Here is a 72,089-nt window from a genome sequence, read left to right on the forward strand (position 1 = left end):
CATCCATAGACATTAATATAGAGAAAAGTATGTGCCCCCCACATCCACCTCCGGGGGCTTCTCTGTCCTCATCTACATCCATAGCCATTAATATGGAGAAAGTATGTGCCCCCCCACATCCACCTCCGGGGGCTTCTCTGTTCTCATCTAGATCCATAGACATTAATATGGAGAAAGTATGTGCCCCCCACATCCACCTCCAGGGGCTTCTCTGTCCTCATCTACATCCATAGCCATTAATATGGAGAAAGTATGTGCCCCCCACATCCACCTCCGGGGGCTTCTCTGTCCTCATCTACATCCATAGACATTAATATGGAGAAAAGTATGTGCCCCCCACATCCACCTCCAGGGGCTTCTCTGTCCTCATCTACATCCATAGACATTAATATGGAGGAAAGTATGTGCCCCCCACATCCACCTCCAGGGGCTTCTCTGTCCTCATCTACATCCATAGACATTAATATGGAGAAAGTATGTGCCCCCCACATCCACCTCCGGGGGCTTCTCTGTCCTCATCTACATCCATAGACATTAATATGGAGGAAAGTATGTGCCCCCCACATCCACCTCCAGGGGCTTCTCTGTCCTCATCTACATCCATAGACATTAATATGGAGAAAAGTATGTGCCCCCCCACATCCACCTCCGGGGGCTTCTCTGTCCTCATCTACATCCATAGACATTAATATGGAGGAAAGTATGTGCCCCCCACATCCACCTCCAGGGGCTTCTCTGTCCTCATCTAGATCCATAGACATTAATATGGAGAAAGTATGTGTCCCCCACATCCACCTCCGGGGGCTTCTCTGTCCTCATCTACATCCATAGACATTAATATGGAGAAAAGTATGTGCCCCCCACATCCACCTCCAGGGGCTTCTCTGTCCTCATCAACATCCATAGACATTAATATGGAGAAAAGTATGTGCACCCCCACATCCACCTCCGGGGGCTTCTCTGTCCTCGTCTACATCCATAGACATTAATATGTAGAAAAGTATGTGCCCCCCACATCCACCTCCGGGGGCTTCTCTGTCCTCATCTAGATCCATAGACATTAATATGGAGAAAGTATGTGTCCCCCACATCCACCTCCGGGGGCTTCTCTGTCCTCATCTACATCCATAGACATTAATATGGAGGAAAGTATGTGCCCCCCACATCCACCTCCAGGGGCTTCTCTGTCCTCATCTACATCCATAGACATTAATATGAGGAAAAGTATGTGCCCCCCACATCCCCCTCCAGGGGCTTCTCTGTCCTCATCTACATCCATAGACATTAATATGAGGAAAAGTATGTGCCCCCCACATCCCCCTCCGGGGGCTTCTCTGTCCTCATCTACATCCATAGACATTAATATGAGGAAAAGTATGTGCCCCCCACATCCACCTCCGGGGGCTTCTCTGTCCTCATCTACATCCATAGACATTAATATGGAGGAAAGTATGTGCCCCCCACATCCACCTCCAGGGGCTTCTCTGTCCTCATCTAGATCCATAGACATTAATATGGAGAAAAGTATGTGCCCCCCCACATCCACCTCCGGGGGCTTCTCTGTCCTCATCTACATCCATAGACATTAATATGGAGGAAAGTATGTGCCCCCCACATCCACCTCCAGGGGCTTCTCTGTCCTCATCTAGATCCATAGACATTAATATGGAGAAAAGTATGTGCCCCCCCACATCCACCTCCGGGGGCTTCTCTGTCCTCATCTACATCCATAGACATTAATATGGAGAAAGTATGTGCCCCCCACATCCACCTCCGGGGGCTTCTCTGTCCTCATCTAGATCCATAGACATTAATATGGAGAAAGTATGTGTCCCCCACATCCACCTCCGGGGGCTTCTCTGTCCTCATCTACATCCATAGACATTAATATGGAGAAAAGTATGTGTCCCCCACATCCACCTCCGGGGGCTTCTCTGTCCTCATCTACATCCATAGACATTAATATGGAGAAAAGTATGTGCCCCCCACATCCACCTCCGGGGGCTTCTCTGTCCTCATCTACATCCATAGACATTAATATGGAGAAAAGTATGTGCCCCCCCACATCCACCTCCGGGGGCTTCTCTGTCCTCATCTACATCCATAGACATTAATATGGAGAAAGTATGTGTCCCCCACATCCACCTCCGGGGGCTTCTCTGTCCTCATCTACATCCATAGACATTAATATGGAGAAAAGTATGTGCCCCCCACATCCACCTCCAGGGGCTTCTCTGTCCTCATCAACATCCATAGACATTAATATGGAGAAAAGTATGTGCACCCCCACATCCACCTCCGGGGGCTTCTCTGTCCTCGTCTACATCCATAGACATTAATATGTAGAAAAGTATGTGCCCCCCACATCCACCTCCGGGGGCTTCTCTGTCCTCATCTAGATCCATAGACATTAATATGGAGAAAGTATGTGTCCCCCACATCCACCTCCGGGGGCTTCTCTGTCCTCATCTACATCCATAGACATTAATATGGAGGAAAGTATGTGCCCCCCACATCCACCTCCAGGGGCTTCTCTGTCCTCATCTACATCCATAGACATTAATATGAGGAAAAGTATGTTCCCCCCACATCCCCCTCCAGGGGCTTCTCTGTCCTCATCTACATCCATAGACATTAATATGAGGAAAAGTATGTGCCCCCCACATCCCCCTCCGGGGGCTTCTCTGTCCTCATCTACATCCATAGACATTAATATGAGGAAAAGTATGTGCCCCCCACATCCACCTCCGGGGGCTTCTCTGTCCTCATCTACATCCATAGACATTAATATGGAGGAAAGTATGTGCCCCCCACATCCACCTCCAGGGGCTTCTCTGTCCTCATCTACATCCATAGACATTAATATGAGGAAAAGTATGTGCCCCCCACATCCCCCTCCGGGGGCTTCTCTGTCCTCATCTACATCCATAGACATTAATATGAGGAAAAGTATGTGCCCCCCACATCCACCTCCAGGGGCTTCTCTGTCCTCATCTACATCCATAGACATTAATATGGAGAAAAGTATGTGCCCCCCACATCCACCTCCAGGGGCTTCTCTGTCCTCATCTAGAGCCATAGACATTAATATGGAGAAAAGTATGTGCCCCCCCCCATCCACCTCCGGGGGCTTCTCTGTCCTCATCTACATCCATAGACATTAATATGGAGGAAAGTATGTGCCCCCCACATCCACCTCCAGGGGCTTCTCTGTCCTCATCTAGATCCATAGACATTAATATGGAGAAAAGTATGTGCCCCCCCACATCCACCTCCGGGGGCTTCTCTGTCCTCATCTACATCCATAGACATTAATATGGAGAAAGTATGTGCCCCCCACATCCACCTCCGGGGGCCTCTCTGTCCTCATCTAGATCCATAGACATTAATATGGAGAAAGTATGTGTCCCCCACATCCACCTCCGGGGGCTTCTCTGTCCTCATCTACATCCATAGACATTAATATGGAGAAAAGTATGTGTCCCCCACATCCACCTCCGGGGGCTTCTCTGTCCTCATCTACATCCATAGACATTAATATGGAGAAAAGTATGTGCCCCCCACATCCACCTCCGGGGGCTTCTCTGTCCTCATCTACATCCATAGACATTAATATGGAGAAAAGTATGTGCCCCCCCACATCCACCTCCGGGGGCTTCTCTGTCCTCATCTACATCCATAGACATTAATATGGAGAAAAGTATGAGCCCCCCACATCCACCTCCGGGGGCTTCTCTGTCCTCATCTACATCCATAGGCATTAATATGGAGAAAGTATGTGCCCCCCACATCCACCTCCGGGGGCTTCTCTGTCCTCATCTACATCCATAGACATTAATATGGAGAAAAGTATGTGCCCCCCACATCCACCTCCGGGGGCTTCTCTGTCATCATCTACATCCATAGATATTAATATGGAGAAAAGTATGTGCCCCCCCACATCCACCTCCGGGGGCTTCTCTGTCCTCATCTACATCCATAGACATTAATATGGAGAAAAGTATGTGCCCCCCACATCCACCTCCAGGGGCTTCTCTGTCCTCATCTAGATCCATAGACATTAATATGGAGAAAGTATGTGCCCCCCACATCCACCTCCGGGGGCTTGTCTGTCCTCATCTACATCCATAGACATTAATATGGAGAAAGTATGTGCCCCCCACATCCACCTCCGGGGGCTTGTCTGTCCTCATCTACATCCATAGACATTAATATGGAGAAAGTATGTGCCCCCCACATCCACCTCCGGGGGCTTCTCTGTCCTCATCTACATCCATAGACATTAATATGGAGAAAAGTATGTGCCCCCCACATCCACCTCCAGGGGCTTCTCTGTCCTCATCTACATCCATAGACATTAATATGTAGGAAAGTATGTGCCCCCCACATCCACCTCCAGGGGCTTCTCTGTCCTCATCTACATCCATAGACATTAATATGAGGAAAAGTATGTGCCCCCCACATCCCCCTCCGGGGGCTTCTCTGTCCTCATCTACATCCATAGACATTAATATGAGGAAAAGTATGTGCCCCCCACATCCACCTCCGGGGGCTTCTCTGTCCTCGTCTACATCCATAGACATTAATATGGAGGAAAGTATGTGCCCCCCACATCCACCTCCAGGGGCTTCTCTGTCCTCATCTAGATCCATAGACATTAATATGGAGAAAAGTATGTGCCCCCCACATCCACCTCCGGGGGCTTCTCTGTCCTCATCTACATCCATAGACATTAATATGGAGGAAAGTATGTGCCCCCCACATCCACCTCCAGGGGCTTCTCTGTCCTCATCTAGATCCATAGACATTAATATGGAGAAAAGTATGTGCCCCCCCACATCCACCTCCGGGGGCTTCTCTGTCCTCATCTACATCCATAGACATTAATATGGAGGAAAGTATGTGCCCCCCACATCCACCTCCAGGGGCTTCTCTGTCCTCATCTAGATCCATAGACATTAATATGGAGAAAGTATGTGTCCCCCACATCCACCTCTGGGGGCTTCTCTGTCCTCATCTACATCCATAGACATTAATATGGAGAAAAGTATGTGTCCCCCACATCCACCTCCGGGGGCTTCTCTGTCCTCATCTACATCCATAGACATTAATATGGAGAAAAGTATGTGCCCCCCACATCCACCTCCGGAGGCTTCTCTGTCCTCATCTACATCCATAGACATTAATATGGAGAAAGTATGAGCCCCCCACATCCACCTCCGGGGGCTTCTCTGTCCTCATCTACATCCATAGACATTAATATGGAGAAAGTATGTGCCCCCCACATCCACCTCCAGGGGCTTCTCTGTCCTCATCAACATCCATAGACATTAATATGGAGAAAAGTATGTGCCCCCCCACATCCACCTCCGGGGGCTTCTCTGTCCTCATCTACATCCATAGACATTAATATGGAGAAAAGTATGAGCCCCCCACATCCACCTCCGGGGGCTTCTCTGTCCTCATCTACATCCATAGACATTAATATGGAGAAAGTATGTGCCCCCCACATCCACCTCCGGGGGCTTCTCTGTCCTCATCTACATCCATAGACATTAATATGGAGAAAAGTATGAGCCCCCCACATCCACCTCCGGGGGCTTCTCTGTCCTCATCTACATCCATAGACATTAATATGGAGAAAAGTATGAGCCCCCCACATCCACCTCCGGGGGCTTCTCTGTCATCATCTACATCCATAGATATTAATATGGAGAAAAGTATGTGCCCCCCCACATCCACCTCCGGGGGCTTCTCTGTCCTCATCTACATCCATAGACATTAATATGGAGAAAAGTATGTGCCCCCCACATCCACCTCCAGGGGCTTCTCTGTCCTCATCTAGATCCATAGACATTAATATGGAGAAAGTATGTGCCCCCCACATCCACCTCCGGGGGCTTGTCTGTCCTCATCTACATCCATAGACATTAATATGGATAAAGTATGTGCCCCCCACATCCACCTCCGGGGGCTTCTCTGTCGTCATCTACATCCATAGACATTAATATGGAGAAAAGTATGTGCCCCCCACATTCACCTCCAGGGGCTTCTCTGTCCTCATCTACATCCATAGACATTAATATGGAGGAAAGTATGTGCCCCCCACATTCACCTCCGGGGGCTTCTCTGTCCTCATCTACATCCATAGACATTAATATGGAGAAAGTATGTGCCCCCCACATCCACCTCCGGGGGCTTCTCTGTCCTCATCTACATCCATAGACATTAATATGGAGAAAAGTATGTGCCCCCCACATCCACCTCCGGGGGCTTCTCTGTCCTCATCTACATTCATAGACATTAATATGGAGAAAAGTATGTGCCCCCCACATCCACCTCCAGGGGCTTCTCTGTCCTTTATCTACATCCATAGACATTAATATGGAGGAAAGTATGTGCCCCCCACATCCACCTCCAGGGGCTTCTCTGTCCTCATCTACATCCATAGACATTAATATGGAGAAAGTATGTGCCCCCCCCCCACATCCACCTCCGGGGGCTTCTCTGTTCTCATCTAGATCCATAGGCATTAATATGGAAAAAGTATGTGCCCCCCACATCCACCTCCAGGGGCTTCTCTGTCCTCATCTACATCCATAGGCATTAATATGGAGGAAAGTATGTGCCCCCCACATCCACCTCCAGGGGCTTCTCTGTCCTCATCTACATCTATAGACATTAATATGGAGAAAAGTATGTGCCCCCCCACATCCACCTCCAGGGGCTTCTCTGTCCTCATCTACATCTATAGACATTAATATGGAGAAAAGTATGTGCCCCCCACATCCACCTCCAGGGGCTTCTCTGTCCTCATCTACATCCATAGACATTAATATGGAGGAAAGTATGTGCCCCCCACATCCACCTCCAGGGGCTTCTCTGTCCTCATCTACATCTATAGACATTAATATGGAGAAAAGTATGTGCCCCCCCACATCCACCTCCAGGGGCTTCTCTGTCCTCATCTACATCTATAGACATTAATATGGAGAAAAGTATGTGCCCCCCCACATCCACCTCCAGGGGCTTCTCTGTCCTCATCTACATCCATAGGCATTAATATGGAAAAAGTATGTGCCCCCCACATCCACCTCCGGGGGCTTCTCTGTCCTCATCTACATCCATAGCCATTAATATGGAGAAAGTATGTGCCCCCCCACATCCACCTCCGGGGGCTTCTCTGTTCTCATCTAGATCCATAGACATTAATATGGAGAAAGTATGTGCCCCCCACATCCACCTCCGGGGGCTTCTCTGTCCTCATCTACATCCATAGACATTAATATGGAGAAAGTATGTGCCCCCCACATCCACCTCCGGGGGCTTCTCTGTCCTCATCTACATCCATAGACATTAATATGGAGAAAAGTATGTGCCCCCCCCCCCAAATCCACCTCCAGGGGCTTCTCTGTCCTCCTCTACATCCATAGACATTAATATGGAGAAAAGTATGTGCCCCCCCCCCCCACATCCACCTCCGGGGGCTTCTCTGTCCATCTACATCCATAGGGGAAGAAGAAATGCACTTGCTCCAAGCCTTCACAAGAGGTCATGTGAGTATCACCGGCACCTCCCTCTAGCAAAGAGCAGGTATATATACACCCAGGCCAGGGTGTTAATTAGCAAGACGAAAGTAGTCGCTGGTTCCTAGAGAGACAGCTTCTAAGAAGGTGTCTGTAATGCCAAACAAAGAGATCTCCTGCAACCAACTGCAGGACAACTGTCTGTCACTTCTGACACACCCGTGACAGTACTCCTCCCCACCCCCACCCCTCCCCCTCCCCCGCTCCAGACACTCAGGATCGGGTTTCTCAGGATAAGAGGTGTGGAATTAGCGAAGCAACCTGGGAGCGTTCACCTCAGATGCTGAAACCCACATCCTCTCCTCTGGACCATAACCCTTCCAGAGCACCAAGTACTGTAGGGAACAACGCTGGAGACGAGAATCTACAATCCTTGAAATCTGGAACTCCAGATTACCATCAACCATTACTGGGGGCGGTGGTAGAGGTGAGGGATCAAGAGGTTCCACATACTTCTTGAGTAAAGACTTGTGGAACACGTTGTTAACCTTAAGGGCCTGAGGAAGTTCAAGATGAAACGCTGCTGGGTTAATGATGGCGGTTATTTTATAGGGACCAATAAACCTTGGTCCCAGCTTCCAAGAAGGAACTTTCAATCTTGTATTCCTGGTAGACAACCACACAAAGTCCTTCACATTCAGGTCCAGACCTGGCAAGCGCTTTCTGTCAGCCATACGTTTACCTGTCTCTCATGGTCTTTAAATTACACAGAACACCGCCGCCACACCAAGGAGAGCGATAAGCAAAACGTTCCTCCTCAGGAATTCCTGAATCTTCTCCCCCACTAAAGGTACCAAACTGTGGGTGATAACCGTATGCACCGAAGAATGGTGACCTGCCGGTGGATTCTTGACGATGATTATTAATGGCAAATTCTGCCAGGGGTAAGTAGGATGCCCAATCCTCCTGGTTTTTGGAGACGAAACACCTGAGGTAGGTCTCCAAATTCTGATTGACACGCTCGGTCTGACCATTTGACTGAGAGTAGAAGGCAGAGGAAAAGTACAGCTGCACCCCCAGTCGAGAACAGAACGCTTTCCAGAACTTGGAAACAAACTGGGTCCCCCGATCTGACACCACATCGGAGGGAACCCCGTGAAGCTTCACGATCTCATTTATGAACACCTGAGCAAGTGTATTGGCATTTGGACGTGCTGGTAATGCGACAAAGTGAACCATTTTACTGAACCTATCTAATACCACCAAAACCACAGTTTTGTCTGCAGAAACCGGTAGGTCAGTAATAAAATCCATGGATAAGTGTGTCCATGGCCTGCTAGGGATAGGTAGCAGAAGAAGAGTACCAGACGGACGGGTGCGCGAAATCTTTGAACGTGCGCAAATACTACAAGCAGCTACGTGTTCAATCACATCCCGATGCAACCCCGGCCACCAAAAACGACGAGAGAGGAGGTCCGCGGTTGCCCTACCACCTGGATGCCCAGCAAGCACAGAGTTATGATGTTCTTTAATTACTTTGCGGCGCAGATTACATGGTACAAATAACCTTCTTGAAGGACAGGAGGCAGGGGCGTCCCCCTGAGCCTCCAACACCTCAGCCTCCAGGTCAGGATAAAGAGCCAAAATGACTACCCCTTTCTGTAATATCGGGGCAGGGTTCTCATGGCCACCACCAGGGAAGCTCCGGGACAAAGCATCAGCCTTGACATTTTTGACCCCTGGATGAAAAGTGACAACAAAATTGAACCTAGTAAAACACAGGGACCATCTGGCTTGCCTAGGGGTTGAGACGTTTAGCAGACTGGAGATAGGACAGGTTCTTATGGTCAGTAATAACAGTAATAGGATGGACAGCCCCCTCCAACCAGTGTCGCCATTCCCTCGAACGCCAATTTGATCGCCAAAAGTTCCCTATTACCCACGTCATAATTTCTCTCAGTCGAAGACAATTTTTTAGAAAAGAAGGCGCATGGACGCCATTTACCACCAGGGGACGGACCCTGAGACAACACAGCCCCAACCCCGACATCCGACGCATCAACCTCCACAATAAAAGCTTGAGGGACATCGGGTTGACTTAGTATAGGTGCAGTGGCAAAATGATCCTTTAAGGAAGAAAAAGCCGAGAGGGAAGCATCCGACCATTCGGAAAAATCAGACCCCTTCTTAGTCATATCAGTAAGGGGTTTCACTATAACAGAGTAATTTTGGATGAATTTTGGATAAAAATTTGTAAAGCCCAGAAAACGTTGTAGAGCCGTCAGGTTCTAGGGACGGTCCCAATCAAGGACTGCACGGATCTTCTCCGGATCCATCCGAAAACCCGAAGATGACAACATGTACCCCAAAAACTGCACCTCCTGAACATCGAAAACACATTTTTCTAGTTTGGCATAAAGTTTGTTATCCCTTAATATCTGGAGCACCTGCTTAACATGCCCCCGATGTGTCTCCAAATCAGGTGAGAAAACCAAAATATCGTCCAGATAGACCACCACAAACCTCCCCACCAAATGATGGAAAATATCATTTATGAAATGCTGGAATACCGCAGGTGCATTGGTCAGACCAAAAGGCATAACCAGACTCTCGAGATAACCTTCCGGGGTATTGAACTCTGTTTTCCATTCGTCCCCTTCTCTGATTCTAAATCCACCTTGGAGAACACCTTAGCTCCTACAACCTGGCTGAACAAATCAGGAATCAGAGGAAGAGGGTATGGATCACGGATGGTAATTTGATTTAATTCCCAAAAATCTAAACAGGGGCGTAGACCGCCATCTTTTTTCTTCACAAAGACGAACCCTGCCGCCACGGGCGAAGATGAGGGTCAGATATGTCCCTTCTCCAGACTTTCCGCAATGAAATCCTTCATGGCTTGTCTCTCAGGGCCAGAAAGATTATACAGTCTGGACTTCGGTAGTTTAGCTCCAGGGGCCAGGTTAATAGGACAGAGATAAGCACGATGAGGAGGCAAATCCTGACACCCCCTCTCAGAAAAAACAGTAGAGATCACAATGCCAACCCGTTGCTCCTCATTACCGAAGGAGTAGGGACGAAGCTTGAAATACAATTTGCAGGTCTCCTTAAATACAAAAACACTTGTCCCTACCTCCTGAAAACCTGTCCGGGAGGGCAACCTTGGGTTCAGGCTGGACAGGCCTTCCTGCTGAGAACCCCACATTGGCGACCTGTAACCGCTGATGCTGCTGCGGAACCTCACAGCGGAGGTCATTCACCTCCAGGGACAGACAGCGGAACTGCTCTGCGAGCTCTGCAACCTATACCTATACCAAGGGAGAAAGGAAAAAAAAAATCCACGCCCAAAAAACACACACAAAAAAAAAACAAAGTGTCAGTTTTTTTTTTGCTTTTTCAAAATGTGCTCGGCCGGCGATAATGTCACCCAAGGTGTGAGACTAAGTGCAGCACAAAGGGAAGAGGGAAAGTGGGGAGTGGGCAGATCTAATATCACCCTGTCTCCCCTAACGTCCCTATATTGGTTCCGCACCAATCACCGCACAGGAACTTCACCCTGTCATTCCCTGGCGCTTGTCTCTGGCTAGGGAAGGGAGGGGATGAGCGCTAGTTGATCCCCATTGACAACTAAAGAAAACAAGGGGGAACAAACAAGGGAAGATAGCTTAACTTTAGTCGACTTCGGAGAGATGAACACACGTCCTCTTAGCACCAGAGGGGAAAGAAGAAATGCACTAGCTCCAAGCCTTCACAAAGGGTCATGTGAATATCACTGGGACCTCCCTCTAGCAGACAGCAGGAATTTATACATCCAGGCCAGGGTGTTAATTAGCCAGAGGAAGGTAGCCGCTGGGTCCTAGAGAGACCGCCTTTAAGAAGGTGTCTGTAATGCCAAACGTAGAGATCTCCTGCAACAAACTGCAGGGCAACTGTCTGTCACGTCTGACACACCCGTGACAGGTGTATACGGGAAGAGCTGTATACTGGGGAGGTTTATACAGGAGGAGCTGTATCCCAGGTGTATACAGGAGGAGGAGCTGTATACCGGGTAGATGAATACAGTAAGAGGAGCTGTATACCGGGGACGTGTATACAGGAGGAGGAGTTGTATACCGAGGAGGAGCTGTATACCGGGAAGGTGTATACAGGAGGGGGAGCTGTATACCGGGGAGATGTATACAGGAGGAGGAACTGTATACCGGGGAGGTGTATACAGTAGGAGGAGCTGTATATCGAGGAGGTGTATACAGGAGGAGCTGTAGACCGGGGAGGTGTATATAGGAGGAGGAGCTATACAGGAGGAGGAGCTGTATACTGGGGAGGTGTATATAGGAGGAGGAGCTGTATACCAGAGAGGTGTATACCGGGGTGGAGCTGTTTCCCTGGGAGGAGCTGTATACAGCAGAGGAGCTGTAGTCCTTTGAGGAGCTGTATACAGGAGCAGGAGCTGTATACCGGGGAGGAGCTATATACCAAGGAGCAGCTGTATATCGGGGAAGAGCTGTATGCAGGAGAGGAGCTGTATGCCGGGTAGGAGCTGTATACAGTAGACGAGCTGTATACCAGGGAGGAGCTGTATATAGGAGAGGAGCTGTATACTGGGGAGGAGCTGTATACAGGAGGAGGAGCTGTATACAGGAGGAGGAGCGGTATACTGGGGAGGAGCTGTATACAGGGGAGGAGCTGTATACCGGGGAGGAGCTGTATACAGGGGAGGAGCTGTATACAGGGGAGGAGCTGAATACCGGAGAGGAGCTGTATACCGGGAAGGAGCTGTATACAGGGGAGGAGCTGTATATAGGAGAGGAGCTGTATACCGGGGAGGAGCTGTATGCAGGAGCAGGAGCTGTAAACTGTGGAGATGAATACAGGAGGAGGAACTGTATACTGGGGAGGTGTATACAGGAGGAGGAGCTGTATACCGAGGAGGTGTATACAGGAGAGGAGCTGTATACCGGGGAGGAGCTGTATACAGGAGAGGAGCTGTATACCGGGGAGGAGCTGTATACCGGAGAGGAGCTGAATGCAGGAGAGGAGCTGTATACCGGGGAGGAGCTGTATACAGGAGCTGTATACCGGGGAGGAGCTGTATACAGGAGAGGAGCTGTATGCAGGAGAGGAGCTGAATACCGGGAAGGAGCTGTATACCGGGGAGGAGATGTATATAGGGGAGGAGATGTATACCGGGGAGGAGCTGTATACAGGGGAGGAGCTGTATATAGGAGAGGAGCTGTATACCGGGGAGGAGCTGTATACAGGGAAGGTGTATACAGGAGGGGGAGCTGTAAACCGTGGAGATGAATACAGGAGGAGGAACTGTATACCGGGGAGGTGTATACAGGAGGAGGAGCTATATACCGAGGAGGTGTATACAGGAGGAGGAGCTGTAAACCGGGGAGGTGTATACAGGAGGAGGAGCTATAGAGGAAGAGGAGCTGTATACCGGGGAGGTGTATACAGGAGGAGGAGCTGTATACCCGAGAGGTGTATACAGGGGAGGAGCTGTATAAAGGAGAGGAGCTGTATACCGGGAAGGAGCTGTATACAGGGGAGGAGCTGTATACCGGGGAGGAGCTGTATGCAGGAGCGGGAGCTGTAAACTGTGGAGATGAATACAGGAGGAGGAACTGTATACTGGGGAGGTGTATACAGGAGGAGGAGCTGTATACCGAGGAGGTGTATACAGGAGAGGAGCTGTATACCGGGGAGGAGGTGTATACAGGAGAGGAGCTGTATACCGGGGAGGAGCTGTATACCGGAGAGGAGCTGAATGCAGGAGAGGAGCTGTATACCGGGGAGGAGCTGTATACAGGAGCTGTATACCGGGGAGGAGCTGTATACAGGAGAGGAGCTGTATGCAGGAGAGGAGCTGAATACCGGGAAGGAGCTGTATACCGGGGAGGAGATGTATATATGGGAGGAGATGTATACCGGGGAGGAGCTGTATACAGGGGAGGAGCTGTATATAGGAGAGGAGCTGTATACCGGGGAGGAGCTGTATACAGGGAAGGTGTATACAGGAGGGGGAGCTGTAAACCGTGGAGATGAATACAGGAGGAGGAACTGTATACCGGGGAGGTGTATACAGGAGGAGGAGCTATATACCGAGGAGGTGTATACAGGAGGAGGAGCTGTAAACCGGGGAGGTGTATACAGGAGGAGGAGCTATAGAGGAAGAGGAGCTGTATACCGGGGAGGTGTATACAGGGGAGGAGCTGTATAAAGGAGAGGAGCTGTATACCGGGGAGGAGATGTATACAGGAAAGGAGCTGTAGTTCTTTGAGGAGCTGTATACAGGAGGAGGAGATGTATACAGGAGGAGGAGCTGTATACCGGGGAGGAGCTGTATACCGGGAAGGAGGTGAATACCAGGGAGGAGCTGTATACCAGGGAGGAGCTGTATACAGGAGAGGAGCTGTATATCGGGGAAGAGCTGTATACCGGAGAGGAGCAGTATACCGGGGAGGAGCAGTATACCGGGGAGGAGCTGTATACCGGGGAGGAGCTGTATGCAGGATAGGAGCAGTATGCAGGAGAGGAGCTGTATACAGCAGAGGAGATGTATACAGGAAAGGAGCTGTAGTTCTTTGAGGAGCTGTATACAGGAGGAGGAGATGTATACAGGAGGAGGAGCTGTATACCGGGGAGGAGCTGTATACCGGGGAGGAGGTGAATACCAGGGAGGAGCTGTATACCAGGGAGGAGCTGTATACAGGAGAGGAGCTGTATATCGGGGAAGAGCTGTATACCGGAGAGGAGCTGTATACCGGAGAGGAGCAGTATACCGGGGAGGAGCTGTATACCGGGGAGGAGCTGTATGCAGGAGAGGAGCTGTATGCAGGATAGGAGCAGTATGCAGGAGAGGAGCTGTATACAGCAGAGGAGCTGTATACAGGAGAGGAGCTGTATACCGGGGAGGAGCTGTATATAGGAGAGGAGCTGTATATCGGGGAGGAGCTGTATACAAGAGGAGGAGCTGTATACCGGGGAGGAGCTGTATGCAGGGGAGGAGCTGTATATAGGAGAGGAGCTGTATACCGGGGAGGAGCTGTATACAGAAGGAGGAGCTGTATACCGGGGAGGAGCTGTATACAGGAGAGGAGCTGTATATCGGGGAAGAGCTGTATACCGGGGAGGAGTTGTATACCGGAGGGAAGCTGTATGCAGGAGAGGAGCAGTATACCGGGGAGAAGCTGTATACAGGAGAGGAGCTGTATACCGGGGAGGAGCTGTATACAGGAGAGGAGCTGTATATAGGAGAGGAGCTCTATACCGGGGAGGAGCTGTATACAGGAGAGGAGCAGTATACCGGGGAGGAGCAGTATACCGGGGAGGAGCTGTATACCGGGGAGGAGCTGTATGCAGGAGAGGAGCTGTATGCAGGAGAGGAGCTGTATACAGGAGAGGAGCGGTATATAGGAGAGGAGCTGTATACCGGGGAGGAGCTGTATACCGGAGAGGAGCTGTATAACGGGGAGGAGCAGTATATCGGGGAAGAGCAGTATACCAGGAAGGAGCTGTATACCAGAGATGAGCTGTATGCAGGAGAGGAGCTGTATACAGGAGAGGAGCTGTATACCGGGGAGGAGCTGTATACCGGGGAGGAGCTGTATACCGGGGAGGAGCTGTATACAGGAGAGGAGCTGTATACAGGAGGAGGAGCTGTATACAGGAGAGGAGCTGTATATAGGAGAGGAGCTGCATATGGGGAGGAGCTGTATACAGGAGAGGAGCAGTATACCGGGGAGGAGCTCTATACAGGAGAGGAGCTGTATACCGGGGAGGAGCTGTATACCGGAGAGGAGCTGTATACCGGGGAGGAGCTGTATACAGGAGAGGAGCTGTATACCGGGGAGGAGCTGTATACCGGAGAGGAGCTGTATACAGGAGGAGGAGCTGTATACGGGGGAGGAGCTGTATACAGGAGAGGAGCTGTATATAGGAGAGGAGCTGCATATGGGGAGGAGCTGTATACAGGAGAGGAGCAGTATACCGGGGAGGAGCTCTATACAGGAGAGGAGCTGTATACCGGAGAGGAGCTGTATACCGGAGAGGAGCTGTATACCGGGGAGGAGCTGTATACCGGAGAGGAGCTGTATACCGGGGAGGGGCTGTATACAGGAGAGGAGCTGTATACCGGGGAGGAGCTGTATACCGGGGAGGAGCTGTATACCTGGGAGGAGCTGTATAAAGGGGAGGAGCTGTATACCTGGGAGGAGCTGTATACAGGAGAGGAGCTGTATACCGGGGAGGGGCTGTATACCGGAGAGGAGCTGTATACCGGGGAGGAGCTGTATACAGGAGAGGAGCTGTATACCGGCGAGGGGCTGTATACAGGAGAGGAGCTGTATACCGGGGAGGAGCTGTATACCGGGGAGGAGCTGTATACAGGAGAGGAGCTGTATACAGGAGGAGGAGCTGTATGCAGGAGAGGAGCTGTATACCGGGGAGGAGCTGTATATCGGGGAAGAGCTGTATACCGGAGAGGAGCTGTATGCAGGAGAGGAGCTGTATACCGGGGAGGAGCTGTATACCGGGGAGGAGCTGTATACCGGGGAGGAGTTGTATACCGGAGGGAAGCTGTATGCAGGAGAGGAGCAGTATACCGGGGAGAAGCTGTATATAGGAGAGGAGCTGTATACCGGGGAGGAGCTGTATACAGGAGAGGAGCTGTATACCGGAGGAGGAGCTGTATACCGGGGAGGAGCTGTATACAGGAGGAGGAGCTGTATACCGGAGAGGAGCTGTATACAGGAGGAGGAGCTGTATACCGGAGGAGGAGCTGTATACCGGAGGAGGAGCTGTATACCGGGGAGGAGCTGTATACAGGAGGAGGAGCTGTATACCCGGGAGGAGCTGTATACCGGGGAGGAGGTTTCTGAGCAGTTTCGCCTCAGTTTCCCTCACCTGCGCAGTGGGCGGGGCCTTGTCACGTGACTGCTCCTTGTCGGTGACACACCCGAACGGTGGGCGGGGCGTAGCCGTCACGTGATTCCTCCCGGGCCCCGGACACACCTGGAGATTCGCACCTGAGAGACACCGCAGACACCGCAGGAGCCGCCGCACCGGACAGCTGAGACTCGGGAGCCGCCGCCAACATGAAGGATCCGGACATCAAGTACAACCACCGGCCGCAGGTAGGAGCGCGGCTGCCGGGTGTCGCCCCTACTACTCCCATCGTCCCTGCTCCGCGGTTTGTGCGGGGCGCGCCCTCGTGCCCGTGATTGTCGGTGATGATGAGAGTTATTCTCCTGGTTGTGTGGATGTTTGGGGTCAGCGTTGTGTCCGCGGAAGACCCCGACCAGAAGTGTGAACGGAGCCGTATCCGGGCGGGATCCTCTGCTGGTCTCCAGCTCTGCGGCTTGTCAGAGTTTACATGACGGAGGGTTGTTCGGACTGACACACTGTAACAGACCCTCAGCACTGAGGAGACTCCGGGTCCGGACTGACACACTGTAACAGACCCTCAGCACTGAGGAGACTCCGGGTCCGGACTGACGCACTGTAACAGACCCTCAGCACTGAGGAGACGCCGGGTCCGGACTGACGCACTGTAACAGACCCTCAGCACTGAGGAGACGCCGGGTCCGGACTGACACACTGTAACAGACCCTCAGCGCTGAGGAGACGCCGGGTCCGGACTGACGCACTGTAACAGACCCTCAGCGCTGAGGAGACGCCGGGTCCGGACTGACGCTCTGTAACAGACCCTCAGCGCTGAGGAGACGCCGGGTCCGGACTGACACACTGTAACAGACCCTCAGCGCTGAGGAGACGCCGGGTCCGGACTGACGCACTGTAACAGACCCTCAGCGCTGAGGAGACGCCGGGTCCGGACTGACGCACTGTAACAGACCCTCAGCACTGAGGAGACGCCGGGTCCGGACTGACACACTGTAACAGACCCTCAGCACTGAGGAGACGCCGGGTCCGGACTGACACACTGTAACAGACCCTCAGCACTGAGGAGACGCCGGGTCCGGACTGACACACTGTAACAGACCCTCAGCGCTGAGGAGACGCCGGGTCCGGACTGACGCTCTGTAACAGACCCTCAGCGCTGAGGAGACGCCGGGTCCGGACTGACGCACTGTAACAGACCCTCAGCGCTGAGGAGACGCCGGGTCCGGACTGACGCACTGTAACAGACCCTCAGCGCTGAGGAGACGCCGGGTCCGGACTGACGCACTGTAACAGACCCTCAGCGCTGAGGAGACGCCGGGTCCGGACTGACGCACTGTAACAGACCCTCAGCGCTGAGGAGACGCCGGGTCCGGACTGACGCTCTGTAACAGACCCTCAGCGCTGAGGAGACGCCGGGTCCCGACTGACACACTGTAACAGACCCTCTGCGCTGAGGAGACTCCGGGTCCCGACTGACACGCTGTAACAGACCCTCAGCTCTGAGGAGACTCCGGGTCCCGACTGACACGCTGTAACAGACCCTCAGCTCTGAGGAGACGCCGGGTCCCGACTGACACGCTGTAACAGACCCTCTGCGCTGAGGAGACTCCGGGTCCCGACTGACGCGCTGTAACAGACCCTCTGCGGTGAGGAGACTCCGGGTCCCGACTGACGCGCTGTAACAGACCCTCTGCGCTGAGGAGACGCCGGGTCCGGACTGACGCTCTGTAACAGACCCTCAGCGCTGAGGAGACGCCGGGTCCCGACTGACGCGCTGTAACAGACCCTCAGCGCTGAGGAGACGCCGGGTCCGGACTGACGCTCTGTAACAGACCCTCAGCGCTGAGGAGACGCCGGGTCCGGACTGACGCTCTGTAACAGACCCTCAGCGCTGAGGAGACGCCGGGTCCGGACTGACGCTCTGTAACAGACCCTCAGCGCTGAGGAGACGCCGGGTCCGGACTGACGCTCTGTAACAGACCCTCAGCGCCGAGGAGACGCCGGGTCCCGACTGACGCTCTGTAACAGACCCTCAGCGTTGAGGAGACGCCGGGTCCCGACTGACGCTCTGTAACAGACCCTCAGCGTTGAGGAGACGCCGGGTCCCGACTGACGCGCTGTAACAGACCCTCAGCGTTGAGGAGACGCCGGGTCCCGACTGACGCTCTGTAACAGACCCTCAGCGTTGAGGAGACGCCGGGTCCCGACTGACGCGCTGTAACAGACCCTCAGCGTTGAGGAGACGCCGGGTCCCGACTGACGCGCTGTAACAGACCCTCAGCGTTGAGGAGACGCCGGGTCCCGACTGACGCGCTGTAACAGACCCTCAGCGCTGAGGAGACGCCGGGTCCCGACTGACGCGCTGTAACAGACCCTCTGCGGTGAGGAGACGCCGGGTCCGGACTGACGCTCTGTAACAGACCCTCAGCGCTGAGGAGACGCCGGGTCCGGACTGACGCTCTGTAACAGACACTCTGCGGTGAGGAGACGCCGGGTCCCGACTGACGCGCTGTAACAGACCCTCAGCGCTGAGGAGACTCCGGGTCCGGACTGACGCACTGTAACAGACCCTCAGCTCTGAGGAGACGCCGGGTCCGGACTGACGCTCTGTAACAGACCCTCAGCGCTGAGGAGACGCCGGGTCCGGACTGACGCTCTGTAACAGACCCTCAGCGCTGAGGAGACGCCGGGTCCCGACTGACGCTCTGTAACAGACCCTCAGCGCTGAGGAGACGCCGGGTCCCGACTGACGCGCTGTAACAGACCCTCAGCGTTGAGGAGACGCCGGGTCCCGACTGACGCGCTGTAACAGACCCTCAGCGTTGAGGAGACGCCGGGTCCGGACTGACGCTCTGTAACAGACCCTCTGCGTTGAGGAGACGCCGGGTCCCGACTGACGCGCTGTAACAGACCCTCTGCGGTGAGGCGTCCAGGCACAGATGAGGGTTTTGTTCAGTGACAGCCGGCGGCTCCTGGAGATAGTAAAGAATAGACATGAGCTTCTGTATATTATTGTGCGCTGGGTAATTTACATAGGACTGCAGCGTATTCTGTACCTTACTTACTGTTCTGTAGGCGTTTACTCTCTGTTATCAGCCACTGTAGTACTTCCTGTGGGTGACTGCTCATCAGGTACGTTTTATTCCGGGGTCACAGGTCGGCAGATCCCGGACCGACCACCTCAGAGATGTAGGTAGATAGATATAGCCTGTCCATGCCCGGACTGGTGGACTACCGATCCCAGCATTTCCTGCTGATGGCTGCAAGTAGTAGCACAGCACTGTGGACGAGGCGGGAAGGTTTATATGGGTTGTGTGAGTGCGGCGCCGTCCTGTCACATGTTTTCGTTTTATGGCCGCCGTAACCTACAGGGAATCTGCAGCCCCAGGAGCAGCGCGAGGTCTGCAGAGCATCTATCCAGTGGAGAGGGGACCCTGTACACGGAGGCGGGCGCTCACTGACACTACAGGGGAGGTTAGACAAAGCCTGTCCATGCACTATCACCATCATCATCATCATCCCTGACCCCAGGAGCTCACAATTTAATCTCTTATTATATAGTCATTACACACAGAGGGATCTATTATATAGAGTCATTACACACAGAGGGATCTATTATATAGAGTCATTACACACAGAGGGATCTATTATATAGAGTCATTACACGCAGAGGGATCTGTTATATAGAGTCATTACACGCAGAGGGATCTGTTATATAGAGTCATTACACGCAGAGGGATCTGTTATATAGAGTCATTACACGCAGAGGGATCTGTTATATAGTCATTACACGCAGAGGGATCTGTTATATAGAGTCATTACACGCAGAGGGATCTGTTATATAGAGTCATTACACGCAGAGGGATCTGTTATATAGAGTCATTACACGCAGAGGGATCTGTTATATAGAGTCATTACACGCAGAGGGATCTGTTATATAGAGTCATTACACGCAGAGGGATCTGTTATATAGAGTCATTACACGCAGAGGGATCTGTTATATAGAGTCATTACACGCAGAGGGATCTGTTATATAGAGTCATTACACGCAGAGGGATCTGTTATATAGAGTCATTACACGCAGAGGGATCTGTTATATAGTCATTACACGCAGAGGGATCTGTTATATAGAGTCATTACACGCAGAGGGATCTGTTATATAGAGTCATTACACGCAGAGGGATCTGTTATATAGAGTCATTACACGCAGAGGGATCTGTTATATAGAGTCATTACACGCAGAGGGATCTGTTATATAGAGTCATTACACGCAGAGGGATCTGTTATATAGAGTCATTACACGCAGAGGGATCTGTTATATAGAGTCATTACACGCAGAGGGATCTGTTATATAGAGTCATTACACGCAGAGGGATCTGTTATATAGAGTCATTACACGCAGAGGGATCTGTTATATAGAGTCATTACACGCAGAGGGATCTGTTATATAGAGTCATTACACGCAGAGGGATCTGTTATATAGAGTCATTACACGCAGAGGGATCTGTTATATAGAGTCATTACACGCAGAGGGATCTGTTATATAGAGTCATTACACGCAGAGGGATCTGTTATATAGAGTCATTACACGCAGAGGGATCTGTTATATAGAGTCATTACACGCAGTAAATGCCTCAATACTTGGTCGGCTCTTTGTGCATCAATTACTGCATCAATGTGGCAATGTGGCATGGAGGCGATCAGCCTGTGGCATGGAGGGATCAGCCTGTGGCATGGAGGGATCAGCCTGTGGCTGCTGAGGGGTTATGGAAGCCCAGGTGGCTTTGATAGCCGCCTTCAGCTCGTCTGCATTGTTGGCTCTGGGGTCTCATCTTCCTCTTGACAATACCCCATAGATTCTCTATAATAGATCCTCTATGGGGTTAAGGTTAGGCGAGTTTGCGGCCAATCAAGCACAGTGATACTGTTGGGTGTAAACCAGGTATTGGTACTTTTGGCTGTGTGAACAGGGGCCAAGTCCTGCTGGAGAATGACATTTCCATCTCCATAAAGCTTGTCGGCAGAGGGAAGCATGAACGGCTGTAAAATGTCCTGGTAGACGGCTGCGCTGACTTTGGTCTTGATAAAACACAGTGGACCTCCACCAGCAGATGACATGGCCCCCAAACCATCACTGAATGTGGAGACTTCACTCTAGACCTCCATCAGCTTGGATTGTGGCCTCTCCACTCTTCCTCCAGACTCTGGGACCTTGTGGAGTGTGTCAGTGACTGTCTTCTGGACATCCGTCACGTCAGCAGTCTTCCCCATGATTGTGGAGCCTACTGAAACTGACTAAGGGACCTTTTTAAATGCATCGGAAGCCTTTGCAGGTATTTTTTGTTAATTATTCTAATTTACTGAGATGCCTTTTGTGATTTCATTGGCTGTAAACCATAATCATCAACATTAACAGAAAGAGTGATCTATTTCACGTGTTTCTGTGTGTAATGACTCTATATATTAGATCACTCTGTGTAATGACTCTATATAATAGATCCCTCTGTGTGTAATGACTCTATATAATAGATCCCTCCGCGTGTAATGACTCTATATAATAGATCCCTCCGCGTGTAATGACTCTATATAATAGATCCCTCCGCGTGTAATGACTCTATATAATAGATCCCTCTGTGTAATGACTCTATATTATAGATCCCTCTCTGTGTAATGACTCTATATAATAGATCCCTCTGTGTGTAATGACTCTATATAATAGATCCCTCTGTGTGTAATGACTCTATATAATAGAACCCTCTGCATGTAATGACTCTATAATAGATCCCTCTGCGTGCAATGACTCTATGTAATAGATCCCTCTGCGTGCAATGACTCTATGTAATAGATCCCTCTGCGTGCAATGACTCTGTGTAATAGATCCCTCTGCGTGCAATGACTCTGTGTAATAGATCCCTCTGCGTGCAATGACTCTGTGTAATAGATCCCTCTGCGTGCAATGACTCTGTGTAATAGATCCCTCTGCGTGCAATGACTCTGTGTAATAGATCCCTCTGCGTGCAATGACTCTGTGTAATAGATCCCTCTGCGTGCAATGACTCTGTGTAATAGATCCCTCTGCGTGTAATGACTCTGTGTAATAGATCCCTCTGCGTGCAATGACTCTGTGTAATAGATCCCTCTGCGTGTAATGACTCTGTGTAATAGATCCCTCTGCGTGTAATGACTCTGTGTAATAGATCCCTCTGCGTGTAATGACTCTGTGTAATAGATCCCTCTGCGTGTAATGACTCTGTGTAATAGATCCCTCTGCGTGTAATGACTCTGTGTAATAGATCCCTCTGCGTGTAATGACTCTGTGTAATAGATCCCTCTGCGTGTAATGACTCTGTGTAATAGATCCCTCTGCGTGTAATGACTCTGTGTAATAGATCCCTCTGCGTGTAATGACTCTGTGTAATAGATCCCTCTGCGTGTAATGACTCTGTGTAATAGATCCCTCTGCGTGTAATGACTCTGTGTAATAGATCCCTCTGCGTGTAATGACTCTGTGTAATATAGGATTTTCACTTTTTGTATTGAAGAACTGAAATAAATTAACTTTTTGATATTCTAATTTAGTGAGAAGCACCTGTATCACTACTCCCATCATCCCTGACCCCGGAGATCACAATCTAATCTCATATCACACAATGTGTCACTACTCCCATCATCCCTAATGGCACACATTTGGGGGTCTCTGGGTCAGTTTTCTGGTCTGATGACGCATTCTCTATTTTCGGGGTCCCTTCTGCCTCTGACCCGTTACTGTCCAGCGCTGGTTCTGTCGGTGACGGACGCCTCGTTCCCGGGGAGCGCTGACCTGTAGGTTTTCACTGATGGATGCCATGAGCAGAGATGCTGACACCACATTGGACGGCGCCGGCGTGGTCTCCGCACTGCGAGGTTTGACTTCTCGCCTCCTTCTAGTTTTCTATGCAACAAGTTGGTGGAGTCGTGTTCTGGGCTGGAATCATGGGGAGAGCTGGTCGCCCCTTTAGGGTCCCTGAAGGTGTGAAAATGACCTGAACAAAGTCTATAGTTTTTGACTGATCACTTTCTTCCATGGTACAAAAGGAAGAACCGCAGCAAAATCCTCTTCATGCTGACAATGCCTCTTCTCATGGGGCAAAGAAACCTCCGAGTCATTGGCTGCTATGGGCAGGAGAGAAACTCCTTGGTGCGGCCACCACCCTCCCCTAACCTCAACGCTATTGAGAACCTTAGCAGAAGATCTATGAGGGTGGGAGGCCGATCACAACAGAACAGCAAGTCTGGGGGAGATTCTGACATTCGGCCAAGAAATCCAACCAGAAACTCTCCAAAAACTCCCAAGATCAATGGAGGAGACATCCCAGAAGCTCCGATGTTCCATGGACCTCGGCCTGTTAGGAGGTTTCTGATCTCAGTAAATGTGACGTCTTATTGCTGCAAATCCCACAAATCACGGTTCTCAGATCTTTACAACCTATAAGATGTCTGGACTCTTGTTCTGCAGAAGAATTTGCTGCATTTTGAGTTTTTCAGTTTTGGAATAAATCCTGCTCTCATTGTGAGGTTTGTCCAAAAAATGTGATTTCTCCTCTGATTGGACGTTATACGACTCAGCGGCATCCTGGAAAGTCGGGGAAAGTGGCTTCTGTGGAAAATAGCAAAAGGCAATGGTACTCACCAGCCAAGGTTTCAAGAAAAAATGCACACCAGGACACGGCCGGCCCCCTTTTGTTAGAAGGAGGTAACACCGGTGCAGAATGCTAATGAACAATTGCCCTCACTCACTCAGTGGCTTCTGTGGAATAATGTTGAGTTGGGTGAGCGTTCTTTCGGTCCCTGTGTGGCCCTGACCGTGGAGGTGATGGGGGGGACTCGGGAAAGAGCAGAGAGCCCTATACTGAAGGAGTCCGGAGCCTTGGGGTCCCAGTGTCTCTGCTGCCCGCTCTGCTGTGGGACCCCACCGTCTTGTACCCCTGTAGTTCTTCCACATCCTTACAATATTCTTGTTTCCCAGTAAACCTCTGCTTGCTGTCAGAGAATGGTCTAGGCTACAGGCAGGGTCTGTAGGTTTGCCGGCGTCTGGTCCGGCAGCCGTCACAGGTGATGATGCGGCAATGATGCCGGCTGTCGTGTGAGGAGTCCGTACTTTGGCGCTGCCATCACCACTCACATCCCGCTCTTTCCACCACTGACACAATGTTGTACACGTTTAATTGATCCATTAAACTTATTTAGTGATTATGGAGTTAATGAGGTTGTAATGACTGCGGATTTATCACTCATCGCCGTCATTAAAGAGGCACGCAGCAGCCGCGAGGAATCTGCTGAATTCTGTGTGTGGACACTGCACTGAGGATGATGGGAGTGATGTGTGAGACTGACATGAGTGACTGCAGCTCTGGATGTGAGTGGAGTATGAGACATGATGACACTCGTACTCCTTGTCTGTGGAGCTTCAGATGAGCCAAACCATCACACTGCTGTTTACTGCACAAGTCCTAAAATGATCTGATTGGTTGAGTTTAGCAGCCGCCTTGGGAGCTGATGATGGACCTGACATCCCCGTCCTCAGAGACCCCAAGGATCAGACTCCACATTGGCTTCTGTCCTCCAGCTCTGTTCATCTTGTAGTGTGTGGCATCCCCCTGTTGGATCTCTCGGTGTGAGCGCTGGGTGGCATCCCCCTGCTGGATCTCTCGGTGTGAGCGTTGGGTGGCATCCCCCTGCTGGATCTCTGTGGGAGCGCTGGGTGGCATCCCCCTGCTGGATCTCTGTGGGAGCGCTGGGTGGCATCCCCCTGCTGGATCTCTCAGTGGGAGCGCTGGGTGGCATCCCCCTGCTGGATCTCTCAGTGGGAGCGCTGGGTGGCATCCCCCTGCTGGATCTCTCGGTGGGAACGCTGGGTGGCATCCCCCCCTGCTGGATCTCTCGGTGGGAGCGCTGGGTGGCATCCCCCCCTGCTGGATCTCTCAGTGGGAGCGCTGGGTGGCATCCCCCTGCTGGATCTCTCGGTGTGAGCGCTGGGTGGCATCGCCCTGCTGGATCTCTCAGTGGGAGCGCTGGGTGGCATCCCCCTGCCGGATCTCTCGGTGGGAGCGCTGGGTGGCACCCCCCCCCTGCCGGATCTCTCGGTGGGAGCGCTGGGTGGCACCCCCCCCCCCTGCTGGATCTCTCAGTGGGAGCGCTGGGTGGCATCCCCCTGCTGGATCTCTCGGTGGGAGCGCTGGGTGGCATCCCCCCTGCTGGATCTCTGTGGGAGCGCTGGGTGGCATCCCCCTGCTGGATCTCTCGGTGTGAGCGTTGGGTGGCATCCCCCTGCTGGATCTCTCGGTGTGAGCGTTGGGTGGCATCCCCCTGCTGGATCTCTCGGTGTGAGCGCTGGGTGGCATCCCCCTGCTGGATCTCTCGGTGTGAGCGCTGGGTGGCATCGTCCTGCTGGATCTCTCGGTGTGAGCGCTGGGTGGCATCGTCCTGCTGGATCTCTCGGTGTGAGCGCTGGGTGGCATCGTCCTGCTGGATCTCTCGGTGTGAGCGCTGGGTGGCATCGTCCTGCTGGATCTCTCGGTGTGAGCGCTGGGTGGCATCGTCCTGCCGGATCTCTCGGTGGGAGCGTTGGGTGGCACCCCCCCCTGCCGGATCTCTCGGTGGGAGCGCTGGGTGGCACCCCCCCCCCCCCTGCCGGATCTCTCGGTGGGAGCGCTGGGTGGCACCCCCCTCCCCCCTGCCGGATCTCTCGGTGTGAGCGCTGGGTGGCACCCCCCCCTGCCGGATCTCTCGGTGTGAGCGCTGGGTGGCACCCCCCTGCCGGATCTCTCGGTGTGAGCGCTGGGTGGCATCCCCCCCTGCCGGATCTCTCGGTGTGAGCGCTGGGTGGCATCCCCCCCTGCTGGATCTCTCGGTGGGAGCGCTGGGTGGCACCCCCCCCCTGCCAGATCTCTCGGTGGGAGCGCTGGGTGGCACCCCCCCCCTGCCGGATCTCTCGGTGGGAGCGCTGGGTGGCACCCCCCCCCCCCTGCCGGATCTCTCGGTGTGAGCGCTGGGTGGCACCCCCCTGCTGGATCTCTCGGTGTGAGCGCTGGGTGGCATCCCCCCCTGCTGGATCTCTCGGTGTGAGCGCTGGGTGGCATCCCCCCCTGCTGGATCTCTCGGTGTGAGCGCTGGGTGGCATCCCCCCCTGCCGGATCTCTCGGTGGGAGCGCTGGGTGGCATCCCCCCCTGCCAGATCTCTCGGTGGGAGCGCTGGGTGGCATCCCCCCCTGCCGGATCTCTCGGTGGGAGCGCTGGGTGGCACCCCCCCCCCTGCCGGATCTCTCGGTGGGAGCGCTGGGTGGCACCCCCCCCCTGCCGGATCTCTCGGTGGGAGCGCTGGGTGGCACCCCCCCCCCCTGCCGGATCTCTCGGTGGGAGCGCTGGGTGGCACCCCCCCCCCCTGCCGGATCTCTCGGTGTGAGCGCTGGGTGGCATCCCCCCCTGCTGGATCTCTCGGTGTGAGCGCTGGGTGGCATCCCCCCCTGCTGGATCTCTCGGTGTGAGCGCTGGGTGGCATCCCCCCCTGCTGGATCTCTCGGTGTGAGCGCTGGGTGGCATCCCCCCCTGCTGGATCTCTCGGTGTGAGCGCTGGGTGGCATCCCCCCCTGCTGGATCTCTCGGTGTGAGCGCTGGGTGGCATCCCCCCCTGCTGGATCTCTCTGTGTGAGCGCTGGGTGGCATCCCCCCTGCTGGATCTCTCGGTGTGAGCGCTGGGTGGCATCCCCCCCTGCTGGATCTCTCTGTGTGAGCGCTGGGTGGCATCCCCCCTGCTGGATCTCTCGGTGGGAGCGCTGGGTGGCATCCCCCCCCTGCTGGATCTCTCGGTGGGAGCGCTGGGTGGCATCCCCCCCTGCTGGATCTCTCGGTGGGAGCGCTGGGTGGCATCCCCCCTGCTGGATCTCTCGGTGTGAGCGCTGGGTGGCATCCCCCCCTGCTGGATCTCTCGGTGGGAGCGCTGGGTGGCATCCCCCCCTGCTGGATCTCTCGGTGGGAGCGCTGGGTGGCATCCCCCCCTGCTGGATCTCTCGCTGGTTCTCAGATCCTCGCAGCCGGAGGCCGTGACACTATATCTGTATGGAGATGCTCGGAGCTGTCTCGGAGCGCTCAATCCAGCCGTGTCTGGTTTGAGGTCTCTTCTGTGCAGAGACTGCGCCCATGATGTGTTCTCCGCTCTGACTGTGGGTAACCCTTTGAGGACGCAGCTGGTTTTTCAGGATTTTTTATTTCAGTCCAGGAGCCAACAATCAATAACTTTGCTTTCTTACTATGACAGCGGCCGCCCTGCGTTGATCGGTGGATATCGGACAGCGAGGTGTGACGCTCCTGCCTGCCCGGCCTCGGGTGCTGGGTGCTGGTGAAGGCCGTGCATGCCATGGCCGCCAATGCCCACCCACTGCAAGCGCTGCCGATGGCCTTAAAGACGGAGCTGCTTGGGTGATGCCCTCACCTTTCACACTGGAACTCGGAGGGTTAAACATTCGGGCTGTGATTGCAGGGTGCTCCATCACTGCTAATAATGCCCTTCTCTCTGTGCAGGGCTGGAAGGGGTTAACTGCTCTTGGCCAGTTCTTCATCTTAGTTTACCTTCTTTTCCCTTGTAAAATCTCTGCTTCATGTCAGTAAATAGAAACCTTACTTTACACCCAATGAGAAGCCTTCCTGACCCCATCGCTCTCCAGGACCGGGGGGCCGCCGCTGTCAGACGTCACCCTGTACCCAAGAAGTGGTCTCAGAAAGACGACTTATTAAAGGGGTTGTCCAGTACTATGGATGATGCCCCAATGTATTTTTATGGTGTAAAGAAGTGTCTTTGTAAATTCCTTGTGCTGCTGTTTCTGCCTGTGAGCGGCGCTATAGCTGGCCGCTCCCGGGAAGACTGGACAGCCCCTTTAACGCGGGGCTGGCCGCTCCCGGGAAGACTGGACAGCCCCTTTAACGCGGGGCTGGCCGCTCCCGGGAAGACTGGACAGCCCCTTTAACGCGGGGCTGGCCGCTCCCGGGAAGACTGGACAGCCCCTTTAATACAGGGCTGGACGCTCCTCTGGTGACATTATGGGGACTGTCTGATCAGAGCATTGGGTCTTCTAGTGCCAGCAGCAGATGATGGAGGTTATCACTGGAACCTGATGATGGGGGTAGTTGTACTGTCACATGCACATAATGGCGGCTGAGCCGCCCTGCAGCAGGTCAGTCACCCGCCCCGCGCTGGTCACACATTCCTGGCGGAGCGGGCTGGGCCGGGGCTCTGCAATGGAAGAAGCTGCTCTACCAGTTCTGCTCTAGGTGACTGTAATGTCCTTGTCTTCATGCACTGCCGAAACTGAAACCAAGGAGCGAGGCGGAAGTCCCGACCGAAAGAGCCAGGTCCCTGCAGTCAGCAGATCCTTATGTGCTAATACACTGTAACAACTGTGCTACCCAGGGGTCTATTGCTGTAAGCAGGAGCTCCCCCTAGTGGTGACTGCAGACAGGATCTTATCATGTATCTCTGTATACAGGGAGCTCCCCCTAGTGGTGGCTGCAGACAGGATCTTATCATGTATCTCTGTATACAGGGAGCTCCCCCTAGTGGTGACTGCAGACAGAATATTATCCTGAATCTGTGTATATAGTGAGCTCCCCCTAGTGGTGGCTGCAGACAGCAGCGTTTTATCTGTCTCATCAGAAATTTACAGTACCAGGATTGTGCTGCGTGGAGTGTTGGACCATGAAAATGATAAAAGGTGACACTCGCCAGCATGTTTGCTACTATTAGATGCAACTTCCATCTGCACTGAGTCTTTGTAACAAACCATCAGCTGTGAGAAGTGTAGTGTGGAGGTAGAATGATCTCCATGAGGGGGGATGTTGGGATCGTCACACTCTGGGTGTTTTGCCTCCTGCGCCGTCCGGCCGGGTATCCGCCTCCCCCTCCACCTCTGATACCTGCTTTGCTTCCTTCCTTCACTTTTGCCCTGAAGTCTCTGCAGAAACCTGAGTGCAGAAGAGTCGCGGTGTCTTGTGAGTCACTGGTGCTGGGTCTTGTCCTGACGTGACTTCATCCTGTGACGTCTCCCTTTGTCAGCAGCGTCCAGTGCGCTGCCCCAGCTCTGCTGTACCAAGAGCTCTGCCTGCACTCGCTTCCCACACGAGAGAAGTCCAGAAAAAGTAACTGCCCCCTCCCCTCATATACACAGATCAGATCTACAGCTGCAGCTCACTACATTACAATATCATTACACACAGAGCGATCTATTATATAGTCATTACACACAGAGGGATCTATTATATAGAGTCATTACACACAGAGGGATCTATTATATAGAGTCATTACACACAGAGGGATCTATTATATAGAGTCATTACACACAGAGGGATCTATTATATAGAGTCATTACACACAGAGCGATCTATTATATAGAGTCATTACACACAGAGGGATCTATTATATAGAGTCATTACACACAGGGATCTATTATATAGAGTCATTACACACAGAGGGATCTATTGTATAGAGTCATTACACACAGAGGGATCTATTATATAGTCATTACACACAGAGGGATCTATTATATAGAGCCATTACACACAGAGGGATCTATTATATAGAGTCATTACACACAGAGGGATCTATTATATAGAGTCATTACACACAGAGGGATCTATTATATAGAGTCATTACACGCAGAGGGATCTATTATATAGTCATTACACACAGAGTGATCTATTATATAGTCATTACACGCAGAGGGATCTATTATATAGAGTCATTACACACAGAGGGATCTATTATATAGAGTCATTACACGCAGAGGGATCTATTATATAGAGTCATTACACACAGGGATCTATTATATAGTCATTACACACAGAGGGATCTATTATATAGAGTCACTACACACAGAGCGATCTATTATATAGAGTCATTACACACAGAGCGATCTATTATATAGAGTCATTACACACAGAGGGATCTATTATATAGAGTCATTACACACAGAGGGATCTATTATATAGAGTCATTACACACAGAGGGATCTATTATATAGTCATTACACGCAGAGGGATCTATTATATAGTCGTTGCACGCAGAGGGATCTGTTGCGTAGAGTCGTTGCACGCAGAGGGATCTGTTGCGTAGAGTCGTTGCACGCAGAGGGATCTGTTGCGTAGAGTCGTTGCACGCAGAGGGATCTGTTGCGTAGAGTCGTTGCACGCAGAGGGATCTGTTATCTCTGCGTTTGTCTCCTCTCACGTTATGGACACCTATGTCATACGGTACTGTTCACATCAGACCTTAGGTCTGTGTTCTGTGCACACTGGGCCCTATCTGACGTTCTGACAGGAAACTGTCTCAGTCCATCCCACTCTGGGCTAGTCCTCAGCCGTTTGAAACCTAAAATGCACCAGACCTCTTCCTGCATATAACTTATACCAAATCAGTGGAAATCCTTTTCTTTTTCTTGAGAGACACACAGACCCTCAAACCACAACCATTCCAGTCCTTTTTATTTTTCTTCTAACCCGGCACCAGTCCTTCGGGTTAATTTGGCCCCCCTGAACAAAGGCCCTCAAGATGACACAATATGGCACAGTCCTTCCCTTTAAGCGTAGCCCTTTTAGCCGAGGGCACAGTCCATTGTCCCCCCATCAGTCCTTAGGATGGAAACACAGTCCTTTATTCCACTCCTATCCACGAGACAGGCCCACACAGTCCCTTGGGGCATCGTCCATCCTGGATTAGATAAGGACTGAGAGTGTGGGACCCTCCAACAACTGCATCAAGGGAATTGCAACAGAACTGGGGGGAGGACACTTCAGCCATCCCTGGCCATTAACGTAGGGGAGTCCCTGATGCTTTGGGTCCTAGACCCTCTGAACTGTGGTCTTCAGGAATCTGGAACTTTTCCAATGATTAGGTACAACTTGGCCAGTTTAAGCCTCTGACGCCTTTTTTTTTCTGGTCCTCCTTCGATCCGACTCAGACCCAGGTCTTTTCTTTGCCCCGGCCTCCAGCACATATACCACCGAGTGCGCGCCCTGGGCCATGTAAATAATGGCGAGCTGCACAGTCATTACCAGCAGTCCCACGGACACCTGACTTGCAGGTCCTAACTCCTTCGTAGAAACTCTGGATTGCTTCCCTGACTTTCTCCTCCACACGAGCCTCTGGGCACTGGTAAACCAGTACCCTTGGGATGGGCACCTCTACTCAGGGCTGCACTGCTAGCTTTGGGCATGGGAGGGAAGAGGGCCACGCCGTACAGAGAGCATTAACGTACACTGTATTCTTGGTTCTCTCCTATTCCAGAAATCCGCCCCCCTCCCTTTTGCTGTTAAAACACAAAACCACCCTCCCGCTTTATATGAAGATCTAGCAAGATCTTCACCTACGGGGATTCAGCTGGGCCCGTACCCATTCCTCCCTTCACTTCTTCCACTGTATCACGTCTTTGATCCACCATGCCTTGGTAGTAGAGGGTTCTCGTTCCGGGATGGGTACTACTTTTGTGGTCGGTGGGTAACCCACCGGCGACTGGGCACCTAAGGCCTCCAGCCCCTTGGCTCTCCTGTGGGCCATGAACCAGACCATGGTCATAGGCTCAACCTCCGGCTCACGTCTGGCCTCTGGCTCTTCTTCGGGGCACTTGGTCACCTTGTCCATCAGGCCACGCAGCCTCACCTCTTCCTCCATCAGTGCCATTAACTGATGCAACCGTCCACGCCCTATCCTCTCCTCGCACGCCTCGCTAAGCGCCAGACCTCCCTTTGCCGACAAGAAATCCCACTCCGCCATTTTCTTGTTTCTCGGTCATCGCACAGTACTGTGTTTTCTTCCACTTCCAACCCACAAATGGTGGCGTCCTTCATCATGGCTCCACCTTTCGCTGGGTTGGGTTCCCTCGGCTCACCATCCCGTTCCTCCATCTCCTCCGCCTGTTTCCTTGAGTCACCCTTAACTGGGCGGGCCTTTTCTTTCCACTTTGTTTTACTGTAGCGGCCACTCCTCGCTGTCGGCTTGCACTTCCAGACCCAATACTCGCTCCGGTAGGCATAACCTCTGGAGGGCTGGACATCTCTTTGCACCCTTTTGATCCTTCTACGCCCATGATGGGCGGGACCTTCCCGTTCTGCACCACTAACCGACGTTACAAAGTTAATGCTCAGCGCCATCTTAGACAGTGTAACGGTCGCCATCCTCCATGCAACTCAAATCTTGCCTGCATCCCTTCTTTCTTCTGGTTGCAAGACTCAACCTGTCGACTGTGCCAAGTGTAACTAATCTTATGCACTGGCACATTACATGAAGGTGAGGGTCCTGGCTGGGTGTGGGGGCGCTACACCCTTGCAGGCTGCATGTAGCCAATGACTTTGATTGGTCAGGATCGGATGTTTGACAGTTCAGAGAGAGACCACCAGTCAAAAATAACTTTTATCCTGAACGATAACTTGGGAGGGATTATATTGAGGGGATAGCGCGTACACAGCTTTATGAATGCTTCCTTCACAATGTGGAGCATTTTCCATACACCATTTCAATTACTGTTTTCTCGCTTGTTCTCTGTCAGGGATTAACAGAGCCGACACCGGGGAGATGACACACTCTCTCACCGCTGCTGTCACTCTGTCATGATTGAGCAGAGATTCACACACACACACGATCCCGATTACTCACTACATAGCTATTGGCAAGCGACCAGTGAGCGTATGGCATACACACCTCCGGATTCCAACGCATGGAATATTTGTATACGCCCCAGTACGGTCACTGCCAGCTTCATGATAGCCCAATTATCATTATTCGCTGCCACCACCGACAAGATTTGAAATATAACCAGGGGAGGAGTCCTGAGGAGATAATTTGCATATTCCCACTGCATTTTGGGGTAAGTGAAGAGTCTCCGCGAGCTCAAAGAACACTGGATTTTGGCTGTTGGAGCTGAAAAGAGGACATCGGTAAACCGCGCGCCGGTTGGCGCGCGCATTTTGAAGCTTTTTTTTTTTTTAAGCTTTTTTCACTGTTTTCAGAACATTAACAATAAGAACATGGAAGAGTCCAGGAGCCATTTGGTGAGCTGCATATCCTGCTACATGTTCACAGACTTGCCAGTGGAAAAGCCAGACTTCACATGCCAGAAATGCAGCTTGTGTCCCTGTTGGAGGAAAAGTTGCGAAATCTAGAAGAGAGGTTAACTACCTTGAAAATCATTAAGGAAGGTGAAGAGTTCTTAGACAGAGCAGAATTATCTCTTCATGATTCAGAAAGAGAAGAAATTCTCTCTGCACCTGACGAAACAGAGGAATGGAAGCCTGTGACCCACAGAAGCAGGAGGATCGAGAGGCAGTCAGCACCCATACTGCTCAGGAACCAGTACCAGGCTCTCACACAGGAGAACCATGAAGAAATACAGCAAGATAAGACTTTGCCAGCAATGAATAACCTTGTAAGCCCTCAGAATCCTCCTGGATGGAGAAAGAAGAATGTTGTGAAGAAAAAACGGAGAGTGGTGGTCATGGGGGATTCCCTGTTAAGAGGAACAGAGGCCGCTATCTGCAGACCAGACATAACCTCAAGAGAAATGTGCTGTCTTCCAGGAGCAAAAATTAAAGATGTGTCTGACAGGATATCAAGACTCTTCAGACCTACAGATCACTACCCATTCCTGCAAATACATGTGGGGACAAATGACACCGCAAGAAAGGACCTGGAAACCATCTGCAGTGACTTTGAAGACTTAGGCAAGAAAGTGAAAGAATTGGGAGCGCAGGTGGTCTTCTCATCCATCCTCCCAGTGGATGGCCATGGAACAATGAGGTGGAATAAGATTCTACAGGTGAACAACTGGCTACGTCGATGGTGCCGTCAACAAGGATTTGGATTTCTGGATCACGGAATGAATTACCTATACGATGAACTACTTGCTAGAGATGGGGTGTACCTTACGAAGACTGGAAAACATGTATTTGGAAGTCGCCTTGCTACACTCATCAGAAGAGCTTTAAACTAGAACAATGTGGGAAGGGAAGCAAAAGGCCAGAAAAAGCCATACAGCTGACAAATACTATTGAGATCTCTGCTACTGGAAGTGGAAAGGAAGAACAAAGACAAAAAAATCTAAATAATAAAAATATGGGAGGAAGAGAAACCAATCACAAACTAAAATGTTTTTATACAAATGCACAAAGCATGGGCAACAAACAAGGAGAATTGGAACTACTAATGCAGGAAAAGGAATATGATGTCATTGGAATCACTGAAACTTGGTGGGACGATACACATGATTGGAATAAAAGGCTAAAAGGATACAACTTATTTGCAAGAAACAGACTTGATAAACGAGGAGGAGGTGTCGCATTGTATGTTAGAAAAGCGTATATCTGCACAGAGATTGAAGCTTCAGAGACTGGGAGTTCTGTGGAAACTGTTTGGGTAAGAATACAAGGAGAGAACAACGGAAAGGACACCATTGTAGGCATTTACTACAGGCCACCTGGGCAAGCTGAAGATATGGATGAACTCTTTATGTATCAAATGACCAAGTTCTCCAAAAAATATGACGTAGTGGTCATGGGAGATTTCAACTATCCAGACATTTGTTGAGAATCTCTCTCAAGTAAAACTAACAGGTCAAGCAAATTCTTATCCTCTCTTGCTGACAACTTTATCTTCCAAAAGGTAGGGGAGAAAACAAGGGGATCTGCTACTTTGGATCTAATCCTTATAAACAGGGAGGAAATGGTTGAGGAGGTAAAGGTGGCTGGGACCCTAGGAGGCAGCGATCATGCTATTATAGAATTTTGGATAACTAGAGGAGGAAGACATGTGAAGACTCAAACTTCAAGGTTAGATTTTAGAAAGGCAGATTTTAAGAGACTCAGAAAGAGAATAGGAGGGATCCAATGGCTGGATGTCCTTAAGGACAAAAATGTCCAGGAAGGATGGGAAATTTTTAAAAATGAGATTCTCAAAGCACAATCGTTAACAATCCCGAAAAGTAGGAAGAATGGGAAGCATTTAAGGAAACCAGGATGGATGAACACAGAACTTAAACACATGCTAAAAAGAAAGAAAGAAATGTTTATTAAATGGAAAGAGGGAGGCATATCTAAAGAAGATTATAATGCAGTCTGCAGATCCTGCAGGGCACGTATCAGGTTAGCTAAAGCTGACAATGAATTAAGGCTTGCAAGAGATGTCAAAAGCAATAAAAAAGGATTTTGGGGGTATGTCAAAAGTAAAAGAAAAGTCAAAGATGCTATAGGATTTTTACAGGATGAAAATGGAGAAATGGTAAGAGAGGATGTTGAGAAGGCCGAACTTTTTAATTCCTATTTTGCATCTGTTTTCTCTCAGAAAGAAAATGTAACATCAACTGATCTTCACTGTCCTTTTAAAGGAATAGAGGAATCCAAGTTATCTGTAAACAGAAAGATTGTGAGGGAATATTTAGCTAGCATAAATGAGTTCAAGTCTCCAGGTCCAGATGAATTACACCCCAGAGTACTGAAGGAGATTGTAGAAGAAATTTTAGAACCACTCTCCATAATCTTTGAAAATTCTTGGAGAACAGGAGAAGTCCCAGAAGACTGGAGAAGAGCAAATGTTGTTCCTATCTTCAAAAAGGGGAAGAAGGTGGACCCAGGGAACTATAGGCCGGTGAGTCTGACTTCTATACCAGGAAAGATCTTTGAACAAATTATTAAACAACATGTATGTAAGTACATGGATAAGAATGAAGTGATTAACCAGAGTCAGCATGGGTTTGTAACTAACAAGTCATGTCAGACTAACTTAATTTCCTTCTATGACAGAATCACTGACTGGGTGGATCAGGGAAATGCTGTAGATATAGTATATCTTGACTTCAGCAAAGCATTTGACAAAGTATCTCACATCATCCTTATTGAAAAAATGACCAAGTATGCAATGGACCAGGCAACTGTTAGGTGGATTCATAACTGGCTTAGTGATCGGACTCAAAGGGTGGTTGTAAATGGCTTCACATCCAGCTGGATGAATGTCTCAAGTGGGGTACCACAGGGCTCCGTCCTGGGACCTGTATTGTTCAACATCTTTATCAATGATTTAGATGAAGGAATTGAGGGTAAACTGATTAAATTTGCTGATGACACAAAGCTAGGAGGGATAGCTAATACTAGAGAAGAGAGAGAGAGGATTCAAAAAGACCTAAATAAACTGGAGCAGTGGGCAGCAACCAACAGAATGGTTTTTAACAGGGAAAAATGCAAAGTACTACATCTGGGCAATAAAAATGAAAAAAGCATATACAGAATGGGAGGAATAGAGCTAAGCAACAGTACATGTGTAAAAGACTTAGGTATACTAATAGATCATAGACTGAACATGAGTCAACAGTGTGATGCAGCAGCAAAAAAGGCAAATACAATTCTGGGATGTAGTAACAGAAGCATACAGTCTAGATCACGTGAAGTCATTATCGGTCTTTACTCCTCTTTGGTCAGACCTCATCTGGAATACTGTGTACAGTTTTGGGCACCACATTTTAAAAAAGACATCGACAAACTGGAGCAAGTTCAGAGAAGAGCGACCAGAATGGTGACTGGTCTGCAAACCATGTCCTATGAGGAACGGTTGCAGGATTTGGGAATGTTTAGCTTGCAAAAAAGAAGACTGAGAGGAGACTTAATAGCTGTCTACAAATATGTCAAGGGCTGTCACATTGTAGAAGGATCATCTTTATTCTCATTTGCACAAGGAAAGACTAGAAGCAACGGGATGAAACTAAATGGGAGGAGACACAGATTAGATATTAGAAAAAACTTTTTGACAGTTAGGGTGATTAATGAGTGGAACAGGCGGCCACGAGAGGTGGTGAGTTCCCCTTCAATGGACGTCTTCAAACAGAGGCTGGACAGACATCTGTCTGAGATGATCTAGTGAATCCTGCTTTGAGCCGGGGGTTGGACCAGATGACCCAGGAGGTCCCTTCCAACTCTACCATTCTATGATTCTATGATTCTATGATAATACAGCCCGTGTCGGACGCCTGCTTTTTGATAGCGTATATGGCTTTGGGGGAGGAACTATTACAGGACAAAAGAAACAGGACTAATACATTTTATATTTAGGCTATGTTCACACGATCAGGATTTGAAGCAGAAATTTCCTGAGCATTTCTGCATCTCCTTGGCTGGATTTGATGCCTTTTTTAGGCTGTGTGCCCACAATGCGTTTTTTAAGCGTTTCTGCAGCGGCAATTCCGCTGCAGAAACGCTTAAACGCTTGGTAGAAGGCCTGCCATGTTCCACAATGATAATCCGCATGTGCTGTGCAGATGCTGTGGAACTTTCTGCTGCGGATTATCATTGCGGAAAAAAATGCAGCACTACCAATTATTTTGCGGAAGCGCTGTGTTTTCGCCGCCATTGACTTTCATTGGATCGCTAGGAATCCGCATCACTGGATCTGTACATACGGAATCCATGCGTTCAATGTGCAGATGGTACCGGGGTGTGGAGGACAGGAGACTCTCCTCTGGACCCGGGTACCATAGAACCTGTAAAAAAAGAATAAAATAAATATGATACTTACCTTCTGATGGCCCCCTCTGCGCTGGTCTTTGCTTGCTGGCAGATCGCGGTGGACTGAAAGACCTGCGCTGACGTCATAGTCATGTGACGGCAGGTCCTTCAGTGTACTGCGAGCTGCCGGCAAGCCAGGACGGAGCGAAGCAAGACTGCGGGGGCCATCGGAAGGTACGTATAGATTTATTTCTTACCATTCTTTTACAGTCACACTATATATGCCGGTTGCCGGTTGCATGGATTTATATAGTGTGACCAAGTTGTCAAGCACTTTCCAAGTGATGCTAAAATCACAACCCGCATGCGGAAATGCAAGTGAAGAACGCGTCACATCCGCATGTCCCTGGCAGGAAAACGCATGTACAATCCGCATGCGTTTTTTCTGCCAAGGAGATGCAGAAACGCTCAGGAAAAAATCCGTAGCATTTCTGCATCGTGGGCACATAGCCTTATGCAGTTTTTGAAGCGTTTTTGTATATCAAATAGTGTTTACTCTGTGTGTGTTTGTTTAACTCTTTACTTTAATTAGGTTTTGTCATGAAAAGGTCTGATTGACGCCTTGTCATCACCAAACAAAAGAGCTAGGTGTCAGCTAGTCCCATTCACCCAATCTTCATTAACATTTCCACTCATGTAATTTATGCGGCTGCTGTGAGCTGGTATTTTAAGCATGGTCACTGGCCATTAATAACAGCTCACAGCTGTTTTGTTAGCCGCTAAGTGCTTTGGACAGAGCACATTTTTGTTTAGTCAAAAGCAGTGTTCTAATGCTGCACTTTTGTTGTCGGTACATGTGAATCCACCACATATAATAACACTTCAATCGGTCAAAATCTGCAGTGGAGACCAGCGTGTCCACTACAGAAATTGACCTGCTGAGGGTGAGTTTGGGTACGTGGTCACTATCGGGAGCCGCTGCGGGTTTGACGTCCAGATGTTACAGCATAGTGGATGGGATCTCTAGAAATCCCATGTCCACTATACGTGCATCAGAGGCTGCAGATCACCCGCCGACACTGACATGCCGCACTTCTTTCAGGACCGCTGCATGTCAAATTCTCATGCGGAGTCGCTCGTCTCCGCAACAGAAATTTGACCACTAGAAAGTACTGAATGCGGTGAATCCACATGGTTCAGTGAACACGTGGATTTACCTGCGTTCAATAGAATGCAACGTTTTGGACGCAGCGTCCAAAGCGCTGCTACGTCCGTAACGTGGACACAGAGCCGAAAATGAAAAGAAGAAAAAAAAATGGCGTGCGCTCCCGCAACATTTTTATAACCAGCAGAGAGAAAGCTGACCGCTGGGGGCTGATATTAGTAGCCGGGGAAGGGGGTCATTAGCCAACAATGTTCCTTGGCTATTAATATCAGCCAACAGCTGTTTGTTTAGCCTTTACTGGCTAGATTACAGGGGGACTCCAGAAAAAAATTGACATGGGGTCCCCCTATAAAATCTAACCAGCAAAGGCTAAACTAGACAGCTGTGGGCTGATATTAATAGCCAGGGAAGGGGCCATGAATACTATTCACCTCCACGGCTAATAATATCACTCCTCAGCAGCCCCAGAAATGGAGCATCCATAAGATGCACCAAATCTGGCGCTTAGCCTCCGCTCTTCCTGCTGCCCTGTAGCGGTGGCAGTGGGGTAATGGAGTTGGGGTTCACGTCAGCCTTGTATTGGCGGCTGACATGAAGCCCAGGTTAGTAATGGAGGGCGTCTATAAGACGCCCCCATTACTAACTGCTTAGTAAAATGATCGCCGCTTTGTCAATAAAAAAAGACACGGCCAGAATAAAGTATTTTAATGAATTAAGCACATGGTTTTTAAAAAACGTTTTATTGTACTGGGTCCTCAAAGCCCTCGATCGTCTGAAAAAAAAAGGAACAAAAAGCAACCATATTCCTCACCCGCCCACTGTCCCGACGCAGTCCTCGGTTACATCAACGATTGTCCCACGACGATCCGAGTCACTTCTATAGCAGGGACATAAGCCATCACTGATGTCACTGCTGTAGAAGACAGCATTGTATACTGACAGGTGTAAAATCAACCCCTGTCCGTATACATGCTGCAGGAGGTCACTGGAGTTCATCAGCTGCTGAGCCCCGGTGAGAATGTTCCCACAGTGATTTTCACGTGACCCATCAACTAATTTGTGACGTCACCGCAGGTCCTGGCAGCTCGGTACCGCCGGGAACCAGGAGGACACCTGGGGCCGCCGGACAGGGTTGTTTTTTGTTTTTTTACCGCGGGCTGGGCAGAGCACACTACTGCTCCCCCCCCCCCCCCCCCCCCCCAGCCGACCCGCTCTCGCTGTTATCAGCGGGAGCTGCGGTCGGATGCGAGGAGATGTAGTCCTCCTCTCTCGACCCGGGTACCACCTGCAACGCGTTTGTGCCGCGAATTTGCGCCCATTGGCTTTAATTGAAATACAGCAAATCTACAGGTATAGATGTTATACCTGCGGGTTTGCTGCTGTTCAATGCAAGTCAATGGGCACAAATTTGCGGCGTGATCGTGCAAGAAATGGTCAAGCTGTGGTTTTTACCGCAATGGCAATCTGGAGCTCAGCACATCCAGATTACCATTGCTATACCTGGCAGACCTATTAACAAGTTTATACACAGAAACTGAAAAAACTGGCCAGCACTTCAAAAACAAGAAATAGGTGTGAACAGGTGCTTACTTAAAAGCAGCTACCTCCATATACAACTAACAAACAAAGCGGCAAACTGTAACGCTAAGTATTAGTATTAGTTGTACAGTGCCTTGTGAAAGTATTTGGCCCCCTTGAACTTTTCTACCTTTTGCCACATTTCTGGCTTCAAACATAGATATAAAATTCTAATTTTTTTGGGAAGAATCAACAACAAGTGGGACACAATCATGAAGTGGAACGAAATTTATTGGATATTTTAAACAAATTAAAAACTGAAAAGTGGGGCGTGTAATATTATTCGGCCCCCTTGAGTTAATACTTTGTAGCGCCACCTTTTCCTGTGATTACAGCTGCACGTCTCTTGGGCTATGTCTCTATCAGTTTTGCACATCGAGAGGCTGAAATTCTTGCCCATTCTTCCTTGCAGCTCGAGCTCAGTGAGGTTGGATGGAGGGCGTTTGTGAACAGCAGTTTTCAGCTCTTTCCACAGATTCTCGATTGGATTCAGGTCTGGACTTTGACTTGGCCATTCTAACACTTGGATACGTTTATTTTTGAACCATTCCATTGCAGATTTTGCTTTATATTTGGGATCATTGTCTTGTTGGAAGATAAATCTCCGTCCCAGTCTCAGGTCTTTTGCAGACTCCAACAGGTTTTCTTCCAGAATGGTCCTGTATTTGGCTCTGTCCATCTTCCCATCAATTTTAACCATCTTCCCTGTCCCTGCTGAAGAAAAGCAGGCCCAAACCATGATGCTGCCACCACCATGTTTGACAGTAGGGATGGTGTTTTGAGGGTGATGAGCTGTGTTGCTTTTATGCCAAACATATCGTTTTGCATTGTGGCCAAAAAGTTTGATTTTGGTTTCATCTGACCAGAGCACCTTATTCCACATGTTTGTTGTGTCTCCCAGGTGGCTTGTGGCAAACTTCAAATGAGACTTTTTATGGATATCTTTGAGAAATGGCTTTCTTCTTGCCACTCTTCCATAAAGGCCAGATTTGTGCAGTGTACGACTGATTGTTGTCCTATGGACAGACTCTCCCACCTCAGCTGTAGATCTCCGCCGTTCATCCAGGGTGATCATGGGCCTTTTGGCTGCATCTCTGATCAGTCTTCTCCTTGTTCGAGGTGAAGTTTAGAGGGACGGCCGGGTCTTGGTAGATTTGCAGTGGTCTGATACTCCTTCCATTTCAATATGATCGCTTGCACAGTGCTCCTTGAGATGTTTAAAACTTGGGAAATCTTTTTGTATCCAAATCCGGCTTTAAGCTTCTCCACAACAGTATCTGGGACCTGCCTGGTGGGTTCCTTGGTCTTCATGATGCTCTCTGCACAGAACCCTGAGACTATCACGGAGCAGAGACCCCTGAGACTATCACGGAGCAGAGACCCCTGAGACTATCACGGAGCAGAGACCCCCTGAGACTATCACGGAGCAGAGACCCCCTGAGACTATCACGGAGCAGAGACCCCCTGAGACTATCACGGAGCAGAGACCCCCTGAGACTATCACGGAGCAGAGACCCCCTGAGACTATCACGGAGCAGAGACCCCCTGAGACTATCACGGAGCAGAGACCCCCTGAGACTATCACGGAGCAGAGACCCCCTGAGACTATCACGGAGCAGAGACCCCCTGAGACTATCACGGAGCAGAGACCCCCTGAGACTATCACGGAGCAGAGACCCCCTGAGACTATCACGGAGCAGAGACCCCCTGAGACTATCACGGAGCAGAGACCCCCTGAGACTATCACGGAGCAGAGACCCCCTGAGACTCACAGAGCAGGTACATTTATACCGAGACTGGATTACACACAGGTGGATTCTATGTATCATTACCGGTCATTTAGGAGAACATTGGATCCTTCAGAGATCCGCACTGAACTTCTGCACTGAAAGTAAAGGGGCCGAATAATATTGCACGCCCCACTATTCAGTTTTTAATTTGTTAAAGTTTAGAATATCCAATAAATTTCGTTCCACTTCACGATTGTGTCCCACTTGTTGTTGATTCTTCCCCCAAAAATTAGAATCTTATATCTTTATGTTTGAAGCCAGAAAAGTTCAAGGGGGCCAAATACTTTCACAAGGCACTGTATATGGAGGTAGCTGCCACAGGTGGTTTTAATTGCAGCAGGATCTTATTAGCCTACACACAAGCAGACATAGTCTCTTAGAGAGGTGTTCACATTGGTAGGGTCCTGGTATTTTGAGAGACGCCTTAACGTGGCTGCCAGGTACACATGAATTGGCCAATTTATGCTCTAAGATTTCTCATTTATTTCTATTTTCTACAGCAGTAATGCAATTCATATTTCATATATTTCATGTTCGCATACTTAGCGTTGCAGAGTGTTGCTTTGTTTGTTGGTTACTGTACAGAATAGACAGTTACACAAAATAAAATAGGATTAAAGAAGAAACTAACTATAAAGTTCGCAGAGAAAACTCAGTATAGCAGGAGGGAAGCACTCCTATTGGACCGTTCAGCGAACGTGACCCGTGTTACACATCAACATGTACTTCCCACATGAGTACTGATCCACCTTTTGTCTGGGTCTTTTATGCCGAAGGGGGAGACTGGCCCACACACCCTCTGTGATGACATCATGTGGGCTGGGCTCAAGCCTTCATATTTTATTAGAATCTCTAACTTCTGGGATAACTTATCGCTGGTTGATTGCAGAAGCCCGAAGTGATACCATATTTTTTATTATGAATTTAACTTTCCGTAGAAACTACACATGGCATAGCTGCGGTCCGTTATTCTGGTACTTTTGTGTCACAGCTACGGAAAAATAAGCATATTGTTCCTTAGCTGACCCTGCTGCTAAAAATATGGGTCCCAATATTATCAGAGGTATAGAAGTTTAGATATTCCATATTCCATGTCGGCGCCGGCCCGACTAAACATTTCTGTTGAATTCCCTTTGAAGCCCGGGAGTACATTTTCCTCATCTAGCTGTAAATTTCTCACAAGCCTGTGTCACTTGTAAACACTCGCATGTTAATTGGGTCAGTAGTACCTTGTGTGCTAGTATTTGCTTACAAGCTACTTCTGCTGTGTGGGCTAATTTGCATGGAGCCACTGCCCAAGTGTCAGCTTTTCTCCTTTGGCAAATACTATAGGGGAGGGGGGATGAAGAGGGGTCTGGGAGAGAGAAATTCTTTAATATTTCTATGGTATTCTCTATCTTCACCATTCCTCTCCACTTCACCACAAACCAGCTAAGTAACTATATTGCCAGTATGGCCGGTACATAACTTCTCTGTCCCTGACGCCTTGGAACTCCCCTGGGCACTTGCTCTTTGTCTCACGTTCTCTGTCCTATCTTGACCCGTTACCTCTTGGAGTTAATAAACTTTGGGCCGTACTGCTGGGTGTCCTTCCCCTGGACCAGTCTCCTCTGCCTTTCAGTCACTTTTCTCCTATTTTCCGCTAGGCTTTTCTCCCACATTATGGACACCCACGTCACCAGCACTGATCAGACCTTAGGTCTGCTTTCTATGCACACTGGGCTCTATGTCCCTTCACCTCTGGGCTAGTCCCAATTGTTAACTTTAACTCTCCCTACTGTTGGACAATACACAATACCAACATTAACACATGCCACACTTGACATTAAACAATACACTTGCTCTTCAAGGGGGGACGTGGGCATTAAGTCCATCTCTTCACTCACGTACACAGATTTCCAGCAGGTATAGGCGCACTATGAAAAGTGCAATGGTTTCCTTGGAATGTGAACAGTTTAGCTTGAGACTGAAGGCAGCAAAACCATGAAAGAAAAAAAGGAACAGATAAGGAAACGAGGGGGAAAGGAACGTGTGTGACACAAGCCAGAGTGTGTTACCCCTCAGATTCCTCCTGGTGCCCCCTGTTACTCTGACCATGGCCATACACCCCTCCACAGCTTCATGAGGTCGTCACCTGGAATGGCTCCAATGATCAGGTCGTCTTGCCAGAAGGTGGAATCACCGGCTTTCCGAAAAATGCCTGTGACCATCAGCTTAGCAGGTGCAGAGCCGATAACACAACTGTTCTAAACCAAAAACATGGCAAGAAACACTCGACTAAGAGAAGCCACAGTCTATCATTACTGTAAGACATGAAGGTCCGTCAATAAAAAAAAATTGCTAGAACCTTGAAGGTGTGTTCAGGTGTAGTCCTGAAAATCATCAATTGCTATGATGAAACTGGCTCTCATGAGGACCTTCCCAAGAAAGGAGGAGGATAAGTTTATCAGAGTTACCGGCCTCCTAAACGATGGTCATGAAGGAGCAGACACATATTCCAACGTCTGCTGTCCAGAGGCGACTGCGAGAAGCGGCCTCTATGGACGAAGAGCTGCCGAGAAACCGCAACTGAGGACCGCAAATAAGATGTATGGACCGAGCTGCCCGAGGAGCCGACGTGAGATCAGTGGAGATCTGCGCTGCAGTATTAGCCGCCATGTCTTTGCGAGACGCAGGAGTGAGCAGATGGTTCCTCCATGTCTGGTGCCCACCGTGAAGCATGGGGGTGGGGTGATGTGATGTGGAGGTCTTGCTGACATTCAGTGGGGATTTATACCACTACAGCCGCCACAGTGTTCTGCACCGACTGCCGTCCTGTCTGCTGTTCTTTGTGGGACCACCACTTGTGTAACAGGACAATGACCCCAAATCCCCAGGCAAAATGACCAGGATGGAGGCTGCAGCGGAGGACCCGGCCTCCACAATCGCCATCCTCAACCAGTGGGGATGGTTTGGGATGAAATGGACGGAGAGTGATGGCAAAGCAGCCGACAAGCGCTCAGCACCCCCGGGACTCAAGGACTGATGGAGCCATTCCAGTGACCACTGAGGATGCTGTGTGGATGATGAGGAGGGGGGTAAAACTGCCATCAGGAATCTGAGGGGTAACGCATTCTGGGTAGTGTCACGCATTTCTTTACTCCTTGTTTCTATATGGCTGCCGCCTTCTTCGTGGTTTTGCTGCCTTCAGTCTGAATCTACAATGTGCACATTCCAGTAAGAACAATGAAGCGGGGTGTGACGACGCTGCTTCTAATCTTAATGAGCCAGATGTCTAAATTCGTTAGGCCAGGAGAAATACACTATTATGTTTGTTGACTTTTGAATTTGTGTTTTTCTTTAGTGGGTCAAGGACAGACTAGACTAGTATTTGTATGATTTACTGCAACTTATTGTATGGAGGACAGCCACTCAGGGTTGGGGAACAATGAGGTTTGTTAATATGCTAATTACATATTGCACTAGGCCAGCTAGTTTGTTGAGCAGGGGAATACAAACAATACAAATTGATTAAATGCTCAAACAATGAGACATGAGCCCTGCACCTGCCACCCCCATCCCCCCTGACCTGTGAATGATGACCTGAGCCACAGATTTACATATAAACAGGGATTTCTATCCTGCTGAAAGGAGAAGCAGAGAGACTCTTCAGAACAGCAGCTTGGTAGCATGGCTCCATCCAGAGGGACATAGATTTGGATTCTACAGGATGCCAGTCTAAGGGAACATGGCCCTGCTGGAAGGATACAGATCTGCTCCATTGACCATCACTGACCCTATGGAGACAGTTAGGGAAACCAGGATTGTGACCCTCCGGACATCTGGTCCCATGGATATGTTCGGAGAAGCCAGAGTGGGACCCTCGGGTCTCCTGGCCTTGTACCTCAATGGACTGTCAGCTTCCTAAGCTTGCCGCTGCCTTCTCTGTGGGGGCCCGCCAGAAGTGAGGGGCCACTGGTTGAGGTAGTCGGCCCTGGAAGTCCCAAAGTCACAGCTGTTCTATCCCAGGCGGGCGGAGAAGGAAGGGTGAGACTGTGTGATGTTGCACCATCTTGGGTATTTGCTGGGACTGTCCTATATGTTTATTGTCCGCCTTGTGGTTCAGTAAAGTATTGCCGTGCTGTTTTACCCTCACCCTGTGTTGTCTGAGTAGTGTTATGCCCACGGTAGACCCCGGGTCTTCATATGGGGTGTCCTGAGTTTTGACATGCGCTGTACATACACGCACTTATGTTTACTCAGACACACGGGGAAGTCACAGCGTCTCCTCCTCTCGGGTATTTTCCCACTTTCTGGTGAGTCGTGTGTCAGTTGTGCATCATCCGCGCTCGTGAGATGGTTGGAATAGCAGATGAGGCGTGACCGGGACGGTGACTGCGCTGAAACTGCCTGCTCCTGTGTCACTTCCAGGTGCGGAGCTCAGTTTCTGCGAGAGTCTGACTCCTGCTGTGAAGCAAGAACTGTACAGCAACACTGCCCCCTATAGGAGAGGGACAGACTCCTAAGCGGCCTGAAGACTGTCGCATATCTCCGGAAATGGAGACCATCTTAAAATCATACAAAAACATATATAATATTACTCATAATACTGCAACTTCAGAGCCGAAATCCTGCCACATTCCCAGCTTACCGGACAAGTAATGTATGTACACGGTGACTGCACCAGCAGAATAGTGAGTGCAGCTCTGGAGTATAATACAGGATGTAACTCGGGATCAGTAATGTAATGTATGTACACAGTGACTGCAGCAGAATAGTGAGTGCAGCTCTGGAGTATAATACAGGAGGTAACTCGGGATCAGTAATGTAATGTATGTACACAGTGACTCCACCAGCAGAATAGTGAGTGCAGCTCTGGAGTATAATACAGGAGGTAACTCAGGATCAGTAATGTAATGTATGTACACAGTGACTGCACCAGCAGAATAGTGAGTGCAGCTCTGGAGTATAATACAGGATGTAACTCGGGATCAGTAATGTAATGTATGTACACAGTGACTCCACCAGCAGAATAGTGAGTGCAGCTCTGGGGTATAATACAGGAGGTAACTCAGGATCAGTAATGTATGTACACAGTGACTGCAGCAGCAGAATAGTGAGTGCAGCTCTGGGGTATAATACAGGTTGTAACTCAGGATCAGTAATGTATGTACACAGTGACTGCACCAGCAGAATAGTGAGTGCAGCTCTGGGGTATAATACAGGATGTAACTCAGAATCAGTAATGTAATGTATGTACACAGTGACTGCACCAGCAGAATAGTGAGTGCAGCTCTGGAGTATAATACAGGATGTAACTCAGGATCAGTAATGTAATGTATGTATACAGTGACTGCAGCAGCAGAATAGTGAGTGCAGCTCTGGGGTATAATACAGGTTGTAACTCAGGATCAGTAATGTATGTACACAGTGACTGCACCAGCAGAATAGTGAGTGCAGCTCTGGAGTATAATACAGGATGTAACTCAGGATCAGTAATGTAATGTATGTATACAGTGACTGCAGCAGCAGAATAGTGAGTGCAGCTCTGGGGTATAATACAGGTTGTAACTCAGGATCAGTAATGTATGTACACAGTGACTGCACCAGCAGAATAGTGAGTGCAGCTCTGGGGTATAATACAGGATGTAACTCAGAATCAGTAATGTAATGTATGTACACAGTGACTGCACCAGCAGAATAGTGAGTGCAGCTCTGGAGTATAATACAGGATGTAACTCGGGATCAGTAATGTAATGTATGTACACAGTGACTGCACCAGCAGAATAGTGAGTGCAGCTCTGGAGTATAATACAGGAGGTAACTCAGGATCAGTAATGTAATGTATGTACACAGTGACTGCACCAGCAGAATAGTGAGTGCAGCTCTGGAGTATAATACAGGATGTAACTCAGGATCAGTAATGTAATGTATGTATACAGTGACTGCAGCAGCAGAATAGTGAGTGCAGCTCTGGGGTATAATACAGGTTGTAACTCAGGATCAGTAATGTATGTACACAGTGACTGCACCAGCAGAATAGTGAGTGCAGCTCTGGGGTATAATACAGGATGTAACTCAGAATCAGTAATGTAATGTATGTACACAGTGACTGCACCAGCAGAATAGTGAGTGCAGCTCTGGGGTATAATACAGGATGTAACTCAGGATCAGTAATGTAATGTATGTACACAGTGACTGCACCAGCAGAATAGTGAGTGCAGCTCTGGAGTATAATACAGGATGTAACTCAGGATCAGTAATGTAATGTATGTATACAGTGACTGCAGCAGCAGAATAGTGAGTGCAGCTCTGGGGTATAATACAGGTTGTAACTCAGGATCAGTAATGTATGTACACAGTGACTGCACCAGCAGAATAGTGAGTGCAGCTCTGGGGTATAATACAGGATGTAACTCAGAATCAGTAATGTAATGTATGTACACAGTGACTGCACCAGCAGAATAGTGAGTGCAGCTCTGGGGTATAATACAGGATGTAACTCAGGATCAGTAATGTAATGTATGTACACAGTGACTGCACCAGCAGAATAGTGAGTGCAGCTCTGGAGTATAATACAGGATGTAACTCAGGATCAGTAATGTAATGTATGTACACAGTGACTGCACCAGCAGAATAGTGAGTGCAGCTCTGGGGTATTATACAGGATGTAACTCAGGATCAGTAATGTAATGTATGTACACAGTGACTGCACCAGCAGAATAGTGAGTGCAGCTCTGGAGGATAATACAGGATGTAACTCAGGATCAGTAATGTAATGTATGTACACAGTGACTGCACCAGCAGAATGAGTGCAGCTCTGGAGTATAATACAGGATGTAACTCAGGATCAGTAATGTAATGTATGTACACAGTGATTGTACCAGCAGAATAGTGAGTGCAGCTCTGGGGTATAATACAGGTGGTAACTCAGGATCAGTAATGTAATGTAATGTATGTACACAGTGACTCCACCAGCAGAATAGTGAGTGCAGCTCTGGGGTATAATACAGGAGGTAACTCAGGATCAGTAATGTAATGTAATGTATGTACACAGTGACTGCACCAGCAGAATAGTGAGTGCAGCTCTGGAGTATAATACAGGAGGTAACTCAGGATCAGTAATGTAATGTATGTACACAGTGACTCCACCAGCAGAATAGTGAGTGCAGCTCTGGAGTATAATACAGGAAGTAACTCAGGATCAGTAATGTATGTACACAGTGACTGCACCAGCAGAATAGTGAGTGCAGCTCTGGAGTATAATACAGGAGGTAACTCAGGATCAGTAATGTATGTACACAGTGACTGCACCAGCAGAATAGTGAGTGCAGCTCTGGAGTATAATACAGGAAGTAACTCAGGATCAGTAATGTATGTACACAGTGACTGCAGCAGCAGAATAGTGAGTGCAGCTCTGGAGTATAATACAGGATGTAACTCAGGATCAGTAATGTAATGTATCTACACAGTGACTCCACCAGCAGAATAGTGAGTGCAGCTCTGGAGTATAATACAGGAGGTAACTCAGGATCAGTAATGTAATGTATCTACACAGTGACTCCACCAGCAGAATAGTGAGTGCAGCTCTGGAGTATAATACAGGAGGTAACTCAGGATCAGTAATGTAATGTATGTACACAGTGACTGCACCAGCAGAATAGTGAGTGCAGCTCTGGAGTATAATACAGGAGGTAACTCAGGATCAGTAATGTAATGTATGTACACAGTGACTCCACCAGCATAATAGTGAGTGCAGCTCTGGAGTATAATACAGGAGGTAACTCAGGATCAGTAATCTATTTCTATTTGCTCATACTTGGAGGTTGATCCGTTTTCCGTTCGGAGTTATATATTTGTCTGATTCTCTTTTCACGTTAAGAACATTTCTTCTATTTCTTGCAGAGCTTCAATGGAATCGAGGAAGTAGTTGAGTTTCTTCCTGCCACGGACACGAAAAAAATGGAGAAAATGACCATAAAGAAAAAACTTCTGATAGTCGGCATAGTGGTCGCTGCTGCTGTCATCTCGCTCGCCATTGGTCTCCTTGTCTGGCACTTTGCTTGTAAGTGATGGTCCTTCTGGTTTGCAGCGTTGCATGCAGGGCAGGGTCGCTGCAGGCAGTGGTCTTTATTGTGTTTATTTCCCCAGATCGCAGCGCTCCGGTGCATAAAGTGTACACTGGGTACTTGACCATAACTAATGTCAAATTCGTAGAGGCGTTAGAGAACCCGGCATCCCCAGAATTTGCAGATCTCGCTGTAAAAGTGACTGAAGTGGTGAGTGGGTTTATGGCAGCGTTGCATGTTTGTTGCCCATGTGTACAGGGTAAATCACATGTACGCTTCACCGTCTTCTGTCTCCTCTGCAGCTGCTGAACGCCTATCGGAGTGACCCCGCCATTGGCCCCCACGTGGTCAGCTGCAACATCACCGCGTTCAGGTGAGGGGTGGACAAAGTGTTAGTCTCCTGCAGAAACCCTGAAATATGGCATCAAATCCAGAGAATAAAATGCATAGGTTGCTCCCACCAAAAGGGTCTCCCAATGATGGGGCAGATGCCGACCCCATGGTGGTGCCCTAAGATGATGGAAATAATGATTGCGGTAGAAATCATAGTGCACGGATACGGAGATGTGGCTCACGCTCAGCACTGCAGTAATCCGTGCGTACACATACCAGCGTCACGGGGAATTACTCGCCTTCCAATGTCTATAAAGTGACTGCAGTCGAGAGGGTTAATTTGTATTCGGTCAATAGGGGACCTCATTACGTGGTGGCGTTGACTGCAGCGACATGTACGTGTCATATAGCAGGAACACAAATGACCCCCCGCCTGCGTCTTCTCATCCCGCAGTGAGGGCAGCGTCATCAGCTATTACCTGTCCGAGTTCAAAGTGCCGGCGTACAAGGAGGCCGCCCTGGACAAAGCCATGAACGAGCTGCAGGTGAAGACCGCCAAAGTGCGCCAATTCAGTCTGGCGGTGGATACGTTTGTGGCGTACCGTAAGTTGTCAGTTGTGAATGCTCTCATTTGTAGAGGAGAACAATAATTTCACTCAAAAATGCAAGAAGGGAGAATTATTCCATAAAGGCACAGATTTGCCTCATAATACACATGGGGGTTATCCTGTATATACAGTGCAGCCCCCACATAATACACAACACCATACATGCAGGGTATATTGGGGCGAAAGCTCGCGCACACACCAGGACAGTGTACGATGATCTGTCGCTTCCCCGGAGCCGCCGTGACCCATTACGATGGCTCCAGCCCCCGGATCGGCTGACATAGGACTTGTCGGTGGCATCGGTTCCTCTTCTTGGTTCTTCTCGTGCCCTCGGCTCCTCTTCTTGGTTCTTCTCGTGCCCTCGGCTCCTCTTCTTGGTTCTTCTCGTGCCCTCGGCTCCTCTTCTTGGTTCTTCTCGTGCCCTCGGCTCCTCTTCTTGGTTCTTCTCGTGCCCTCGGCTCCTCTTCTTGGTTCTTCTCGTGCCCTCGGCTCCTCTTCTTGGTTCTTCTCGTGCCCTCGGCTCCTCTTCTTGGTTCTTCTCGTGCCCTCGGCTCCTCTTCTTGGTTCTCCTCGTGCCCTCGGCTCCTCTTCTTGGTTCTCCTCGTGCCCTCGGCTCCTCTTCTTGGTTCTCCTCGTGCCCTCGGCTCCTCTTCTTGGTTCTCCTCGTGCCCTCGGCTCATCTTGTTTCTTCTCGTTGCAGCCACCGATCCACAGATGGTGAGGACGTTCCGTGACAGTAAGTTCTGTGTTTCTCTCCCTGGTATTTGTTGGATTTTGGTTTTCTGTGGTCCCTCGTCTTCCTCCGCTTCCTTCAGGCTGTGGAAGTGACTCCTGCCGTCTTCCTTCTTCCGCAGACAAGTGCAGTTATTTCCTTCACTCCAGTCCTGGGGTCGAGACTCAGTTCACCACCCCTGGATTTCCAAACTTCCCCTACCGCAAGAACTCCAGGTGTCAGTGGGCGCTGCGGGCCGACGCTGAACACATGATCCTGCTCAACTTCAAAACCTTCAAGATGGAGCCCTGCAAGGCAAACAAAGGAGACGTTGTGACCGTGTACGACTCTCTGACGGCCATTGAGCCGCGCGTCATGGTGAAGTGAGTGCAGAGGCATTGTGCACCATGGGGGTTGTAGTGTTCAGCTGCTGTCACCTCTTTTCTTATTCCTTGGTCTTTGCAGGTTGTGCGGCTCTTACCCCCCATCCTACAACTTGACCTTCGTCTCCTCGCAGAACGTCATGCTGGTGACTCTGATCACGGACGATGTGGGGAAACATCCCGGCTTTCTGGCCGAATTCACCCAGATACAGAGGACGACACGTAAGATCAGCCATGTTTATATCGGCCGCTTGGTGGACACTTCTAACATTGGCCGCAGTAATGGACGCCCTCTCTGCTTTTTCCTCTCCTTCCAGTGTGCGGTGGACAGCTAAAGGAGGCCAGCGGAGAGTTCAGTACGCCTTTCTACCCGGCCCATTACCCGCCCAACAGGGAATGTGTGTGGGACATCCAGGTACGCGCTGGCCGGTACCTTGTCTCGGCGCCTCGTCCTCCGCCTCCTGCTTCATGGTGGTTGTTCTCTTGCAGGTTCCTAACAAGCAGTATGTGAAGATTCGATTCCTCATGTTCTACCTCCTGGAACCCTCAGTCCCCATCACGACCTGCCCCAACGACTACGTGGAGATCAACAATCAAAGGTAACGATAACGGAGTGCCTATGCTGAGACTTGTGGTTCACACGGGGTCCATGTGCTACAGATGGCGGCGGTGAGTTCCTGATGTGGATGGAACGAGTGGAAGAGCGGTCTGTGCAGGGAGGACGGGCGCGGAGGACGTTATTCTATTGAGCTTTATGACGACCGTTCTCGCAGGCAGAGGGGGCGTCTCCACCAGGGATGGACTGAGGAGCCATGGTACTGGGGGAGGCTGGATGCAGCACTGCACCATTACTTGTAAAGAGCTGTCAGTCCAGCTGGGGGCGCTCTGCCTGCTCCTCGGCTCTCAACCCTATGCTCCTCATCCGACTCTCACCCCTGCGCTTCTCGGCCCTCACTCCTGCGCCCCTCTTTTTGCAGATACTGTGGGGAACGCACACCATTTGTGGTTTCCAGCAACAGCAGCAGAATAATGGTGCGGTTCCGCTCTGACCAGTCGTACACGGACACCGGCTTCATGGCGGAATACTTATCCTACGAGCCGCAGAATCGTGAGTACATGTCCATGACCTGTCTGTAGTATCGGGGAGCGAGAGACCTGGGTCGGGGCCTGTGGTGGCGCCATCTCCGGGGTCGTGACCAGCGGCAGGTCATCCCCATGGATGTATACGTGGTGCAGCCGGGGGTGGATGATGCCGGTTTATGACTGGTGGTGTTTTTACAGCCTGCCCCGACCAGTTCACCTGTAAGAGCGGCCGCTGTATAGATCTGGTCCGGAAGTGTGACGGGTGGAACGATTGTGGCGACTCCAGTGACGAAGCCTCGTGCGGTGAGTAATAAGACCTGTGATACCTGCGGCTATGAAATGGTTAATGTGGGGGGAGCGGGGGTTGTGGCTGTGCAGGGTTCTGCCTGTCGGGGGCGCATGTCTCGCAGTGTTTTCATGACTCCTGTCCTCTCCTGCCCGCAGTCTGCTCCGCTCAGCAGTTCCGCTGTAAGACCAGCCAGATCTGCAAACCCAAGTTCTTCCTGTGCGACGGCGTCAATGACTGCGGAGACGGCACCGATGAGCTGGACTGCAGTAAGTCTCCGCTGCCGGCCGCCGTCATCACATCTTATTGTTGCCGCTCATTTTACGCCTGTTTTTTTTTTTTTTTCCAGAATGTCCGGACAAATATCTAAAATGTAGAAATGGCAAATGCTTCCCGCAGGAGCAGAAGTGCGACAAAACCGATAACTGCGGAGACGGCACTGACGAGTCAGAATGTGGTAATGGTGAGTGACAGCCGGGACGTCGGTGTACAGATATTAACCCCTAAATAAGTATGTGAACCCCGGGGACAGCTTCTTACCAGGGAAGGCTAGTGCCCAATAGAGGCAGCCTTAGAGGTGTCGTGGGTCCACCGCGCCCCGTCTGACAGATTGCCCCTTACATCTGGCTGTTGGGCTGCGGCTTCATAGCAAACAGTCTGTCAGTTCTTCAGCAGGACTAGAGCGCAGCGATGGGGTCAGTGGGGTCTCCAGGGCCATAAACATTAGCGGTTATGTCCTAAGTCGAGGTCCGCTGACTCCTGTCCCACCAGACGTTGTGACCGCTGCATCTACGTACAGGAGGAGGGGCGGCTGGGGGTACCCAGTTATGGGGGTCATTGCAGTGAGCTGTGTCCACCCTGTGGATACGCCACAGTTATGCATCTCTCCACAATCCTCAGATTAGAAGGGTGTCCTGTCCTGGTGTATGAGACTGTGCTGTAATACCAGCCATGGCCAGGAGGGGCGCTGTGTGCATTCTAATCCAGGGTGGTTGGTGTCATGCAGCTCAGCCATTGTTACGGATGAGACATTGCAGGCCGGACAGATCTGATCATACAGCGACGTGTCAGAGGCGCCATTTCACACTGGTTTTGTGTTGCAGCTCTGATCACCGCCTGCACAGAGAACACCTTCAAGTGCGACAACGGAGAATGCATCACCAAGCTGAACCCGCTGTGCGACGGCACGAAGGACTGCACCGACGGCTCTGACGAGAAGGACATGGCCTGCAGTAAGTACCTCCCCAGAAGATGGCGCTCCGCAGAGCATGAGTCTCGCCACCTGGGGAACGATGCGGCGACTCTATGTGGGGAGTGAGATGCAGGGTGACCCTATGCGGGGGGAAGGCTACGCAGCGACTCTGTGCGGGGGTGGGGGGTGATGCGGCGACTCTACGTGGGGGGGGGGGGGGGGGGGAGTGGGATACGGCGACTCTACGCGGGGGGGAAAGTGGGACGTGGCACCTATACTCAGTGATGGCATATAGCGCTGTTGCTCTGTACTGTGGTCGGTGGGCACCTGTCTGGCGGCAGCTATAGGGAATACCCCCGAGACCGGACCTCATTCTCCTCCTCTCTTCAGGTTGCGGGAAGCGTCCGTACAGCAGGAAGACGCGGATTGTGGGTGGTGTGAGCGCGGACATTGGTGAGTGGCCCTGGCAGGTCAGCCTGCACACGTTGAAGGACGGCCACACGTGCGGAGCCTCGCTCGTCTCTTCCACCATCCTGGTGTCGGCGGCGCACTGCTTCCAGGATGCCTCCGGAGTACGGTACAGGACCCCCTCCCTATAGATCAGCGTGTTATAATGCTCCCGTACATTATACTGATCTGTGGGCTCTTTCTCTTCTAGGTATTCTGATCCGAACACATGGACGGCGTATCTGGGGCTGCATGACCAGGCCACGCGGACCAAGGACGGAAATGTTGTCCAGCGCAAAATAAAGAAGCTCCTGGCCCACCGCGGGTTTAACAGCTACACGTATGACAACGATATCGCTTACCTGGAACTGGACAGTCCCGTCACCTACACCGACTTCATCCAACCCATCTGCATCCCCGAGAGCAGCCATGTCTTCCCCGTCAGCAAACCCATCTGGGTGACGGGCTGGGGGGCTCTAACTGAAGGAGGTGAGGGCTGGAGGCACACGTATGTACCCGGGGGGCTGTGACTGGGGGCGGAGGGCTGGCGGCACATGTATGTACCCGGGGCGCTGTGAAGGCTGGTGGCACACGTATGTACCTGTGGGGCTGTGACTGGGGGAGGAGGGCTGGCGGCACATGTATGTACCCGGGGCTCTGTAACTGGGAGAGGTGAAGGCTGGTGGCACACGTATGTACCCGGTGGCTTTGACTGGGGGAGGTGAAGGCTGGTGGCATACGTATGTACCCGGGGGCTGTGAAGGCTGGTGGCACACGTATGTACCCGGGGGCTGTGACTGGGGGAGGTGAAGGCTGGTGGCACACGTATGTACCTGGGGCGCTGTGAAGGCTGGTGGCACACGTATGTACCCGGGGCGCTGTGAAGGCTGGTGGCACACGTATGTTCACGGCGGGCTGTGACTGGGGGAGGAGGGCTGGCGGCACACGTATGTACCCGGCGGGCTCTGATTAGAGGAGGTGAGGTCTGGTGGCAGATGTATGTATCTGGGGGGCTGTGACTGATGGAGGTGAGGGCTGGGGGGCTGTATACTTATACATACTTTTCTGGCCCTCTATGTCTGCAGCCCTAGACCTTACATGCGGCATAAACTGGGTGGGCAGGATTTCCTGCACTGCTTACCGGACCCCCGAGTCCAGTTTACATTTAGCCTCCTTTTAGTTCCTCTATTGCCGCAGTCCGTGCTCTCGGACAACTTCTGTCCCTGTAACTGGAAGAGATTGGGGGTCGTAGTATTTATCTCCTGATTATCCTGTAGGAACTGGAGCCCAAATCCTCCAGAAGGCAGAAATCCGGATCATCAACCAGACCGAGTGTAACGTCCTCCTGGAGGGTCAGCTCACCCCCCGCATGATCTGTGCCGGCTTCGTCAGCGGAGGCATCGACGCCTGTCAGGTGAGAGTGGCCCCTGCCTGTCCTAATATAGGCCCCCTACTCTGGTTTGACTGGTGTTGCTGAGGGGAGACACGTCAATCTCCCCTTCTGGCGGCCGGGGGGCTTGTCGTTCCCCCTTCTGGCGGCCGGGGGGCTTGTCGTTCCCCCTTCTGGCGGCCGGGGGGCTTGTCGTTCCCCCTTCTGGCGGCCGGGGGGCTTGTCGTTCCCCCTTCTGGCGGCCGGGGGGCTTGTCGTTCCCCCTTCTGGCGGCCGGGGGGCTTGTCGTTCCCCCTTCTGGCGGCCGGGGGCTGTACCAGTCGCATCCACCCTGGATGATTGGTGAAGTGATGGGGGAGGTCCAGACTGAGTTACTACTGCTGTCCTGATAATTGGTCACTGTGTCACGCGCTGATCCATTGTTACAAATCCCCAGCTCTTGGCTGCGGGAGCTGTCACTCCCATCCTTTGCATTGTCTGTTGTGCATGTCGCGGTGCCGCTCACTCGGCGGTTTGCTGTCTCTTCCAGGGTGACTCTGGGGGTCCGCTGTCCAGCGTGGAGTCTAATGGGAAGGTCTACCTGGCCGGTATCGTCAGCTGGGGAGAAGGCTGCGCGCGCAGGGACAAGCCGGGGGTCTACACCAAAGTGACGGCTATGAGAGACTGGATCAGACAGAACGCCGGCCTGTGACGGCCGCGGGCCACAGACTCCTTTTTAAAGATATAAAAATATATTTTTGGATTTTTTTTCTTAAATTGTTTTAAAGAGACGTGAACTCTGACTACACTGGTGCTTGCGAGCGGCTCCGTGCGGGGGAAGGGCTGGAAACCCAGAGCCATTCCTAGTCCGGCTCCTCATCCCTGCCGCACTGGGCCGCGGTCGGACGCCGGCGCCGCTGATCTCCGTTATATCAAACAGTAAAAATGATGGAAGAATCTCAGCGCTGCGGCTCTCACACTCCACAATGGCGGCTCATCCGGAAAGACATAGCGGATATCTGCAATGACTGATCCGCGCTGGAGCCATCGCCGGCAAGCGGAGGCGCAATGTGTACCGTGTGCATACCGTGGGAGATGTGTCCGAGCGGATCCTGCGGAGGTGGCGGAGCGCAGGCGCTGCACCTCTGAACCTCTTTATCTCTAGGAAGCAGGTTTTAATCACCGTTTTAACCCCTGGCTGCTCGTCTCGGACTGTCTGTCGTATCTTATATCTGCGGACGTTTTTTTCTGCCGTAAACGTTGATTTTATCAAAGCCGCGATGTCCGTCACCAATCACAGCGGAGGATGGCGCTCGCTCTGCGCCACCGTTACATTTCTGTTTTTGCTCCAATCATGAAACCTCCACAGCGAACTTTGTTTCTAAATAAAAGTTGTTAATAAAGTTGTGACTGTTCAACTCTAAAAAGAAAGTGAACCCCTGAGAGGCACCTGTCATGTCGTCACTGCCTCTATACAATATAGTGTATATACCGCACCTTTACCACTGACAGCGAGGTCTGCAGAGAGCTCCCCCTAGTGGTGGCTGCAGATTATCAAGAAGAGAGAGCTCCTCCCATACAGATGTGTATATATACAGTTACCACTAGAGGGGGGGCTCCTCACATACAGATGTGTATATATACAGTCACCACTAGAGGGGGCTCCTCACATACAGATGTGTATATATACAATCACCACTAGAGGGGGCTCCTCACATACAGATGTGTATATATACAATCACCACTAGAGGGGGCTCCTCATACACATGAGTATATATACAGTCACCACTAGAGGGGGCTCCTCACATACAGATGTGTATATATACAATCACCACTAGAGGGGGCTCCTCACATACAGATGTGTATATATACAGTTACCACTAGAGGGGGGGCTCCTCACATACAGATGTGTATATATACAGTCACCACTAGAGGGGGCTCCTCACATACAGATGTGTATATATACAGTCACCACTAGAGGGGGCTCCTCACATACAGATGTGTATATATACAATCACCACTAGAGGGGGCTCCTCACATACAGATGTGTATATATACAGTCACCACTAGAGGGGGCTCCTCACATACAGATGTGTATATATACAGTCACCACTAGAGGGGGATCCTCACATACAGATGTGTATATATACAGTCACCACTAGAGGGGGCTCCTCACATACAGATGTGTATATATACAATCACCACTAGAGGGGGCTCCTCACATACAGATGTGTATATATACAATCACCACTAGAGGGGGCTCCTCACATACACATGAGTATATATACAGTCACCACTAGAGGGGGCTCCTCACATACAGATGTGTATATATACAATCACCACTAGAGGGGGCTCCTCGCATACAGATGTGTGTATATGTACAGTTACCACTAGAGGGGGCTCCTCACATACAGATGTGTATATATACAGTCACCACTACAGGGGGCTCCTCACATACAGATGTGTATATATACAGTCACCACTAGAGGGGGCTCCTCACATACAGATGTGTATATATACAGTCACCACTAGAGGGGGCTCCTCACATACAGATGTGTATATATACAATCACCACTAGAGGGGGCTCCTCACATACAGATGTGTATATACAGTCACCACTAGAGGGGGCTCCTCACATACTGATGTGTATATATACAGTCACCACTAGAGGGGGCTCCTCACATACTGATGTGTATATATATACAGTCACCACTAGAGGGGGCTCCTCACATACTGATGTGTATATATATACAGTCACCACTAGAGGGGGCTCCTCACATACTGATGTGTATATATATACAGTCACCACTAGAGGGGGCTCCTCACATACTGATGTGTATATATATACAGTCACCACTAGAGGGGGCTCCTCACATACTGATGTGTATATATATATACAGTCACCACTAGAGGGGGCTCCTCACATACTGATGTGTGTATATATACAGTCACCACTAGAGGGGGCTCCTCGCATACAAAGGTGTATATATACAGTCACCACTAGAGGGGGCTCCTCGCATACAGAGGTGTATATATACAGTCACCACTACAGGGGGCTCCTCACATACTGATGTGTATATATACAGTCACCACTAGAGGGGGCTCCTCACATACAGATGTGTATATATATACAGTCACCGCTCGAGGGGGGCTCCTCACATACAGATGTGTATATATACACTCACCACTAGAGGGGGCTCCTCACATACAGATGTGTATATATACAGTCACCACTAGAGGGGGCTCCTCACATACAGATGTGTATATATATACAGTCACCACTAGAGGGGGCTTCTCACATACAGATGTGTATATATACAGTCACCACTAGAGGGGGCTCCTCACATACTGATGTGTATATATACAGTCACCACTAGAGGGGGCTCCTCACATACTGATGTGTATATATATACAGTCACCACTAGAGGGGGCTCCTCACATACTGATGTGTATATATATACAGTCACCACTAGAGGGGGCTCCTCACATACTGATGTGTATATATATACAGTCACCACTAGAGGGGGCTCCTCACATACTGATGTGTATATATATACAGTCACCACTAGAGGGGGCTCCTCACATACTGATGTGTATATATACAGTCACCGCTCGAGGGGGCTCCTCACATACAGATGTGTATATATACAGTCACCACTAGAGGGGGCTCCTCGTATACAGGTGTGGGTGTGTATGTACAGTCACCGCTCGTGGGGGCTCCTCGCATACTGATGTTATATATACAGTCACCACTAGAGGGGGCTCCTCGCATACAGATGTGTATATATACAGTCACCACTAGAGGGGGCTCCTCACATACAGATGTGTATATACAGTCACCACTAGAGGGGGCTCCTCACATACAGATGTGTATATATACAGTCACCACTAGAGGGGGCTCCTCACATACAGATGTGTATATATACAGTCACCACTAGAGGGGGCTCCTCACATACAGATGTGTATATATACAGTCACCACTAGAGGGGGCTCCTCACATACAGATGTGTATATATACAGTCACCACTAGAGGGGGTTCCTCACATACAGATGTGTATATATACAGTCACCACTAAAGGGGGCTCCTCGCATACAGGTGTGGGTGTGTATGTACAGTCACCGCTCGTGGGGGCTCCTCGCATACAGATGTGTATACACAGTCACCACTAGAGGGGGCTCCTCGCATACAGATGTGTGTAAATGTACAGTCACCACTAGAGGGGGCTCCTCACATACAGATGTGTATATATACAGTCACCACTAGAGGGGGCTCCTCGCATACAGAGGTGTATATATACAGTCACCACTACAGGGGGCTCCTCACATACTGATGTGTATATATACAGTCACCACTAGAGGGGGCTCCTCACATACAGATGTGTATATATATACAGTCACCACTAGAGGGGGCTCCTCACATACAGATGTGTATATATACAGTCACCACTAGAGGGAGCTCCTCACATACTGATGTGTATATATACAGTCACCACTAGAGGGGGCTCCTCACATACAGATGTGTATATATATATATATATACAGTCACCACTAGAGGGAGCTCCTCACATACAGATGTGTATATATATACAGTCACCACTAGAGGGGGCTCCTCACATACAGATGTGTATATATACAGTCACCACTAGAGGGAGCTCCTCACATACTGATGTGTATATATACAGTCACCACTAGAGGGGGCTCCTCACATACAGATGTGTATATATATATATACAGTCACCACTAGAGGGAGCTCCTCACATACAGATGTGTATATATATACAGTCACCACTAGAGGGGGCTCCTCACATACAGATGTGTATATATACAATCACCACTAGAGGGGGCTCCTCACATACAGATGTGTATATATACAGTTACCACTAGAGGGGGGGCTCCTCACATACACATGAGTATATATACAGTCACCACTAGAGGGGGCTCCTCACATACAGATGTGTATATATACAATCACCACTAGAGGGGGCTCCTCACATACAGATGTGTATATATACAGTTACCACTAGAGGGGGGGCTCCTCACATACAGATGTGTATATATACAGTCACCACTAGAGGGGGCTCCTCACATACAGATGTGTATATATACAGTCACCACTAGAGGGGGCTCCTCACATACAGATGTGTATATATACAATCACCACTAGAGGGGGCTCCTCACATACAGATGTGTATATATACAGTCACCACTAGAGGGGGCTCCTCACATACAGATGTGTATATACAGTCACCACTAGAGGGGGCTCCTCGCATACAGATGTGTGTATATGTACAGTCACCACTAGAGGGGGCTCCTCACATACAGATGTGTATATATACAGTCACCACTAGAGGGAGCTCCTCACATACAGATGTGTGTATATGTACAGTCACCACTAGAGGGGGCTCCTCACATACAGATGTGTATATATACAGTCACCACTACAGGGGGCTCCTCACATACAGATGTGTATATATACAGTCACCACTAGAGGGGGCTCCTCACATACAGATGTGTATATATACAGTCACCACTAGAGGGGGATCCTCACATACAGATGTGTATATATACAGTCACCACTAGAGGGGGCTCCTCACATACAGATGTGTATATATACAATCACCACTAGAGGGGGCTCCTCACATACAGATGTGTATATATACAATCACCACTAGAGGGGGCTCCTCACATACACATGAGTATATATACAGTCACCACTAGAGGGGGCTCCTCACATACAGATGTGTATATATACAATCACCACTAGAGGGGGCTCCTCGCATACAGATGTGTGTATATGTACAGTTACCACTAGAGGGGGCTCCTCACATACAGATGTGTATATATACAGTCACCACTACAGGGGGCTCCTCACATACAGATGTGTATATATACAGTCACCACTAGAGGGGGCTCCTCACATACAGATGTGTATATATACAGTCACCACTAGAGGGGGCTCCTCACATACAGATGTGTATATATACAATCACCACTAGAGGGGGCTCCTCACATACAGATGTGTATATACAGTCACCACTAGAGGGGGCTCCTCACATACAGATGTGTATATATACAGTCACCACTAGAGGGGGCTCCTCACATACTGATGTGTATATATACAGTCACCACTAGAGGGGGCTCCTCACATACTGATGTGTATATATATACAGTCACCACTAGAGGGGGCTCCTCACATACTGATGTGTATATATATACAGTCACCACTAGAGGGGGCTCCTCACATACTGATGTGTATATATATATACAGTCACCACTAGAGGGGGCTCCTCACATACTGATGTGTATATATATACAGTCACCACTAGAGGGGGCTCCTCACATACTGATGTGTATATATATATACAGTCACCACTAGAGGGGGCTCCTCACATACTGATGTGTGTATATATACAGTCACCACTAGAGGGGGCTCCTCGCATACAGAGGTGTATATATACAGTCACCACTAGAGGGGGCTCCTCGCATACAGAGGTGTATATATACAGTCACCACTACAGGGGGCTCCTCACATACTGATGTGTATATATACAGTCACCACTAGAGGGGGCTCCTCACATACAGATGTGTATATATATACAGTCACCGCTCGAGGGGGGCTCCTCACATACAGATGTGTATATATACACTCACCACTAGAGGGGGCTCCTCACATACAGATGTGTATATATACAGTCACCACTAGAGGGGGCTCCTCACATACAGATGTGTATATATATACAGTCACCACTAGAGGGGGCTTCTCACATACAGATGTGTATATATACAGTCACCACTAGAGGGAGCTCCTCACATACAGATGTGTATATATACAGTCACCACTAGAGGGGGCTCCTCACATACACATGAGTATATATACAGTCACCACTAGAGGGGGCTCCTCACATACAGATGTGTATATATACACTCACCACTAGAGGGGGCTCCTCACATACAGATGTGTATATATACAGTCACCACTAGAGGGGGCTCCTCACATACAGATGTGTATATATATACAGTCACCACTAGAGGGGGCTTCTCACATACAGATGTGTATATATACAATCACCACTAGAGGGGGCTCCTCGCATACAGATGTGTGTATATGTACAGTTACCACTAGAGGGGGCTCCTCACATACAGATGTGTATATATACAGTCACCACTACAGGGGGCTCCTCACATACAGATGTGTATATATACAGTCACCACTAGAGGGGGCTCCTCACATACAGATGTGTATATATACAGTCACCACTAGAGGGGGCTCCTCACATACAGATGTGTATATATACAATCACCACTAGAGGGGGCTCCTCACATACAGATGTGTATATACAGTCACCACTAGAGGGGGCTCCTCACATACTGATGTGTATATATACAGTCACCACTAGAGGGGGCTCCTCACATACTGATGTGTATATATATACAGTCACCACTAGAGGGGGCTCCTCACATACTGATGTGTATATATATACAGTCACCACTAGAGGGGGCTCCTCACATACTGATGTGTATATATATACAGTCACCACTAGAGGGGGCTCCTCACATACTGATGTGTATATATATACAGTCACCACTAGAGGGGGCTCCTCACATACTGATGTGTATATATATATACAGTCACCACTAGAGGGGGCTCCTCACATACTGATGTGTGTATATATACAGTCACCACTAGAGGGGGCTCCTCGCATACAAAGGTGTATATATACAGTCACCACTAGAGGGGGCTCCTCGCATACAGAGGTGTATATATACAGTCACCACTACAGGGGGCTCCTCACATACTGATGTGTATATATACAGTCACCACTAGAGGGGGCTCCTCACATACAGATGTGTATATATATACAGTCACCGCTCGAGGGGGGCTCCTCACATACAGATGTGTATATATACACTCACCACTAGAGGGGGCTCCTCACATACAGATGTGTATATATACAGTCACCACTAGAGGGGGCTCCTCACATACAGATGTGTATATATATACAGTCACCACTAGAGGGGGCTTCTCACATACAGATGTGTATATATACAGTCACCACTAGAGGGGGCTCCTCACATACAGATGTGTATATATACAGTCACCGCTCGAGGGGGCTCCTCACATACAGATGTGTATATATACAGTCACCACTAGAGGGGGCTCCTCGTATACAGGTGTGGGTGTGTATGTACAGTCACCGCTCGTGGGGGCTCCTCGCATACTGATGTTATATATACAGTCACCACTAGAGGGGGCTCCTCGCATACAGATGTGTATATATACAGTCACCACTAGAGGGGGCTCCTCACATACAGATGTGTATATACAGTCACCACTAGAGGGGGCTCCTCACATACAGATGTGTATATATACAGTCACCACTAGAGGGGGCTCCTCACATACAGATGTGTATATATACAGTCACCACTAGAGGGGGCTCCTCACATACAGATGTGTATATATACAGTCACCACTAGAGGGGGCTCCTCACATACAGATGTGTATATATACAGTCACCACTAGAGGGGGTTCCTCACATACAGATGTGTATATATACAGTCACCACTAAAGGGGGCTCCTCGCATACAGGTGTGGGTGTGTATGTACAGTCACCGCTCGTGGGGGCTCCTCGCATACAGATGTGTATACACAGTCACCACTAGAGGGGGCTCCTCGCATACAGATGTGTGTAAATGTACAGTCACCACTAGAGGGGGCTCCTCACATACAGATGTGTATATATACAGTCACCACTAGAGGGGGCTCCTCGCATACAGAGGTGTATATATACAGTCACCACTACAGGGGGCTCCTCACATACTGATGTGTATATATACAGTCACCACTAGAGGGGGCTCCTCACATACAGATGTGTATATATATACAGTCACCACTAGAGGGGGCTCCTCACATACAGATGTGTATATATACAGTCACCACTAGAGGGAGCTCCTCACATACTGATGTGTATATATACAGTCACCACTAGAGGGGGCTCCTCACATACAGATGTGTATATATATATATATATACAGTCACCACTAGAGGGAGCTCCTCACATACAGATGTGTATATATATACAGTCACCACTAGAGGGGGCTCCTCACATACAGATGTGTATATATACAGTCACCACTAGAGGGAGCTCCTCACATACTGATGTGTATATATACAGTCACCACTAGAGGGGGCTCCTCACATACAGATGTGTATATATATATATACAGTCACCACTAGAGGGAGCTCCTCACATACAGATGTGTATATATATACAGTCACCACTAGAGGGGGCTCCTCACATACAGATGTGTATATATACAATCACCACTAGAGGGGGCTCCTCACATACAGATGTGTATATATACAGTTACCACTAGAGGGGGGGCTCCTCACATACACATGAGTATATATACAGTCACCACTAGAGGGGGCTCCTCACATACAGATGTGTATATATACAATCACCACTAGAGGGGGCTCCTCACATACAGATGTGTATATATACAGTTACCACTAGAGGGGGGGCTCCTCACATACAGATGTGTATATATACAGTCACCACTAGAGGGGGCTCCTCACATACAGATGTGTATATATACAGTCACCACTAGAGGGGGCTCCTCACATACAGATGTGTATATATACAATCACCACTAGAGGGGGCTCCTCACATACAGATGTGTATATATACAGTCACCACTAGAGGGGGCTCCTCACATACAGATGTGTATATACAGTCACCACTAGAGGGGGCTCCTCGCATACAGATGTGTGTATATGTACAGTCACCACTAGAGGGGGCTCCTCACATACAGATGTGTATATATACAGTCACCACTAGAGGGAGCTCCTCACATACAGATGTGTGTATATGTACAGTCACCACTAGAGGGGGCTCCTCACATACAGATGTGTATATATACAGTCACCACTACAGGGGGCTCCTCACATACAGATGTGTATATATACAGTCACCACTAGAGGGGGCTCCTCACATACAGATGTGTATATATACAGTCACCACTAGAGGGGGATCCTCACATACAGATGTGTATATATACAGTCACCACTAGAGGGGGCTCCTCACATACAGATGTGTATATATACAATCACCACTAGAGGGGGCTCCTCACATACAGATGTGTATATATACAATCACCACTAGAGGGGGCTCCTCACATACACATGAGTATATATACAGTCACCACTAGAGGGGGCTCCTCACATACAGATGTGTATATATACAATCACCACTAGAGGGGGCTCCTCGCATACAGATGTGTGTATATGTACAGTTACCACTAGAGGGGGCTCCTCACATACAGATGTGTATATATACAGTCACCACTACAGGGGGCTCCTCACATACAGATGTGTATATATACAGTCACCACTAGAGGGGGCTCCTCACATACAGATGTGTATATATACAGTCACCACTAGAGGGGGCTCCTCACATACAGATGTGTATATATACAATCACCACTAGAGGGGGCTCCTCACATACAGATGTGTATATACAGTCACCACTAGAGGGGGCTCCTCACATACAGATGTGTATATATACAGTCACCACTAGAGGGGGCTCCTCACATACTGATGTGTATATATACAGTCACCACTAGAGGGGGCTCCTCACATACTGATGTGTATATATATACAGTCACCACTAGAGGGGGCTCCTCACATACTGATGTGTATATATATACAGTCACCACTAGAGGGGGCTCCTCACATACTGATGTGTATATATATATACAGTCACCACTAGAGGGGGCTCCTCACATACTGATGTGTATATATATACAGTCACCACTAGAGGGGGCTCCTCACATACTGATGTGTATATATATATACAGTCACCACTAGAGGGGGCTCCTCACATACTGATGTGTGTATATATACAGTCACCACTAGAGGGGGCTCCTCGCATACAGAGGTGTATATATACAGTCACCACTAGAGGGGGCTCCTCGCATACAGAGGTGTATATATACAGTCACCACTACAGGGGGCTCCTCACATACTGATGTGTATATATACAGTCACCACTAGAGGGGGCTCCTCACATACAGATGTGTATATATATACAGTCACCGCTCGAGGGGGGCTCCTCACATACAGATGTGTATATATACACTCACCACTAGAGGGGGCTCCTCACATACAGATGTGTATATATACAGTCACCACTAGAGGGGGCTCCTCACATACAGATGTGTATATATATACAGTCACCACTAGAGGGGGCTTCTCACATACAGATGTGTATATATACAGTCACCACTAGAGGGAGCTCCTCACATACAGATGTGTATATATACAGTCACCACTAGAGGGGGCTCCTCACATACAGATGTGTATATATACAGTCACCGCTCGAGGGGGCTCCTCACATACAGATGTGTATATATACAGTCACCACTAGAGGGGGCTCCTCGCATACAGATATGTATGTATACAGTCTCCACTAGAGGGGGCTCCTCGCATACAGATGTGTATATATACAGTCTCCACTAGAGGGGGCTCCTCACATACAGATGTGTATATATACAGTCACCACTAGAGGGCGCTCCTCACATACAGATGTGTATATATACAGTCACCACTAGAGGGGGCTCCTCGTATACAGGTGTGGGTGTGTATGTACAGTCACCGCTCGTGGGGGCTCCTCGCATACTGATGTTATATATACAGTCACCACTAGAGGGGGCTCCTCGCATACAGATGTGTATATATACAGTCACCACTAGAGGGGGCTCCTCACATACAGATGTGTATATACAGTCACCACTAGAGGGGGCTCCTCACATACAGATGTGTATATATACAGTCACCACTAGAGGGGGCTCCTCACATACAGATGTGTATATATACAGTCACCACTAGAGGGGGCTCCTCACATACAGATGTGTATATATACAGTCACCACTAGAGGGGGCTCCTCACATACAGATGTGTATATATACAGTCACCACTAGAGGGGGTTCCTCACATACAGATGTGTATATATACAGTCACCACTAGAGGGGGCTCCTCGCATACAGGTGTGGGTGTGTATGTACAGTCACCGCTCGTGGGGGCTCCTCGCATACAGATGTGTATACACAGTCACCACTAGAGGGGGCTCCTCGCATACAGATGTGTGTAAATGTACAGTCACCACTAGAGGGGGCTCCTCACATACAGATGTGTATATATACAGTCACCACTAGAGGGGGCTCCTCGCATACAGAGGTGTATATATACAGTCACCACTACAGGGGGCTCCTCACATACTGATGTGTATATATACAGTCACCACTAGAGGGGGCTCCTCACATACAGATGTGTATATATATACAGTCACCACTAGAGGGGGCTCCTCACATACAGATGTGTATATATACAGTCACCACTAGAGGGAGCTCCTCACATACTGATGTGTATATATACAGTCACCACTAGAGGGGGCTCCTCACATACAGATGTGTATATATATATATACAGTCACCACTAGAGGGAGCTCCTCACATACAGATGTGTATATATATACAGTCACCACTAGAGGGGGCTCCTCACATACAGATGTGTATATATACAGTCACCACTAGAGGGGGCTCCTCACATACAGATGTGTATATATATACAGTCACCACTAGAGGGAGCTCCTCACATACAGATGTGTATATATATACAGTCACCACTAGAGGGCGCTCCTCACATACAGATGTGTATATATACAGTCACCACTAGAGGGGGCTCCTCACATACAGATGTGTATATATACAGTCACCGCTCGAGGGGGCTCCTCACATACAGATGTGTGTGTGTATATATATATATACAGTCACCGCTCGAGGGGGCTCCTCACATACAGATGTGTATATATACAGTCACCACTAGAGGGGGCTCCTCGCATACACATATGTATATATACAGTCACCACTAGAGGGGGCTCCTCACATACAGATGTGTATATATACAGTCACCACTAGAGGGAGCTCCTCACATACAGATGTGTATATATATACAGTCACCACTAGAGGGGGCTCCTCATATACAGATGTGTATATATACAGTCACCGCTCGAGGGGGCTTCTCACATACAGATGTGTATATATACAGTCACCACTAGAGGGCGCTCCTCACATACAGATATGTATATATACACTCACCACTAGAGGGGGCTCCTCACATACAGATGTGTATATATACAGTCACCACTAGAGGGGGCTCCTCACATACAGATGTGTATATATATACAGTCACCACTAGAGGGAGCTTCTCACATACAGATGTGTATATATACAGTCACCACTAGAGGGAGCTCCTCACATACAGATGTGTATATATATACAGTCACCACTAGAGGGAGCTCCTCACATACAGATGTGTATATATACAGTCACCACTAGAGGGGGCTCCTCACATACAGATGTGTATATATACAGTCACCGCTCGAGGGGGCTCCTCACATACAGATGTGTATATATACAGTCACCACTAGAGGGGGCTCCTCGCATACATATATGTATGTATACAGTCTCCACTAGAGGGGGCTCCTCGCATACAGATGTGTATATATACAGTCTCCACTAGAGGGGGCTCCTCACATACAGATGTGTATATATACAGTCACCACTAGAGGGCGCTCCTCACATACAGATATGTATATATACAGTCACCACTAGAGGGGGCTCCTCACATACAGATGTGTATATACAGTCACCACTAGAGGGGGTTCCTCACATACAGATGTGTATATATACAGTCACCACTAGAGGGGGCTCCTCGTATACAGGTGTGGGTGTGTATGTACAGTCACCGCTCGTGGGGGCTCCTCGCATACTGATGTTATATATACAGTCACCACTAGAGGGGGCTCCTCGCATACAGATGTGTATATATACAGTCACCACTAGAGGGGGCTCCTCACATACAGATGTGTATATACAGTCACCACTAGAGGGGGCTCCTCACATACAGATGTGTATATATACAGTCACCACTAGAGGGGGCTCCTCACATACAGATGTGTATATATACAGTCACCACTAGAGGGGGCTCCTCACATACAGATGTGTATATATACAGTCACCACTAGAGGGGGCTCCTCACATACAGATGTGTATATATACAGTCACCACTAGAGGGGGCTCCTCGCATACAGGTGTGGGTGTGTATGTACAGTCACCGCTCGTGGGGGTTCCTCGCATACAGATGTGTATACACAGTCACCACTAGAGGGGGCTCCTCGCATACAGATGTGTGTAAATGTACAGTCACCACTAGAGGGGGCTCCTCACATACAGATGTGTATATATACAGTCACCACTAGAGGGGGCTCCTCGCATACAGAGGTGTATATATACAGTCACCACTACAGGGGGCTCCTCACATACTGATGTGTATATATACAGTCACCACTAGAGGGGGCTCCTCACATACAGATGTGTATATATATACAGTCACCACTAGAGGGGGCTCCTCACATACAGATGTGTATATATACAGTCACCACTAGAGGGGGTTCCTCACATACAGATGTGTATATATACAGTCACCACTAGAGGGGGCTCCTCGCATACAGAGGTGTATATATACAGTCACCACTACAGGGGGCTCCTCACATACTGATGTGTATATATACAGTCACCACTAGAGGGCGCTCCTCACATACAGATATGTATATATACACTCACCACTAGAGGGGGCTCCTCACATACAGATGTGTATATATATACAGTCACCACTAGAGGGAGCTCTTCACATACAGATGTGTATATATATACAGTCACCACTAGAGGGGGCTCCTCACATACAGATGTGTATATATACAGTCACCACTAGAGGGGGCTCCTCACATACAGATGTGTATATATATACAGTCACCACTAGAGGGAGCTCCTCACATACAGATGTGTATATATATACAGTCACCACTAGAGGGGGCTCCTCACATACAGATGTGTATATATACAGTCACCACTAGAGGGGGCTCCTCACATACAGATGTGTATATATACAGTCACCGCTCGAGGGGGCTCCTCACATACAGATGTGTGTGTGTATATATATATACAGTCACCGCTCGAGGGGGCTCCTCACATACAGATGTGTATATATACAGTCACCACTCGAGGGGGCTCCTCACATACAGATGTGTATATATACAGTCACC

The 72,089-nt window shown here is 49.7% G+C and overlaps 1 protein-coding gene across 1 annotated transcript; it reads left to right on the plus strand.

Annotated features, from left to right (window-relative positions):
• The first annotated feature begins 16,373 nt into the window (after nucleotides 1-16,373).
• ST14 (ST14 transmembrane serine protease matriptase) lies at nucleotides 16,374-58,331 on the plus strand. The gene is made up of 19 exons (XM_073657468.1): nucleotides 16,374-16,663; nucleotides 50,352-50,511; nucleotides 50,598-50,725; nucleotides 50,818-50,888; nucleotides 51,303-51,451; nucleotides 52,157-52,192; nucleotides 52,311-52,551; nucleotides 52,634-52,773; nucleotides 52,869-52,966; nucleotides 53,041-53,150; nucleotides 53,529-53,659; nucleotides 53,833-53,937; nucleotides 54,079-54,189; nucleotides 54,270-54,383; nucleotides 55,024-55,152; nucleotides 55,503-55,689; nucleotides 55,771-56,048; nucleotides 56,837-56,973; nucleotides 57,479-58,331. Exons 1-19 carry the CDS (start codon nucleotides 16,625-16,627, stop codon nucleotides 57,638-57,640), a joined length of 2,526 nt encoding a protein of 841 aa, XP_073513569.1. The 5' UTR covers nucleotides 16,374-16,624; the 3' UTR covers nucleotides 57,641-58,331.
• The last annotated feature ends 13,758 nt before the right edge of the window (nucleotides 58,332-72,089 follow it).

The sequence above is a fragment of the Phyllobates terribilis genome, unplaced genomic scaffold (genome assembly GCF_046119375.1).
Source record: "Phyllobates terribilis strain yellow unplaced genomic scaffold, ASM4611937v1 Scaffold_12__6_contigs__length_324123572, whole genome shotgun sequence".
NCBI lineage: Eukaryota > Metazoa > Chordata > Amphibia > Anura > Dendrobatidae > Phyllobates > Phyllobates terribilis.

Coding starts and splice junctions, on each gene's coding strand:
- ST14 (XM_073657468.1), top strand. CDS start 16,625: ATGAAGGATCCGGACATCAAGTACAACCACCGGCCGCAG. Junction 16,664..50,351: donor AGTACAACCACCGGCCGCAG/GTAGGAGCGCGG, acceptor TATTTCTTGCAG/AGCTTCAATGGAATCGAGGA. Junction 55,153..55,502: donor CGAGAAGGACATGGCCTGCA/GTAAGTACCTCC, acceptor TCCTCTCTTCAG/GTTGCGGGAAGCGTCCGTAC.